Here is a 72089-nt window from a genome sequence, read left to right as displayed (position 1 = left end):
ACAGCGATACCATGTGCCGATGGACTCAAAGTATCGATTTTCGTATTCACGTGTCCGCCGCCTGCAGCAATTGTCCTGCATGTTCCTCCTTTCTACCTTCATTCCTACCGAACCCATCCACTCACTGTAATGAAGTTTGGTTTCGCTTCCTGTCTTCAATGTGTTGCAACCGTTTCACCCCATGTTCGGCCACACGGAAAGCTTATAAATGTCTGATTTTTGTTTTATTGCACCCGTTCCGTCCAGTGAACGAATCCCTTGAAATTCGTTCATTATTTAGCATCTGCGAATGGATAAGCGGGTGCTATGGGTGGAGAAAAAAGCATAAGTGGCTTCTTCAGCTGCTTTCAGTACAACTGTGCAGCGATGGGTGAAGGACCGCGCTTGATCGCCACGGGGCTGGAGGTGCGGTGCGGTACGGTCGGAAATTATGAAATTTGCAGACAGCCCAAACAAAGCCCTCGAACACTGGACGCGTTTCACGGTCGTGTGTTTGATTGGCGATTGAAATGGTCTTTGAATACGTACGTTCGATGCCGTGTGCCGGGTGGTGCTGTTGTTGCTGCGTTGTCGAGTTACGAAACAAAATTAGTCACATTGCTGCGACGGTGTAGTAAAATCGTGTCTAAATAAAGAAACATGCTGGTTTGTCTAGTGATGAGCCGATACTGATGCGCAAGGGTCAAGGCTAAGCTTTGTGCTCATGTTTTAATGACTGCGTTCGTTTACCTACGGTTTGGTAGCAAACAACTGCACACGGCTCGACGAATCGTCAGCTCGCTCTCATTGATTGCATAAATGCTTGGCAACCTTCGAATAGTGAGGTAAATTGCAAAATGCTAACCTTTGGAGTTAACCTTTCAACCAAGACTACGTTCACGCTATCTGCTGTTGGAAAAGAATTGCTACGTCTTACTAAACAATGCTTCGCGAGATCATCCAGTTTGCGCTCAATACAAATCTCACCGCTGTGGGATGTGTCATCCAATTCGCATCAATTTGTAAACCCAGTACAATTTGTCGATCACGATGCAGCACGGTGCGGTGTGGATGGGAAGCCAAACCAAAGCCTACCATTCGAACGGTTCGTTTCTCATGATATTTTCGGTGATCATCACATGCCATCTCATCACGGAAAAAACCTCCCCGAGAACTACAACTCGGCGAAACCGATGTCGGACAGCGGGAAACCGGTTTGGAACCAACACCAACAAACCGGCTGCTTTACTATGCGTGTGTGTGTGTGGGTCAAGCTGTCCACCGCACGTTGGCGCACTTGTTGATCAACGAGAACAAGGTCCACCACCACAAAAAGAAGTCAACCATTTGCAACCGTATCTTGGCGTTCGTATCTTGACCAACATGCAATCTTTTGTAAGATTTGGTAGGTTCGTGTCGTTTTTTTTTTTCGCACTTCAAATTCCTCTTCCAATGACGATGGAAGGTCATGTGGCCATGAGGGAAAAAATATTCACACACCACTCGAGCAAGGTATCATTTACAACCATTGGTCATTTGGTCATTTTGAGAGTCCTTTTTTTTTTAATGCGAGTATGTATGTTAACTCGCTTCATAATTTGTGGTGTGTTGCTGCATCGCTGTTTTGGCAGACAGAATGAACGTGTCGGAATTTGGTTACCGTACTGTTCGGGTGTACACAGACGGTGCCCACCCATTTTAGGCGGAATTATCGTCCCACACAACTTTCATAGTTAGCCTAATTTCGTTAGCACCAGTTACCTAAGTGACTTTGCAGCCGCTACCCGTACGATCACCTTCGCAGTACGGCGACACCACTTGCCTATTGAGCCATTCAACTACCCGCCACTCGTTTCATGGCCTGGGCCCATACACCCCTGAACGATGTTGATACTTACGATTTTTCACCGTGTACGCATCGCCGACGCCATTAATTGGTTGCCTGCTGACACCGACACTGTTGAGCGTGGTCGTGCTACCGGCACGTGACCGCCAGCCCTCCGCCGTACCATTCGATTTGCCACCGATCGTGCCGTACACACTGTTTGAGCTGCCACTTCCGGAGCCGCCCTCCAGCTGCCGGGCGTACGAATTATCAGCGTATGCATGGAAGCAACAGCGAACCAGCGCATTTGCGGCCGCTTCCCGCTTGCAGATGAACGTGTGACACTCGAGCACCTTGATGCCGGTGGTGCGCCGCAAGATGGCCGCGAAGATTGGCGGATGCTGGGCACGTGGGGTACGGGCAAACGGTGAGTCCAGGGGAAGAAATTTCGGCTCCGGATTGTTATTGCCACGCTCCGGAATCAACACCTGCCGTACAGCGGCACAGTAGTGTAGCGATTCGATCGGGAAGAATCGCGTCACTTGCTTCCGGTTTTCATCCACGTTCTCGAGCAGAATGCCATTCGACCAGACGCTCAGCCACGAGTCGATGCCCTTCGCTCCGATAGCACCCTCAGAGGGGTAAAGGCTTCGCAACGGTTCCTGTATCCCCTGCAAGCCGTCCTTGCTTTGCCGGGGCACGGCACTGCCCAGGTACAGCACTCGGCAACGGCAAATCGGTGTCGATTCTCCCATCGCGTTTGTATCCTTCATAAGACGCGCCGTGCTTGTCCTTTACGGACACGTACAAGTGTGTAAGTTTGCTTTCGAAACCAGAAAGATTACTTTCTGAGTCTTAAAGCTCCTGGGAGTTTCCTGCTTGAACTCTCGACTTGATCACCTGCGTTGTTCCGCACACTGTTGCAGTTCCGACGCTTTACACACTCTTCACTTTACCTCAATTGAATGTGAATCATACGTTCAGCAAATGGTTCTCTTCACCGATCAGGCACCATTTTTCTCCACATTAATATCTGTGCAACAAAATGTTTTATCTAAAAAAAAAATTTTTGTCAGAAAATTGCTAAAACTACACATAAAAATTTTGAAATCACTGATATTTTCACTTTAAACTAATTTACATGTTGTCATATTTGTAACGATCGACGTCAAACGACTTTAACTTTGCCAAATCTTAAGATCGTAAAACATTTCTCAGCCATATTTCGATCGAGTCGTGCCGTAAGGCAAGCGCTGAAATCTCTAGACCTTTTTAAGATCTTCCACCGTCACAACCACACTCAAGCAAGCTAGATCTTTTCTCACACTCACTCTCACAAAAACAACACACAAATAAACACACCCATGCTCATTTATTGCCAACACTGCATTCCAGTTACTTATAATTTCGCGTCCAGATATGTCTGGCCGCTTGCTTTCCTCGCTGCTGGAAGCATTGAAATCTTTTGATTTCGAGACAGTTCCATGCGCGTACTATGCGGAATCTACATATCGGCCCACCACTTTTACAAATAGCATACCACGTCAGCAGGATACAGCATTGAATAGAATAAAACGACAAATTTTAGCTGCCCTTCGATAAAAGGTCTTAAAATACACTTCACAGAAAACTGCACTTTGCTTTGAGTATGGTCGTGGATAATGCTGCTTTGTCAGCATGTCTAAAGTTAATTGTATACTTTTTTATTTTATTCCGGTAAACTAAACTCACTTCTAAAGAGCACGGAAAAAGATTACCTGTTTGGCTCTCTTTCACTCAAGTCGCCCTGGTTACACTCAGTAAAACTTAAAGAGAATGCCTTCCACTTCGCTCTAAGGGATTTCTCCCAAGAGCCACTGGTATTTTGATATTCACTCTGCAGCACACGCACCACGCGCGGACCGTGTGTTGCCACGGCAAAGGCTCACAGAAAAATGACGTGGCTGTGATCTTTTTACCTGTCGGATCGGTTGTTGGATCGCGATCGTCTCTCCCTCGGTTCCGTCTCAATAGTGGGTGAAACAAAAATTTACTTCATGCGGTGGTGGTATAATAAATGCAACAAATATTTGCAGCTTAAGCTACCCTCTATGCAACATTATTTCATACTATGTTCCTCTGTCAATAATTTTATTAAACTCGCAATTATTTACGTGTTGAAAATAAATCCAAAACACAGTAAAGATACTTATATTCATGTTATGGCTGGTATGCAAGGGTACAATTGATGTATAAATAATCAATATGCAAATGTTACTACGACATAACTACAATATTTAAGGAAACTTGGTTAAAATTTTGTTTGCCATACAAGTTACCGTATGTATGTAGTTACCGTTTAATTTCCTGAGCTGAAATCTTTTACCGCCCATAGTTCCAATGTTGAACAGAGTGAAAGAAGCATACACAAAGAAAAGGGTAGCGATAGTTTCCAAAGCAAACCGAAGTTTGCCGATGTTTGAATTCGCGTTCGAATGCGATGTTCAATGTTTTCGAAGATTTAACAAACGTTTTAAATTATGACATTCCTACACCTCACTGTACGCTTTGTTTAGTTTCTTACCCCTCCATCGAAGGGCAGTTGGATTTAAACTGAATTTGAAACAGTTTAATGCATTCTACTATTGAATATTCAGCAATATGTAGAAAAGTTGGTCATTTTTCTACTAGCCTTAATTACTATCATGAATCAGTTCGTGCGCTGCCTGTCTAACGAATCTTAGCTGTTTGAACGAAATTTGAAGTACCCTGAGTCTAATAATTTTGTTCTACGTTTGTAACGTTAAAGTACATCGAGCTTTACATTAAGTTTCTCCAAATAATTGCTACAAATTCCACTGAGAATCGTTATGCTATCGGTTAATTATATTCTGTATCCTTTTCCATTACAAATGTCTTAGGGTCATCTCTGATTGCAGCATTTGCCTTCAGGAAAATTGTGGCACAAGACAGGAAATCAGAACACCATCTCAAAATAGATGTAGTAAATGAATTAAGTCACTCTTCCAGTAATGTTGCAATAGTGACATTTAGATAGGAAACTATTGTGCTTTGCTAACTATGCTATTGTGAATCGTTATGCTATCGGTTAATTATATTCTGTATCCTTTTCCATTACAAATGTCTTAGGGTCATCTCTGATTGCAGCATTTGCCTTCAGGAAAATTGTGGCACAAGACAGGAAATCAGAACACCATCTTAAAATAGATGTAGTAAATGAATTAAGTCACTCTTCCAGTAATGTTGCAATAGTGACATTTAGATAGGAAACTATTGTGCTTCGATCTACTACTCTCTTATCCGTATCTTTATGGAAAGCCAAATACGACATCCAGAGTAACAAGCAACGAGCTCTTTTGGAATTCCTGTTTAGCCATTCGAAAACCTCTTCATGACTAGCTAAACAAAACTGTGTCACGCATCATTATGCACATAAGTGACATCTTAATAAGACCTATCAAGTCTCTCCCGGTTGGCTGTGAATTGAAACTCGACCACAATTATTGTTTGAACATGGCTTTACAGCAGGTGATCACCTCGACTAAACAGAGGGCAGTGTTAATAGTCAATCATATACATCAATTAGCTGGGAGAAGCTTGATCGATCACTTTATATAATAAACTTAGCGACATACATACGTCAAGCCACGCATAAAGCGCCGATTTCGTACGTAGTGGAGCGAAGGCGTTGCCAGAGGAAAAGCTGCAACACCGAATGCTCCAAACAGTTCTCCTTCGCTTTTCCTCAAATGGGGAAACTCAGCAGGTTCGTGGCGCGTTCGTCTTTATCGTGGAGCACGCACTAACAGTAAGGTTTTCCATCCCCACATCCCCACTACAGCTGCAACGATGTGCCGATTGCATCGAATACAGTAAGGACCGCTTGCACCGCATACCGGCACCATTAGGTCAGTGCAGGTTTTTTTTTGCGCCCTGCGACTACCAGCATTGTAGGGCCAGAGCAGTGGGTGCAAGGGTTGGGAAAATCGCTTCGGTATTGGCGAGCAGTCGAGTTACGTCGATATATTCTGGGGGCTCGCCCTGAATAGCCCTGGGTACCAGCGGGCACAGTTCGCAACTCTTTTCGCCGATCGCCCATCAGTTTTCCTTTCAATCCCGTCGAGTGAAGTAGTCGGTCAATTCGTTCGTGTGTGTGTGTGTGCGGGTGATAGCAAGATGATAACGCTTCTGTTGTTGGGTTTCGGCGTTCTTTCGCTCTACGTGTACTGCAAGATTAAGTTTAAGTTTGCGGAAAAAATCCCATGCGTTGAGCCACTGCATCCAATATTCGGCAACGGGCTCGAGTTTGCGCAGAAGAACTCGTACGAAATCTTCAAGAGCCTTACTCGAGCGTACAAGGATAACAAACGCATCTTCAAACTTTCCTTTGGCCCGATACCGGTCATCTGTATTACGCATCCGGATCTGATTCAGAAAATTATGACCGAACAGGTCAGCATGGACAAACCATTCGTGTACGATTTCATGCGCGTGGAGCACGGATTGCTTACGGCGAAGTGTAAGTTTTGAAAGATTTGTTTCACTCGCAGCAGTAAAGCTGCCGGAAAGTTTTCAAGCTGTTTCGTGCGGTTGGTGTTCGTTTTGAAAGCATAGGTGGTAATTAAATGGTTTAGTTATATTGAAAATTAACAGATTTTTCTTTACGGTTGACCAGATTTCAAAAGTTCCCAGTTGGTATATTTGAATTCAAACATAAAAGGTGTAGAACACAAAGAAGTAAAAGTTCGCGATAAAGTTATCAAAGTATGCAAAGTAAAATTCAAAAATGCTCCAGAAATGCAAGTGGAAATATAAAATGATGATAAGTTGTTGATAACAAATTAAGTATTGAAATCGGAGAATGAATTCTCTATTCTTCCTAACTATTCTAGTAATTTATAAATGTATGTTCTTTCAAGACAATTTAATTATCTATTTAATTTATGTTAACTACGGTCAAGATAAGATTGTTTCATGCTGATTTCGCATAATAAATAGAGTTTTATTTAATGAACTTAAAACCCTTCCAATATAGATCAACGAACGCTCCAATTGTGATACTTTTACTGATCACATCACATAAAACGGTCAAATGCATCGATCCACAATCTTTGTACCATCTACCATACTACCCATCCCTGAGTAAATAGGAAAAATCCAGTTCGTTACATGAGTTGTCGCCGGTATCTTGTAACCATTTACGCACCACTATTACGCACGCTGATAATGGTTACGAACTATTTACCTGAACCACTATCGCCACAGCAATAAAACAAGTTTCCACCTTTTTCACCTACATTGTAAGGTAGCGTTTCCTTTGAGGACCGAACTAGTTAGAACATAATCACGACCACTGAGTCCTAAAAGTACAGTCACCAGTTAGCAATAAAACGTAATTTGACGTTAAGAAAACTATTTTATTGGGCCCATCATGCCTATGAAGCAAATTGATTTGAGAAGTGAAAGGAAATGAAGGCTAGTGCATTAAATTTATTGCTTTACCACCAATAATCTTCATCACTCGTAAGTCGACATATTTCAATGAGATGTACAAGGAAAACAACTTCATGTATAGGCAACCTTCTTTCAGTCTGGTGCATGATTTTTTTTAAATTAAGATCACAAGCCTTGGAAATGAAACAGTCACTTTTGTCACCCTCGTTAGCAGCTTTTAATCTTAAAAATGTGACATTCTTACTAAAGTAATTCCATTATTTCCTTCAAGATGACGAGTGGCGTGTGCATCGGAAAGCACTTAATCCAACATTCAACACACGCATTCTGAACAGCTTCATACCAATCTTTACCGATTGTGTGGGGAAAATGATCAGTAACATGCAAAAGCATGTGAACGATGAAAAGCCGATCAACATGCTCGAATGCACCTCGCCTTGTACGTTGGAAATGATTTGTCGCACCTCACTCGGCGGGAAGGTACTGGAAAGGGAAGGCAAGCAGGAATTTATCGAAGGGCTGGAAATGTAAGTACAATAGATTTATTGCGGCTTTTTAAACACAATAAACAATAACTAAAGGACTAAGTGACGATCATTAGGAGACTACCGATCGACCGTAACGGTTAAATATAAGTGAAAGGAATTGGTTTGAAATACTGTGAAACCACCACGCTATTGTGTGGACTAATAAGGGGTTCAAGCTTTAGTATGCATTGATTCATGCTTGTCCAAAAAGCTTTGGTTTAACATTTAATTCTATGATGTGATAGTGGAATATTCAATTGAGTAATAGTTGGGAATGGTGAATGGAACATCAATGAAATGAATAAATGAATAAAAACAGATAACGTTTTTGAAAAATTCTAGAATGTTAAAAATACTTTTCACAAAATGTCTCAAATGAACCTGATCTTGTACACAAACATACTTTAATGTATCAAGCAGGGTCGTTTTCCCTATCCTTCAATAAAAGATATTTTTAATTTCATTTGTTTTTCTTTTTTGCCTCAGTATCCTTCACAACGTAGGCCTTCGAATGTTCAACGCAAATCTCTACCCTGATTTTGTGTACAAGAACACTCGTTTCTACCGTGCTGAAATGGCAGCTCGTAAAATATGTTACGCTTTCACGGACAAGGTAAAACAACACTTGTGTGCTTGTATTCCTCTTACAGCGATTAGTATACCTTTTGGAGTTCTGCAGGTAATTCATGAAAAGCGTGCAAAGTTCGAGGAACGGCTTCGTCATTCGGTCGACAACAACAATAACAATGCGATGAGCGATGAAAATGGCAACGTCGTCTTCGAAGATGAAGAAGACGATATGCTGAACTACAAGAAACCCCAAATCTTTGTCGATCAACTGCTGACCATACCGAACGATGGTAAACCGTTTACGCACGAGGAGATCACCGATCATATCTACACCATGATTGCAGCTGTAAGAATGCGTCGCAAGTCCTTCCTGTATCATGTAGGTACATAATTGATCGTGATGTTGCTTCTTCATCAGGGTAACGAGACATCCGCCACGCAGGCCGCTCACGCCTGCCTGCTGCTCGCCATGCATCCCGAGGTTCAGGATCGAGCAGCAGCGGAAATACGAGAGCTATTGGCCGATGATGTGGAGTACACGCACGAAATACTCAAGGAGATGGTATATTTGGAACGCATCATTAAGGAATCGCAGCGGCTGTGTCCAGTAGCGGCCGTATTCGGTCGCAAGACGATGGGACCGATGCAGTTGGATGAGTATGTCATTCCGAAAGGATTCATCCTGCTGCTGAACGCGTTTGCACTGCACCGAAATAAGGAATTCTGGGGCCCGAACGCCGACATGTTCGATCCGGACAACTTCTTGCCGGAGCGTGTCAAAGCCCGGCACCCGTATGCCTATATGCCGTTCAGTGCCGGTCCACGCGGATGCATCGGTAGCCGTTACGCTATGATGAGTTTAAAAATTATGCTGTCACAAATATTGAAAAACTTTAAACTCACCACCGAAATACCGTACGAAAAGTTGGATTTCAAGTTCAAAGTCTCCATGCATCTGTCCTTCGAGCATCTGATAAAGTTGGAGCCTCGCGTGTAGAAGCGCTCGTTTCACTTGCTAGCGTTGAAATCTTTTTAAAAGCGCTCGTTTTGGCGCTGATACAGTCGCTTGCTAACGCCGACAGATGGCATCAGAAGCATGGCATCATAGTTCATGAATTTATGGAATCATTTCGATTTTTTTTCACCTGTACGATTGCTTATCCAAACTGGATGCAACGATAAGCCACCAACCTACCATTGCAATGCAACAGTGCTTCCACTAAAACGCTGTTGTGTTTAGTGAGCGGCTTCGGCTACGAGGGCAATTGTATGAAAATTACACACCTAGACGCAAAGCGTAAATGTATTCCACTTTTTTGTTGTTGTTGTACTTGTCTGAAACACGCATTAATGGCGCTTTGATTCACGCAACAGACAATTCGATTAGATAATTCAGCAAACTTATCGTGCGTTTTCGGTGTCTACTACATAACGAGAACGGAAAACAAACTTATCGATTAGTAAATGATGTTGACTGCCGATTCAATGTTCTTAAACGCTCACTTCCTGCACCGTCTACACTTCCTAGGCAGTAAGCAGAACTATTTCCATGTGATATTTTCAAACTCGTTTCGCTTGTTTTTATCGAAATGTTTCATTCAATACGCTAAAATATGTGTTTTTTAATACTCGAAATAAACGTTATGAAACCATCCAAACACACCTTGATTCACATTACTTTTACTTTTACTGCGCAGTTCAATGATACGGTTTAAGCGCTTCTTTATTGGATTTAGCTAATTGTAGGTAAACTTGCACTACTATCGAATTAGACACGCTCATTTGCAAGTCAAATAGGTTAAAGCTTTTACCATTGGGCGATCCGTGCAAATTTCCGTGGACTGTGTGGCTAGACGCGTTGGCGCTGTCGTAATGAAGAAGTACATGCCTTGTTTACTCGATTAGCAACACCGTTATTGACAAGGTTTTACAGTTTGCCCAAGCGTAGCCCAACGATTCGAAAAGGAACAGCTGTATGTATGAAGGTATTTATTCAAGAACTCACTCGCTTACACATAACTAAGTCGTGTTTAACAAGATTTCTATGAAAAACTCCATAACTAGCCACTTATAATAGACATCTCAATGTTTGACAGCTTGCATGGACGGACTAAACACAATTCAACTATCTCAGCATTGCGTGAGTTTTCTCGTCAGTGACATCCAATAAAATAAATCACAGTAAAATTCATCGATCACAGCGTCAACTGCACTTCTCACCGTTACATTTCATTTCGTGCAAAAATGCATGTAATTTTACCAACGCGATTATCGTGCCGTATATTATCTATCACCATAATTACACGTTGTCAATGGAACATTAGCTTTCCGGAAATCACATTCGTGTTAAAACCTACAAGCTAGTGATGAATCTACCCATTATACGGTTGGTCGGCGTACGAGAGTAATGGATCATCGTAAAACATTCCCAATTCTACTGCTGCTGTGGGGGAGTGTAAGTAAAAGCCACGAAAATCGACAGCGAGGACCGTTTTTTTATGCCATTCTATTCACTTTTAGCTACAAGGAGAGGGGAAGCTATCCCCGCGGGTAATCTCACTTCAGCAGGTAATGTTCAGTGAACTACAGACAATAGAAAAAAGTGCCTTCATTACACATCCTTTGCATGCAACATCAAATGCAAATGCTTTGAGCCGATTGCGAAGTGTTTTCCACGAATTCGAGCGACAAAATCAGGAAAGTATCACAGCCATTCTAAGGGTGCTAGCATTGGTTGATCATACGCTAGAAAACACGATACAAGACTGCGAGAAAGTGTTTCATCTTCCGTCGCTGGACAGCGAGAATGTTCTGTTCCGCGACGTCTCTCGGCCGTTGCTACTGCGTGTGGAATTGCTTTGCCAGCACGTGGCCTCAGGAGACTTGAGCGAGGTAGAAGCGACGATGGTGGCAGTTGAGCAGGAAGCAAATAGCTATCGTCAACGGCTAGATGAAACAAAACGCTACATGCAGATTGTTTTGCACGAAGTGAGCAACATCGAGGAAACTTCCACTATATCGAGTAAAATTGATAAGATATTCGATGAAATAGAGCCGCTAAATTCAACATTTCGTGAATCGATTATGGCTGCTACCGGAAACCTGCTTCCTAGACAACAGGCAGTCTGTGACGAAATTCTCGAAGTCTTTCGAGACACAATCGATGAAGCCGATGTTTTTGAGGTTATTACCGATTTTGCGATGTTTCTGAGCAATGAAACGGAACTGTTGGTAGAGGATCTAACCGAGCAGCTTGACGAATGGGTCTTTCAAACATCGAACATGATCAACGCTTTTGAAGAAGGTTTGAAAAACATAACATTCGAACTGATTGATTCTCCAATCGAAAGCTTTCTACAAAATGAAAGTTCCCTCAAATGTTTAGCAGAGCTTGGTAACCACAAAGCTATGCACAAAATGACACAAACTGCGGAAAGCATGTTGCAATGCTTCAGTATTGCAAATGACCCCAAGCGTCCACTTGAAATGGTGTATCATCAGCTAGGCGAAATGGCCGATGAAGTTCAGCTTACGTTGCAAGATATTGTACACTGTCATCAAAGCACTTTGCGTGATGATTATGATGCAAAGATTTTTGAAGATATGGCGAGCTGCTTCGAAATGGTGAGTGTAAAATCTTTTCCATTACAAAAAATAAAGTTCTAATGAAAGATGATCTATTTCAGACACAATTGACTTTAGAAGCGATGGAAACATTTGTGGAGTCTAAAATGGATGGAATCTTATTGAACGTCGATACTACGATGTACTACAATGTGCTTAAAATGGCGACTTGCTTTTATTATAGAGCCCGTGAAACAATGTTTGCCTTTGCTTCTATCAATCATCAGTATCAAACGTGCAACGTGGCAAAAAATATAGAATTATAAAGCCCAAGCTTAGTACAAGCATTGTTTGGTTTCGTCGTAAAGTATTAATAAAACATTTCATAAAGATTATTTCACACATTTCAAATCCTTCGTTCAAGCTGTATAAAATATCCATGTTCCTGTTTGAGAGCAATATCGAACCGGAACTTCATTTGCTCCATTGTCATCTGTGTGTGCAATTTAAAAGCGCGAACAATCATCGTCAAAATCACCTTCATGCTCAGCATGGCGTATCGTGAACCGAGACAATTACGACTGCCGGTATTAAAAGGCATAAAAGCAAAGGAGGGTCTTCCTTCGCTTCGTTCCGGCAGGAATCGTTTCGGATCGAACTGGTTAGCGTCATCGCCCCAAAAGTCCTTTCGCCGATGCAATGCGAACAGACTGACCACTACCGTTGTGCCACGCGGAATGAACTGTCCGTCGATAAATAAATCTTCTTGAGCCTCGCGTGCTACCGTTGCACCCGGTGGAGCTAAGCGTAAGCTTTCCTTTAGCACACAATCCATGTAGCTTAGTTGCTTAAGCTTTTGCTCTGTGATAGCGTCATCAAGGTTGTCAAACACCTCACATAATTCCTGGTACAACTGGGTCTGCACGGCGGGATGCATTGCAAGGAATAGACAAGTGTGCCCAAGCGCGTGTGCCGTCGTGTCGTTGCCCTTGAAGAAAAACGTTTTATTGCTGTTATTAGATCGTGTGTTTGTACATTACGGCTCATACTCACAGCTCCTACAATAGAGTAAATGTTGTGGACAATCTCTGTATCTGTTAACGGACCGTCGTCTTTTGTTGTCAGAAGACGATCTAACATCGCCGGAGAATCTTCAGCTTCATAGGCTGAACATTCCAAAGTTTTCCTTCTAGATGCGAGAACCTGTGCATGTGTTTTGATATGGGATAAAATCATTATTACACTTGTTTTCTTATTCTAAACAGTTATCATTCATGCACTAACCTTATTCACTACACGATAGCATTCGGCTCTCGAGTTGGTCTCTATTCTGCAATTCTTAGTATACTTATAAATCCAATCGTAGTGATATAAAGCATTTATTGCACGAGTAGATATCATCTGAAACAAACTACCGAGTGATTGAAATTTAACAACTGTGACACAAGTGTAACTTGACAGTCTCACACGTACCTATCAAGATTCCTCAGAATATTATTCGCCTCGTGTTGCTCTACTACATTTGCACCCAGCGTGGTGGAAAAAATCATATTCAACATACACTCACTTAATAATGGAGCTAATGAAACTGTTCCGATCCTCTCCACCATCGATTGCAGTTTTAACATGAGCTCATCAGCACAGGAAATTAATGTTGGCAGAGCATTGTTCACCTTGCCCGTACTAAACGCCGGACTCAATAACTTGCGATAGCGTTTCCACTTGTTATCTAATCCGCTCGAAATAAACGAAAAATGTTAGCCTAATGTGCAGTAATAAATACACACCCGAAATTTCGTACATTTTCGCGTCAGAATGCCTTGCTCCAACTGCACAAAACTGTAGAAAAATGGCTTTTCAAGGCACTTTGAATGGCTCAGCACAGACTCCGCAAGCATTGGATGAGATGTGCACAGCAGCAGCTGAGGCCCGAGCCAAACTTTGAACCATCTATCAAACTGTGTGAACGGTAGTACTACGTTCTCGAACAACTTGACGGGTGATTGTTCCATAAACGCTAACCCATTTCCTATCAGCGGATAGCATGGCTTCGGACTGGGAATATCCTGCGCATATCGGACACGTATTACAAACGTATAGTAATAGAAGATACACAAGGTAATAGACAACAGAAAGATTGCAAACATTCTGACTGAGATGAAGGCACAAATGCGACTGAGCTGCAAATCGCGGTTTATCACTCTCGCTTGGTGCAACCAGTGGGTTAAGGATAACGAGACCGCTCACGGACGTTGAGGCCACATGCGTGATGTATATCACAATGTATATTTAGATAGAACGCACTGCGATTGCATAAAATGATCGATAAGCTATGGATTGCACACAACGTCTAACGCAACACATAATTTGTTTAGATGCTATCAGTAATTAACTGATGCCGATCGGTGAAGTCTTGAATTGAAGTTCAGCCTAACAAACGGTAGGTTGTTGGTTGCATCTCATCTAATCTAACTCGCCAACTTTTCACTATTTTTAGCCTTTTTAAACTGCATATTAACGGTTATTTAAGTAGAAATAAAAGGAAATAGTTATTATACAAATATGTTTATTTGATTAACTTATTTAAAGAAAACAAAAATGCACAATAGAATTATGAAACCAAACAAATCATTCAATGACAACGGTAGACTTGTCACGGGTTTGTTGTCTTTTTTCTACAACCACAAAATAGTCTGATTCGAGCTTGAGGGTTAAATCGAACCTAAATTTTAAATCACTCATTTTCAAGTTCGATCGCAAACGCAACCGTCTCAGTATGCTTGACAACATTACTTTCATACCAAGCATCGCATAACGCGCCCCAATACAGTTCCGCGATCCTGCACTGAAGGGAACAAATGAATGTACATTCCGTCCAACGCTACGCTCCGGTAGGAACCGATCCGGATCAAACACATCTGCATCAGGTCCCCACACATCTGTACGACGGTGCATTGAGAATATGCTCATCACTATGAGACTGTCCTTCGGAATGTGAAGATCCGCTATTTCTATGGCTTGCATTGTTTGCCGTGCAATATTTGGTCCGGATGGCGCTAGCCGGAGACTTTCCTTTATTACGCGCTCCATGTAGGTGAGCCGCTTCAGATCCTCCAGCGTAATATCCTGCTCCGGGTCGGTGAAGACGTCCAGCACCTCACGGTACACACGCTCCTGAATGTCCGGAAACATGGCCAGAAACAGACAGGTGTGCGTAACCTGTAGCGCTGTGGTGTCGTTTCCCTGCAACAAAAGTTGAAGTTGTAAGCCTGTTTGTATCCCGTGCGAATAATGATTCGAAGCCACCGACACGTACCGCTGCGATCATCGAGTAGATATTGTGCGTAATTTCTATGTCCGTAAAAGGATTACCATTGTGTTGCACGGACAAAAGTTGATCGGCAAATATTTGTGGTCGCTTGTAATCCACACATGCATCAGCAAAGTCACCATTGAACTGGACGCTGCGCGCTTTGGCTTTTTCTACGACCTAGTAGGCGTAAGCATTGCTGTATCGACGTATGCAAAAATACGATGCAAAAATGCACTTACCGACTCAAAGAAACGGTAACAGGAAGTACGGCGCTCAGATTCTTCGACACAGTCTTTGGTGAATCGATAAAGAACTTCGATATAGTGATGAATATTCAGCATGCGTTTCGCTACCAGTTCAAAACATCTACATAAGTGATTAAAAATGTTGCTTAACACGTTAAACACAGAAGCAGAACAGAACTATTCGCATTGCTGCACATAAATATTATTACCGGTCCACATTTTCTATGAACGTTTCCTTGCCCGGTTGCTCCAACACATCACACCCTATGGTCGTACCACAAACCATTTCCAGCGTGCACTTGCTTATGAAGGGAAAGATGGATAACGATTGTGCACCTTCACCGATGCTTTTCTCCATATTTTGAACCATCAGCTTGGAACATTCCACAAACACGGGTATAAAACTGTGCAGTATGCGCGTGTTGAATGCCGGGTTGAGCGCCTTGCGTTGAGTCTTCCAAGGGTGATCTGCAAAAGAGCAGTAATGTTTGTTCTGACACTGCTATATCCGAAACCACCTTGATGACACATACAATGTCCGGCAAATATTCCATGCTCCAGTTTCACGAAATCATAGAAAAACGGCTTTTCAAGACACTCGGGATGTGTAAGCACTGCGTTCATGATGTCCGGATGTGACGTGCACAGCACCAGCTTCGGACCGAGCCAAATTTTAAACCAACCGTTAAACTCTTGAAACGGTTTCATAAGTACGTTGAAGAGTTTCACACGCGACTTGCCCATAAATAGCTGCCCGTTTCCGATAATAGGATAGTACGGCTGCATGTTCGGTAGATGTTTCGCAAAACTATGCCGTTGAAGAATCCAGCAATGAAAAAGTCCGACTACTCCGAACACCAAAATCAACCATAGCCACCACATCTTATCGATCCTTACTCCTGCACTGTTTTGTTTCAACTGGAATGGACGCTGTGCGCTAGTGGGAATAAATATTCCCCGTTTCAATGCATCCGATGCAAGTTGCTCTCCCACGACAACCGGTGACAACTATTACACACCTACAAACAGAATATGTATCTGGTTTATTGAGGCACATTCAACGACAGCGGATCTATTCCATACAAGCCATCACTGCCTCGCGACTATCAACCCTGCGAGAGATGAGTGGATGCAAATTAAAAAGACCATCAACCCTTTGAACTTCCGGTAATGTTTCGTTGGTGCACTTTTGTCAAGCCATCACTGAAGTACGGTGCAGTCAAGGGATCAACAGTTGAAGGCAGTGTCTAACAGAAAATATAATCCGATTGTAGTGCAATGCATAGAGAAGGGTGAATGAATTGTTAAGTTCACCTGCAGCTTATGAAGGCTCATGCAGCATGTTCATATTGTTTCGGCTGCTAACGCGTTTTACGGTTTAATGCAGCATGCAATGCAAAAACAAACACTTGCACCCTGCTTAATCAACTTTAAACAGCTCATTGAAAAGCTAAAATCGTGAATATTTTATTAGTTCGAACTGGACACATGCTAGCCACAACAAGTCCCCGCTTGGTTGTGAAAAAAATGAATGAAAATGTAAACAAATCGGAATCTGATCTACAGTAGCTCTGAGCAACTGGATTAGCTGCGTGAAAGATGAATTATGGTTCTGAATACTGGAAGTATTGCACTCGCATATTTAAACAGGCGTTTGTTTTTGTGCATTGGAATATCGTATTGAGCTAAAACCAGTTGCTACACCTATGCAAACAATCTTCTCTTCGTTGCCGGCACAACAACCTTAAAAGGTCTAGCTATCAGCTATTTCTGGCTATCTATGACTTTAATTTCCCGCAACTGAACAGTCAGTCCTGTTACCAAATACACCATCAGGTCACCCTAAAACAACATGCAAATAATATGACAATATTATTATGTATGATGATTATTCTATTATGACGGTCCGTCGCCGTTTTGTCTATCATCAACGTACATGGTGAATTAATGAAAAATAGCGCAAGCCAATATTAACTTTATTTATTTACATTGTTTCTTCTACAATTTTAGATTAGGACGAATAATTTTAAGCCATGTTCACGATTCTATTCTTAATATCCGCTTGAATAGAATAGTATTGAATAGATCGACTCCCTTTCATTGCATTTTTGTAAATCTACACCACTATGATTAATACTTCGTGGCCAGTAGAGCGCTCCCTGGCGACAAAGTACTAGCATTGTCCCAAGCGCACTGGATGGGAATAATAACGTGATGCATGGGCACGAACAGAAAACAAGGTTTGAGCAAGAAAGTAAGCAACAGCTTCGGGATACGTTTGTCATGACACAAAGCTGTTTAAATTCGGAGACTTCCTGACATAAAGAGACAAGAGACCTTTTTAAACAATCCAGTAAATTAGAACCGTTCTGCCAATCGAAACAATGAACCATGAATCATTTTTTCATTCAAACGTCAATCGGCTCAATGCTGAACGTATATGCTTGGGACAGCTTCATAGTGATATCGTATTTGAACTCCAACTTATCATACTCTAAATCGGTGTGGAAACGAAAATTTTTCAACAAGTGAACGAGCAACTGTTTCATACCTATCATGGCATATCGTTTGCCGATGCAATCTCTGGAACCCATGCTAAATGGTGCGAATGCATGCGGATGGCGACCCTGGGATCGTTCGGGCAGAAAGCGATCCGGATCGAATCGTTCCGCATCCGGTCCCCAAAGCTCTTTTCTGCGATGCAACGATACTATGCTAAAGAGCAGGGATGTTCCGCGCGGTAAAATGTTGCCATCGACCTCTATATCGTCGGTGCAGACTCGGGCTACCAATGGTACCGAAGGACACAGCCTCAGCCCTTCGTTGATGCATTGTTCCAGATAGACCAATTCGTTCAACGCTTCTGGTGTCGTTTCGATGTTACTGTCGACAGGAAATATTTTCATAATTTCATCCCGAACCTTTTCTTGTACATCTCGATGAATTGCCAATAATGTCAACAGATTGCAGATGGCTACAGCCGACGTTTCATTGGCCTGTAAATAACACGGGGAACGAACAAATTATAAATACGATAGAAAATTTAATGTATTGTTGGCTATTTCTTCGCAAACATATGTACCCCAACAATGACTGTAACAGATTGTATCAAAACTTCGTGATCTGTAAATGGTTGCCCGGCACATTTTCCCTTCAGAAGTTGATCGATGAATATTTGTGGCTTTCTGTATTGAACATCATCTTCGCCAGTGACCGATTTTTCATCACTTTCCACCGATATAGAGCTTTTCTTTCTCGTGATTATCTGCAACCAACGATGTCGTTAAATTTTGTCAAATTCTTCATCCCAACGAACACCCTTACCGAATTGATGTATTGATAAAATACGCTGCGATATTCTATTTCAAGCTTATAGTCTCTTGTAAACTTGTACAGGAAATCAAAATTTTTTAATATATTTACCAAACGATCCGTAACTATTTCGAACAATCTGAAAAAGGAACAAATGCAGCTTCTTGAGTATGAAATGTTTTACACAGTGCAATAAATACGTACTTTTCGATCATGGGTAAAAATTTGTTTGCTTCCGGATCGTCCAAGATATCCGTGCCAATGGTTGATCCACAAACCATGTCCAACGTGCATCGACTACAGTGTTTCATGAAATCCACCTGGGAAAGATTGGACTCACGCTTCATGCCGTTGATCATTTTTACAGCACATTTATCGAACCATGGTATAAAACTCTCCAGGATTCGTTTGTTGAACGAAGTGTTCAACGTTTTTCGCTGATGTTTCCACTGGACATCTGAAATGCATAAACAAAAAGAATCTCCGGTGCTCGTATTCTCAATTGCTTCTCTCTTGAACTTAAACAAACTCACTTACAGGGACTCATGAATATTCCATCTTCTAGTTTGAAAAACTTATACTGCGGGGATTTGTTCATCGCCTTAGGATTGTCCATCACAGCTTGCATAATGTCAGGATGAGATGAAGATATGTATATCGTCGATCCCATTCTGATTTGAAATAAACGATCATGCCTAACAAACACATCTTTAATTATTTTAAACACTTGTTCGGACGATTTACCCAAAAACAGCAACGAGTGGCCAAATAAAGGTACGTGCGAATGCATCATTTCTATATTATCAGCAAATTTGAACACATTCTTATACTTCCGGTACAAGATGGTACCGAAAATAGCCACAAGCGACAACAGAAACAACTGCATGGTTGCTAACTCGTTCCACACTCGTTCAATTACTGAAACCGTAATGCGGCTGAAAGCCTTTTATCTATCTCTTCTGCTCTGTGATGGCTTAATAAAAAAGATGGTAGTAAGTGAAAATAATGCGTCAAAGTTGATTTCATGCTCCGTCCCATTTCTATCATGAAGTCAAAGTTCTCGCGACGTAAACAGCTTCTTGAAAGAACTTTGCTCTCAACGACATTGACATTGGACGTCCATTTGCATCAGTGTCACAAAATGGTTTAGTACGTTTCATACGTACGCTGTCTAAGACACAGAAAGCTTTTTTTTTCTTACCACTTTATCGACCGTGACGTGCACGAAAGAATTTTCACTCCATTCAAAAGGCAGTTTTCTAATTATTTTATAAAAACTTGGCGAACTAATGTCACAAATTTAACATTGGTGATTGAGTCAGTTATTGTAAATTAGTTGTTTTGATGGTTTGGTAAAGAAGAATAAAACGCAAAACAGATTTGAATCGGATTTGCTGAGGCGCAAGCAACGACGGTGAAACAACTTGCTTCAAGCAATCACTGCCGCGACGATCAACGCTGCGAGATACTTTACGATTAATTTGAATAACTCTATCGCAATTTAATACGGCCTAATACGCTTTAGACGCAAAAACTTGTCTCTCGAACGTAAAAATGAATGAAAATTTAAATAAAACTAACAGCGCTCTGGATCACTCGTCTCGTCTGGATCTCGCTCGCTCGTCTGGATTTGCTGCATTATTTGAGTAAATTGGTTCAGTACATAGACATAAATACCACCCATAACAGACGAGAAGAATTACTTGAACTTAGGTAGAACTGCTGCGACAATATCACTATTAATCTATTCAAAGCCTCAGTTACTTGAAGTAGGCTATTCCACATTCCTCATTAACCTAAAACAAACAAACAAAAACCACCCAAAAATAAGAGATGCCATGGAATTGTTCAGCAAAAACTCTTCTCCTTTTCTGCCGCGTCGTCTAGGAAGCCAATCCGAAGGACAAAAGATGAGAGAGGAAAGGGAACTGCGACACTTTTTTATATGTAGCCATAAGTAATTCGGATACTAATAAAGGTGAGAATGAATCACTCCAGAGAAAGCAAGTAACTTATTTCATTATGAATTCGCTTAGCCGCTTAGAACTAAACAATTGGTAAATGATCATGTTCGACCTTGAGCGATTAAGTAAATCAAAGGTTCTAAAGAAAATAATCCAACGTCACTGTCTAATTCTTATTATTCTTATTCTTTAATTATTTGTTCCGAATCTAGTCATAATGAATTTCAAATGATAAATTCATATCAAATAATATATTTATTTGTTTTCAAATCTATTTGACCTAAGACAAGTAACTGAACAGAAAGAACATAAATAATACTTTAAGTAAATATCTTGACCAAACATACTAGTAGACACCATCAATTGGCTCTATTCTGAACGTATATCCTTGGGACAGCTTCAGTGTGAGATCGAATTTGAACTCCAACTTATCATACTCTGAATCGGTGTGGAAACGAAAATTTCTCAACAAGTGAACGAGCAACTGTTTCATACCTATCATGGCATATCGTTTGCCGATGCAATCTCTGGAACCCATGCTAAATGGTGCGAATGCATGCGGATGGCGACCCTGGGATCGTTCGGGCAGAAAGCGATCCGGATCGAATCGCTCCGCATCCGGTCCCCAAAGCTCTTTTCTGCGATGCAACGATACTATGCTAAAGAGCAGGGATGTTCCGCGCGGTAAAATGTTGCCATCGACCTCTATATCGTCGGTGCAGACTCGGGCTACCAATGGTACCGAAGGACACAGCCTCAGCCCTTCGTTGATGCATTGTTCCAGATAGACCAATTCGTTCAACGCTTCTGGTGTCGTTTCGATGTTACTGTCCACAGGAAATATTTTCATAATTTCATCCCGAACCTTTTCCTGTACATCTCGATGAATTGCCAATAATGTCAACAGATTGCAGATGGCTAAAGCTGATGTGTCATTAGCCTGTAAATAGGTAACATAATATGAATAAAACAAGCAGAAAATAAAATATGCAGAGCAAATTCGGATCACATCTGTTCTTCTAATATTTACCGCTAAAATTATTGTAACACATTGCTCCAAAACTTCGCGATCTGTGAAAGGATGCCCGGCACGTTTTCCTTTAAGCAGGTGATCAATGACTATTTGAGGCTTTCTGTATTCAACATCATCCTCTCGATTGACGATTTGTTCAGCATTTTCGATTGCTAAAACACTTTTTTGTCGATCAATTATCTGAAACAAACGTAATCACTAGGTGAAAGTAACGTTCAAAATAAACTTCCATAAAATAATTTACCCTGGATCACCTACCGTATTGATGTATTGATAAAACACACTGCGATATTGCATTTCGAGCGTGTAATCACTAGTCAACTTGTACAGAACCTCATTGTGTCTACATACATTTAAAAAACGATTTGCCAATATTCCAGCCACTCTGCAAAAAAAAAAAACAAATGTAGTTTCTCCAACACGCTGTGATGCTACAACGCAATAAATAAGTACTTTTCGAGCATGGGTATAAATTTGTTTGCTTCCGGATCGTCCAAGATATCCGTGCCAATGGTTGATCCACAAACCATGTCCAACGTACAACGACCGCAGTGTTTCATCAAGTTCACCTGGGAAAGGTTGGGCTCACGCTTCATGCCGTTGATCATTTTTACAGCACATTTGTCGAACCATGGTATAAAACTCTCCAGGATTCGTTTGTTGAACGATGTGTTCAACGTTTTTCGCTGATGTTTCCATAGGACGACTGGAATGTGAAAACACACAAAACCACTAGTATTATCATTCTATGTTGTTTCACCGTTTAAAACAAACTAATTCACTTACAGGGACTTACTATTAGTCCTAGATCTAGTCTGAAAAACTTATACTGCGAGGCTTTGTCCATTGCCTTTGAACTATCTAACACAGTTTGCATAATGTCAGGATGAGATGAAGCGATGTACCCTGACGTTCCAAATCGCACTTGAAATAAACGATCGTGTCTCAGGAACGCTTCTTTAAACATATTAAACACTTGTTCGGGCGATTTACCCAACACCAAAAGCGAGTGACCAATTAACGGAATGTACGAATGCATCATTTCTATATTATCGGCAAATTTATACATGTTCTTGTACTTCCAACACAAGATGGTACCGCAAATAATCACAAGCAACAACAGAAACAACAGCATGGTTACTAATTCTATACACACTCGCTTAACTACTGAAACCGGAATGAGCTGGACAGCCTTTTATTTATCGCTTCTGTTCTGTATTTACTTCAAAATAACCGACGATGGTAGGGTTAATTTACATTTGAATGGATTGCTCATTTGTTACATTTGGATGTAATTAATTCATGTTCTGACCCATTTATGTGGTGTAATCACAACTGCACAACTGCACGCGTCGTAAACAGCTTTTTCAAAGAACTTTACACTGAATGACACTATCATTAGACATGTATTTCCACCAAAGAAACAAGATGCTTAAATTCTTGTTACAGTCGTTATTGCTAGCAACTGTAACCGTCAACCCTGGCATGAGCTAACAAATCATCTCGTCATTTCTAGGTCTATTTTGATTCATTCTTATTTTCATATATCGCACATAATAATTTCAATTATCAATAATATCACATTTTTTTAATCATAATAATGCATTTAAAAACCATTCCCAAAATGTTGCCAAAACAATGAATAGATTAGTTACGAGTCAACTGGCTTAAAATATCACACATTTTCTATTATGAAATAAAACACAAGTAAGGACAAACATATCTACAAGATGTAATAAAAACTAAATGTGTGACAAGAGAGCAGATTAGGACCAAACCACCGTCACCGGCACTATAACCTTCAAATCAATGAAAGCGAAAACATCTCTGTCTCGATACGCACTATTAAAAATTCCGATAGAAATAATACATTTTCTTGGTTAAGATGGAACTTGAACTTCATTTCGAAAGCTTTGACACACGCCAAATGTGAGCACATTAAAACAGAGGAGGTAACAAAAAGTTCGATGCACAGTTAGTTTGTGACTAGCGTTTGAACTGAACGGAGTGATCATGTTTTTCCTACCGGCCATCATCGTGGTGCTTGGATTAGTTATCTACTGGTGCAAGCTAACAAGAGATAGTGGGCTATTCGCGAAGGATCTTCCAGGACCAAGATCGTACCCTATTATCGGCTGTACCTACCTGTTTATGCGCTCTTATGAGGAAACGTTTACTGTAATTAATGAGTGGTTTCGCAAGTACGATCGGATGTTCAAAATATCCCTTGGTCCCACAACGGTCGTGTGTCTATCGCATCCGGATCTTATCCAGCAAGTTCTAACTAATAGAGCATGTCAGGATAAGGCATTTTTCTATCGGTTTATGGAGCTCGATTATGGACTAATATCCTCTCGTTGTAAGTATTAACTATTTTAAGAAACCGTAGCAAAAGTGTAGACACCCTATTCGTTTTCTATAGATGCAGATTGGAAGCTGTACCGCAAGATGTTGAACCCAGCGTTCAATCAACGCATCTTGATCAGCTTCATATCGATATTCAGTCGTTGCTCGGAAGATATGGTAGAACGTATGGCTAAAGAGGTGGACAGCACCAAACCATTCGATATGCTTCACTATACCGCCCAATGTACGCTGGAGATGGTGTGTGCCAGTTCGCTCAAAAGTGACATTACGGAAAATCCAATTGCAAAGGAAATTTGCGGCGGCATTGAAAAGATTATGATTATTATGTGTAGCCGCGTGTACAACGTCTTGCTTTATAGCGACATGCTATTTAACATGACGCCTCGGTACAGAGAAATGGACAGACTTCGCAGCAAACTGCAAGAAATGCTGGATCCGGTAAGCAAAACGATCCCTTATTGCAAGACTTCCTAGTTTGAATGCAATATTCCCGTTCCAGATCATAAGCGAACGACGTGAGGAAATGGCGAAAGAACGATTGGAAAATATCAATCAAGACGAAGAAGAAAAATATCGTAAGCCAATGATATTTTTGGACCAACTGCTGGATATGAAACGCGGTGATGAAGATCTCTCCAGCAAGGAGATCGAAAACCATCTCCATACCATCATTGCAGCTGTATGTAGCTTTACAACTAACATGTTGGGAAACATTATGCTTTGACATAGTTATTTTACACTTTTGTTTTACCTTTAGGGTAGCGAAACGTCTGCCAATCAAGTGGCCTACATCCTGCTACAACTGGCAATGCATCCCAATGTGCAGGATCGTGTGTACGAAGAAATCCGCTCTATTTACGGCGACAGTTCGTTGAATATATCCTACGAAACGATATCCGCCCAAAACTACTTGGAGCAAGTGATCAAAGAAACTTTGAGACTGTTTCCCGTGGCACCCTTCATCGGACGGAAAACGATCGAGACGGTTAAGCTGGGAGATGTTGTGATCCCGCCAGGAGTGACGCTGCTCATGAATATAATGCATGTGCATCGTAGCAAGGAGCTGTGGGGAGACCGAGCAGATGTGTTCGATCCTGATCGCTTCGACCCTGCGACGTATGATGCTCGGCAACAGCATCCCTTCAGCTACATTCCGTTTGGCGGTGGACCAAGAAACTGTATTGGCTATCGGTACGGCATGTTCACTATGAAAATTATGGTCAGTCAAGTGCTCCACAGATATGTGCTGTCCACTCCGATCTCACCTAACGATTCGTTAGGACTGTCGCTTGCAATCACACTGAAGACCGCCGTAGGACACCAACTACTCATAAAACGTAGAAAAAATGTTAGTGTTTGATGGGTTTAAGACCGAATCTCCATATTAAATTTACGCTTCTCAATATAAAATAGATAATTCTTTTGTTTTATGTCATGTTATCGATTTTGATTCGCAAAAGCACAGCCTGGTTGAACTAAATAAAGAAAATCTTTATTTAATTTGCTCGATCTCAATAATGTTAATATTATTTCATCCGAATTTAATCATAAAATAATATTATTATTAACATGAAGTACTGTAACTCCAAATCGGTTTAATTAACGCTTTGCTTTAAGTAGCGTTAGCAATATAATTCGAGCGCATGAATAGGCATTAGCTTGCCATTCTCTTAACATACAGACTGTATGATCAACAGTGCGTGGAAGTCGATCGTTGAGTTCACACGGAATGTCTTTGACTTTTCGGATTCAAGATTGCGCAGCAACGGAAGAAGATTATGATCACGCGTGGTGTAACAAGGAGGATATGTGTGTTAAGAAAGGTGTATACAGAAAAAAGGCATGAGAAAGCTTAAGACATTGGAAATTTGTCGTCAACAAGGTCAGAACCACACTTCTTCACTTTGGCATCTCCGAGGGCTTCATTATGAAGTTCGTCAGCATTCATCGGGGAAATTAATGTTTACACTCCCTTTCAAGGTTTGTTTGAAAAATAGAGTAAACTTTTCGAATTTATGTTTCAACCCAATCTTGCTTGCTATAAACGAGAATCATTACTACGCCTGTTTGTAGGCAAGCATCAACTCATTCTGCAAATATTGAATGCGTTTTGTCATTTGTACTAAAATATAATTTATTCAAACATGAAACCGTTTTACTTTTATTTTCTATTAAATTAAAAAATTTGGTACGGAATCACATTTCTTTTTATTTCATACATTTCAGCTTACTGTTTCCTATCAAAGCACATGCATACTCATCTCTTCGTTCATCATTACTAAAATTTCCAATGCTCTCCGTACTTGATGACGAGTTTATTGCTACCCACATGCGACCCACATCCGAAAAGCGCTTAAAAGTCTTTTATGTTTCAGAAACTTTTTACTAGAAAATAGCCACGAGAAGAGTGACAAACAATAGCCCCTAATACCCAAATCTTGTGACGTAAAGAGTTTCTTGAGAGAACTTTGCTCTTTGCAATGTACCTGTAGCAGTGTACTGTAAAATAGATGGGACACATTTTTTTAGGTATGCGAATGAATGTTTCTACCAAACCCATATAATATGTACGATCTTATCAAAACATTCATTGAAATTGCAACAATTGAGCACAGCTAAACATGTAACAGAAAAGAACAAAAAACGTAAACTTCAAAAATCAAATGAATAGGCTCGTTTCAATGAATTTATTTTAGAAACTAGAATTAAGGATACAGCCTAATGTGGTTCTTACTTCACGACAAATGACACTAGTAAAAACAATATTGAATAACTCTTCAGTTCACTGGCAGTGAGGCTGGAATGTAGCCTTCAATTCAATGAGCAGAAAAAAATCTCAGTCCCGAAGCGCACGAATAACACCAACAACTTATACGACCTTTTTTGCGATGGTACTTAATCTTGATCCCTGAAGCTGTGACATTAACCAAATGTGGGAACAATAAAAACAGTGAAGGTTTACTGTACAATTTCAAGTGCACTGACTTCGTTCCTTTTCGTTAGTTTGTGACTAACGCTTGGACTGAACGGAGTGATCATGTTTTTCCTTCCGGCCATCATCGTGGTGCTTGGATTAGTTATCTACTGGTGCAAGCTAACAAGAGATAGTGGGCTATTCGCGAAAGATCTTCCAGGACCAAGATCGTACCCTATTATCGGTTCTACACACTTATTTATGCGCTCCGATGAACAAACGTTTAGTGTGATAAATGAGTGGTTTTTTAAGTACGATCAGATGTTCAAAATATCGTTGGGACCGAAAACGGTCCTGTGTCTATCACATCCGGATCTTATCCAACAAGCGCTCACAAGTAAAGCATGCCAGGACAAGGCATTTTTCTACCGTTTTCTCGAGATGGATTATGGACTACTGTCGTCTCGTTGTAAGTTTTACTATCCGAGGTTGATGTCATAGGTGTAGAAAGGTAACTATTGTTTTTACAGATGCAGATTGGAAGCTGTACCGAAAATTGTTAAATCCTGCATTTAATCAACGCATCTTAATCAGCTTCATATCGATATTTAGTCGTTGCTCAGGAGAGATGGTAGCTCGCATGGCTAAAGAGGTGGACAGCACCAAACCATTCGATATGCTCCACTATACGTCGCAATGTACACTGGAGATGGTGTGTGCCAGTTCGCTCAAAAGTGACATTACGGAGGATCCGCACACAAAGGATGTTTGCGGTGGTATTGAAAAGATTTGTTCTATTATGTGTAGCCGCCTGTTTAATGTATTGCTCTACAGTGATTTGCTATTTGCCATGACACAACGGTTCAAAGAAATGCAGAAACTACGCATCCAACTACAACGTGTGATAGATCCTGTAAGGGATATAATTATCGAAAAAGAAATGATTTTATAAGGAATGAAGAATGATTTATGTACATTTTCTACGACAGATCTTACACGGACGACGCGAGGAAATTGTGAAAGAACGATTGGACAAGCTCCATTCAGAAAGTGAGGAACAATATCGCAAGCCAATGGTGTTTCTGGATCAACTGTTGAACACAAAACGTGGTGATGAAGATCTAGCAATGCAAGAAATCGAAAACCACATTTATACGATCATAGGAGCTGTACGTAACTTCGCTTCCAATAAGTATAATCATTTGTTTGATTGTTCTAACCCCCGGTATTACCGTTCCAGGGTAGTGAAACGTCTGCCAATCAAGTGGCGTACATCTTATTCCTACTGGCAATCCACCCCGATGCACAAAACCGTGTGTACGAAGAAATTCGAACCATTTACGGAGGATCTGCGCTTAACATAACCTACGAAACCATTTCCGCCCAAAACTACCTGGAGCAAGTGATCAAAGAAACAATGAGACTGTTTCCGGTAGCTCCGCTCATTGGACGAGAAACGATCGAGACAGTTAAGCTGGGAGATGTTGTCATCCCGCCAGGAGTAACGCTGCTCATGAATATTTTCACCGTACACCGCAACAAGGAACTATGGGGAGACCGAGCAGATGTGTTCGATCCTGATCGCTTCGATCGTGCGACTGACAAACAGCATCCCTTCAGCTACATTCCGTTTGGTGGAGGACCAAGAAATTGTATTGGCTATCGGTACGCCATGTTCTCCATGAAAATTATGGTCACTCAAGTGCTCCACAGATATGTGCTGTCTACTCCGCTATCTGTTGGCGATTCTTTAAAACTGTCCTTTGCAGTTACTCTCAAAACTGGTGCAGGACACCAAATAAGCATTAAACGTAGAACGAAAGAATGACCTGTAAAGAAGGTTGGCACTGATTGTAATTGAAACGATCTGTATTGTGGAATTCAACGGGTATCTGATCGCATTTACTATTCTTATATAAAGTAACTAATTCTTATTTCTATATTGAGCCACTCAGAAGAACTCTTTTAGCATGGCGTAGAAAGCTAATGTTGTGTGTCATACTATTACTCAATCTACCTTATTAGCTGTATAACTTTAACTAAAGGCTATATGAATTTGAAATTTTCTACCAATATTTAATTTTAACTCCTGCAGTCACAACCATTGCATTATTGCTCACCGCTTTAGGCCAGAATGTCAATAGAACAGTATTTAAATAAAAGAGTTTGTATTATTCGTTCAAATCCATTTTTTCATAATTTGCCTGCCATAAGAAAAACCATAACGCCTGTGGTTAGGCAATGCGCAATACTTTTCGTCAACTTTCTTTCTGTTACAGTGGTTTAAACAAAATCATGGTTTTATCACGCGGTTTACTGCAGAAGAAAGAAGAAAATCGCGATACTTAATAGGAAAATTTGTTAGACAACTAAAGTTCAGCTTTTTATTTTTATCTTTCGATTGTAAAATTTCTAAATTGTAAAAACAATGTGTCACTAGACCAACACAATACCAACTAAGTATTTGAAGCGTTTTTCATTGATTGTCAATAAACAATTTGGAAGGATTGGAATAGTTTAATTATTTTCCTGCTAATAAGTTCCTCAGCAAAATATTTTTATCTCTAAAAATTAATTTCACGAAAAAAAAGGCATACCAGTTAAAATGATTTATCTGGGCAATCTGGCATTTGCCTGCGATTTAAGCTTTACCTGAATATATGCTGTATAAACACTGAATCCGTACTAAAGTGGGCAGCTTGATGATGTTGTTCCGATAAAGAAGAAGAAGAAGAAACATTACATTAAAATTTCATCTTATTTATTTTCATAATTATTCTTCTTTTTCATTCCGATTTATTTCATTCGTAATAAACTTCATGAAAAATAGCTCTTGATTCTCGTTCTGAGTACGGAATACTAGAATGAAATAACAGGTAAAAGCAAAAAACTTATACTTTCAGTGGTTTAAGTAAACACTAACCCATTTTAACTTGCTTGTTTTACTTTATCAATGCCTAAATGGACCAAATTTGGGAACACCATGCAATGAGACATGTTAAGCTAATCGGATGATGATCTGATTTGTTGCACAAGTGCACGTTGCCAGCATGATCCAGTTTCTTTTTCTCTGAAACCATCGTTTATCAGATTACCACTACCACGCGTTCGCTCGGCTTTCAACTGTGACATACACCGCAGCCGTGCATACGCGCTGTAAGTCACAAAATAAGTCACATTCAACAATATACGCACTGCCTCCGGCACACTTGCATCGCAGCGATGAAAAGAAAGCACACATCAGATGAAAACTACCACTGACGCAGAAAACAATACAATTTACTGCGTCATGTCGCGAGGGAAGGTCATGAGAAAATCGGTGACAGGCGTGTTAGCATGTGGATGCAGCTGCAATTGCAAAGATAAGCTCGCACATACACCGGGCTGCAGCAAACCATGACTACCGATTTGACACACATTTTGGTTACATATTTTATCCGAGAACTTCGAGTTTCGTTGGAGTGTGCTACAAACGCATCCAATATGATAGATTTTATTATTTGCTCATAGAGGCAATTTTTAATTGCAAAAAATTACTTCTCACGACGAACAATTCCGAGCTGAACCAAAATGCACATAACCACTGCGCCAGAGTTTTCGAAAAAGCCAAAAAGAACCAACGCATACTGCATAAATGGAACTAACACGTCAATTTCGTATTCGCAGACTGTTTATTTGTTTACCAAGACCCCAAAATGCTCCTTTAGCCATCTTCAAACACGTTTCAAAGATCGTTTTGCCCGATTTTTTCCACTTTCTTGCTGTAAGCAATGCGCTCGGAATGGCAAAACCTCACCGACACCCTCGGCGCTAACATATGCATCAACAATGTGCAATTAACCGTTTCGATGACTAGCTGCCTGGCAACTGATGAAGTCGTACGGGGAACGAAAGGGGGGGGGGGAGAAAATAAATGAAGAAACGAAAGTGAAACAGCTGAACAACAAAACAAGAGATGCATCCATAGCGGTGTAGACGCAAAACGAATAAAAAAAAATCGAAAATCCCATATAAACTCTGGCCACAAAACGTAGAAATAAACGAACCGTTTTGTGAAGGAAAGCATAGGTTTTTGCCAGCTGACTTCTAGCCGTCAAAAGTTGTCCGAGTTGTCTGGTTGGTTTGAAACACAAAACAAACATCGAAAAATATGCAACGAAACATTAAGAAAAGTTCGGACATGCCCCGAATGCTCCCAGCTCTCAAAGCACGAGCTACCCAATAGATTAACGTTTGCTAATACAAGCCACCAATCACAACAGTGTTGCCAAACCGATGGGTAAACGATGATGTGAAGCAAAAAAATCTGCGTTAAACGATTAATCGAAATGCAGCCAAAGTGTGAACACTAAGGGCATTAGCAAAAGCACACACAAAAAAACGAAACTAAATGAGCAAATACTACATCAATCTCGGTAAAGGCTACTATGAAAAGAGCCGACGCACCTGTGTTCCTGTAGTTGCGTGGATGCGCTCCATGCTATAGCTAATGATGTTATTGCGCAACAGTGGACTGAGAAAGAGTCAAACTAATTAAGAGCATGTACGGGGTGGTGTTTAAAGGATATAGAAAGGGTGTGTCGGAGGAAAAGGTACGTTTGCTTTACCTTTTCATTAGCGTGTTTTCCAGAAAATAAATTTTTCGAGAAAGAAAAGATAAAAGAGCTCATATAATATCCTGCTATGTTCCCATGTCCAATCATTGTAATATTTCATTGGGCGTAGGACTGATCTATATCCAAACATCAAGAGCACTGACACTCTGTGAAAAAGTGAACCAGTATCATTTATAGATAGTTGGTGTAATGGTTATACTAAAAGGACGTTCGAGAATTAATAATACCGTATACGAGCCCGTCACTCCTCGTGAGCTCCTTACTCCAATGCTTGGATACTAAAAAAAAAAGCTTTCTTTCTGGAGTGCGCAAAAGCACACACTAGCAGCTAGCGGCACTTGGGATGTAGTACGTGTTCCAGAAGGAGGCCACCTCGTTCGGTGGAAAAGTGCAGTGTTATGTAAGTGCAGTGCAGGGTCGCGTTGAGAAATGCGTTCCCATTGGGATTGAGCGAGAAATGCGAAGGAGTTCAGCCGGGACGGTCACTGCCGGCTATGACCGGGCGGTTCTTGCGACCGCCACGCCGGTACCGGTGCCGGTTTTCCCGAGCTGACCTGAATTGCGTTTCGGCCAGGCCGGGCCCGTTCGGTTCAGCGGGCGTTCTCGCTACGGAACGCTGTAACGGGTGCCGGTGCAGACAGGGTACAAACAAATGAGATCTTGATTGAATTAGGTGCAGCATCGCATGCTAGTTGCATTTGCACCTTTCATCCTCTTCAGACTGCACTGGAGCTCCACTCGCATCGCTAGACGCTTGTCGGCCGTTCACACGATCACTGGATCCGGACCCTCCGATTCTTGAATGCATTGGAACAGCAGGACGAATGGAATGGATTGGAATGCCAGCAGAATGCAATCCGCATCCCGTGCGGTGTGATTCTCGGTCGCGAGTACCACCGCCTTTTCGGACGATTGACCTCGGCCCCGGCTAGTATTATTATGCTGCTGCACCACGACTACCACCCATTCCGACCACCACCCGGAGAAGGAAAGCACTAGGAAGTGGTGAATTATTAATGCTTCTACATTTATCATACAGGGTTGCCGACACGGAGCGGATGGGCCCGCTTGCACCAGGCAGGCATCGAATACATGCATGCATCCGAGGCGTGAAAAAAGTACTTCGAATCGTCCCGGCGGACGAAAGAATGAGATCGAACAGCGATCTCATGCGAAAAGCTTCCTCCTAAAACCAACGGTACTGCAATTGCGGCTGACCGTGCTGACAAACAGCCCAAACCTTACAATCGGCATCCAGCACTAACAGGCTGAAAAAACGCACCTTGTCAATTTTCACTTTTAATAGCATCTCCAAGGGCGAGCAATTGGCGATGGCGCATCATAAACTGCAACTCACACTTTGAAGTTGTGCACCGTTCCGGGCAATTTAGTACTCTGGTGGTGGCATAAAAAGGTAAAGATAAGCACTCGTGGTAGGGTTTTTCTTTGGTTCGCGCTTATCGGTGAACCATACCGGTACCGCAATCGGTACCGTTCTACTTATGCCGTTCCTTCTGAACCTCGGCAATCATTAGCTTAAGCGCTTCTGTCTGAACAAGTCCCTAGTGCGCCTTTCCTCTCACAGCAGAACTGTTCTTTTATGCTTGTTCTAAGAATAAAAAATGCGAGATATAATACCTCATTGACCGGCAACAGCCAAAAGTACATTAGTGTGGCATTAACATGACTGGAATTTATTTCATTATTCTCGACTTTAATTTTTGCTGTTGTTACTTTGAACTATAAATTTAGCTTTTCTTATATGAATTTGTTGAAGAAGTTTTATTTAAATAATTTTTTTTGCGTTTCTTATGCTTATGAACCGCTACTTACTTATAAATCGCCATAACCCCTTCATGGTATTGGCCCACTGCAGGAGTCCTCAAAAATGGCCATCTTAAAATTTCCTTGCTATGGGATTTACTTCAATATCGGATAAAGTGCATAGCTTAAAGACAAAAGATCTTTGAATAAAATACTTTTCTATAATCTCGACCTTGAGCGTCGTGAAATGCTACGAGTCGAGAGTTTCCTGATGCTGTGGAATGACCGAATGACTACCAGAACCCTAGCGCGCATCTCAACATCGATGTTGTTGTCAGCGATCACTTTCGGCTCAAAATTGGTGAAATTTTAAGCCAGCTCAATAGGGTGATCACTTATCTTTGTATCATTTCTATGCATCTCAAGATTCATTTAAATTATATTATTTATATTACTAAACATTTTGATTTATGACTCGTCAATCTCCAACAAGCCGTTTATCCACCTGTGATCCTTTCGAGTGGAAGTTGAAAAGTAGACAAATGGAGATGTGGACACATTTTTTATTAATATTTATACGTTTCACCGAATAAGTTTCATTACAGTACAAGTCCTAAATTGCAATACTTTCCACCGATTTGTACCCATGTATATAATCATTCATTCAATCCGTAAAGCAATCAACTGAGCGATTTCGAAGGCCAGCTTTAAAATGAAAGTGAAACGATAGGTCATACTCTCCTGATCACCGTAAGCAAAATACCACAGGCGTAAGTGTAAACAGTCTGTCGTTGTCGTCATTTTGTCATTTGACACCTCAAGGAGAAGGTGCATCCGTTATGATACGGCTGACGAAACAATCAAATGCAATGGTTTGCTGGAAGCCTGTGCCTAGAGCAAATGTTAGCATTGTGTCAACCCTATGGTTAGGGCGTGTTTCATTACAAACCACCACCAAACCTATCACTAATCACACGAATCGAATTTCAATCACACAAACGCATATCTGCCCTATAGAGTTCCAGCACAACCATTGATTCATAACCTGCCAGTTTCTTTCTTAGAGGAAAGGTTTGCGGCCGGGGTGGTAGCTGAAATGGCAAACATGAAAATTGATCTTAGGAATTTTGCGTCTCTTCCCAACCTTCTGTCCCGGGCACATCAGCAAAGATCCCTTCACGATCACGCCGATGATATGATTACTTTCGACATTTTCCCGTTTGCGGCGTTGACCTCGGCCAATTGGACATCCTCTGCTGGACAGATTCCGGCGTATGGTGATCCCGTTAGGGTCCGGGATTTTAGGAGAGAACAAAAAGACTCAACAACAACCGCAAAACCCATCAAATGGCCATACCGGCGATCAAATATAAAGCAAAACCGTGTTCTACAGGCCTACTAAACTCGCAACTTAGAACCCACCGGGGATCCGAGACGGTGGTGATCGCTTCATCGAGCCCCAACGCCACCAACGTCAACGACAACGACGACAAACGAAAGATGATGACGATCCACTGAACCCGTTGAACCCCTTAATTGGATCCCATTAGCTTCACTTAGCTTTTGGTTTATTGCTTTACCTAGGAGCGCACCTTCATCCTCCTACGAAGCCCCGAAAGATCTTCTTTTGTTCTTCTACGGCTACTTCCGCCATACAAAGCCAGCAGGCAAATTCTTCCACAAAACCACCCAAATGGTGTGATGGAAAATGTTTCTTCACCTGGTACGCGGGCCCACTTCATCCGGCCGAACGGTGGTATTTTCGACATACCGACACACAACCTGCGGACACAAAATTTCACTCACCACACCAGGAAGCTTGATTTGCTTGCCGGAGGTTCCTCAACCCACGAACGCTTAGAATCTCAAAGCTCCCAACGAGAATGGTGGAAAAGCGACCGAGATCACTATCACGGAAACTCATTGCAGCAACATATCGCTAATAATTTGTTACGACTAAATATGTCCTAAAACCGTTTAGAGGGTGGAACTAGGACCAAGGCAGACAAGAAACGTAGCGAGCTGCACTGGGCCAAAAGGGCTAATGGCTATCAGTGGCGGAGAGTTATGACCCATTTAGCATCTACGTAAGCGCCCCGTTAGTACCGGAGACGTAAAGAACAAGGGAGTGCTAAAACACATTATGTTATCGTGAGTTGTAACAAAACAAAATGCCTGCATAACTTTTGATGGGCAATCCAATGTTGCTGACGGTTGTACGAATAGTCTATATGTTTTTGTGCTAATTGTGTTGAAATATTTTCAAGATTCTTTTTATCACTGAAAGACCTGTATTCACCTTTAAAGCAAAAGAATAAATTTTATAACAGCCATCAATTATACAATCAATCTTGAATTGAATTACCATTGAGCAGTTTGCTATCTGATATACTTCTGAGTCTGATTCAATCTTCAAACTTCAGATATTTGATATTCCATGTACAAATAACTAAGAAAGAAAGTATTAATTAAACACTAAAGATTGTATAAACTGTAGTTGCTCGGCTCTTCCCGTGTAATTAATATCAATTAAAATTTATTCGCTTATCACTTATCAATCTTGTGCTATAAGTCACGATGCTCGATAATCATCTGTCTAGCAAATTCGTCCTCGTGTATCAAGTTATCACCATTCCTGGAACGGAACTGTAGAGGCACGGTCTAGGGTCTCCTTAGTTTATGATAATTCTTGCTTCAAGCACTAACCAGACCACTTTTTGTGCGTTCCAAACATTGCCCTCTTCGTTTGCCACAACCTCCACGCATTGGTGCAGGTTTGCATCCACGATCTGCAGGACGACTTTCGCAGATTGCTACACTGAGGACCCGGTTCCAGTACAAGTTCAACTTGCTCAACTTGCAAAAGGCTGAACCGGCGCCTTCAAGGACATTGTTGCACATTTGTCTGATATGCGCCCCGACTAGCAACGGACACAATCGAACCAGATAATGCACACTGCACTAAGAAAAGGGCAATATACGGAACGGCTACAAAAACCGGACAGTATCTGCTCGATTCTTTCCTTTTACGGACTTCCTGAACGCTGATGCGGAATATGCTATTTGCTTGATCGCCAAGCTGTTATCAATTGTGGCATAATAAGTACAGTGAAAATATTGTTGGATGGGAAATTTGCATCCTTCAAGAAAGACAGGTTGCACAGTAATTGTATCACTGCGGAAACAAGCATTTGGATTAAACAAGCAAGAAGCAAGAGCGAAGCGTTCACTCAGACTTTCCAACACACTTTTAACCATCCGATACGATCAACAACTTCCTATTCATAACCCACCAGTTAACCAATTTATTGACAGAACGCCGGTGAAACCGTTTGCCAAAGTGCTTACCCATGTTTGCTTAAATCATTCCCTGTGAGCTTTGCTACCTTCCTCGAAGCTATTGTTTGTCCGGAATCGGTTAGTGTTGCTGGAACGCTTCTAAACTATACTATCGCTCACCATTACCGCCGATCTTTCCAGCATGAAACATTCATAAGTGATCATTTCTGGCACCTTTGGGATACATACCTTCTGCTCAATTTACTTTTGGGAACCTTCTTCCACATTTTAGATGAAGTTGGTGTGTGTGCATGACACCTGCGTCTTAAATATTCGTAATGAAGTTTCTTCGCTGCTTTTGATTTTGGGTGAAAGTGCATCATTCCTTCGTTTGATCGCTGACCGAACGCAGATGGTACAGCAGTGAAGCGAAACAATGGTTCAAGATTTTAGAAGCGGAACAAACAAAATCTTGAACGCTGATTGCTGAGCGGGAAGTTAATAAACGGCAAAACTGTTTCGTCCATGGAACGTGCCCCTCGGAGATGTGTATGAAGCCGTATGGCACCCCACGATTGCTGCGCTCGCCATGGTTTCCTTCGTGATCTCTAGGATTCATCCTGGTCCGCACATACGAGCCCTGTAGCATCATTCGGTAAATGTCACTTCCTCGTTACCGCCACAGCGATACCACCACGTCGATCGTGCTCGGGAAGACCGGCTTGACATTTCATCGCAAAGCTTCCATTGCCCCAAAGCGGGAAGATCGTGCTAGCGGACGTGCAGAAAATTTGAAGACGATTCGTAAACGAGGGTCAGGATGGACTGACGAAAAACAACAAAACACAACATAAGCTGCCCCTCCAAAGAAAGTTTGCCAGTTGTCCATTTTGCGGAATAAAAGGTGCCGCTGAGGTAGACGCGCACAAGCATCAGCAGGGAAGAAACTCGGCCTGTATGCCATTAAAAACCGTTTCCCTCATTACTCATCACGGCAATCCGCGGCAGACGCTGATAGCGCATGCCGGGTTTTTTTTGCCTTTTGCCACCATCTTCCTGTCATTTCGGATGCCCGACTGCCGGGGAAAGCAATACAAACTCGCAACCTTGCACAATTTCGAAACCGTCGAACGGTACCCGTTACATCCCGTGCAGCTGAAAGGGAGAGTGATTCCTGTGGATTGCGTTTGATATGTCGCGAATTCCGCAAAGCCCGGCAGGTGTCTCTTATAACTATTCCACCGTTGTGCGATCATTGATCCTATCGATCAGTATTGCTGTCTAGAAAAACAAACCACCAAGGAAACACAATCATACACAACAACCTTTAAGTATGATCGGCAACAAACTTTAGTTTGTCTTGTTGTAGAATTCAATTACCTATTGTGGAATGTGTTGGCTTCCCGCGCAATGCATTTCCTTCCATTACGGCACCCAGTAATAGAAAAGTAAACTTGTATCAAACACAGCGAAGAAAGTCGAAGCTGCCGAAGCTATCATAATGTTTGCATGATTTATTAACGACAACTACAAGGGCCTGTAAACGGGGTGCCTAATTGATTGTCCCGACAGACCCGACGAAACCCCGGCACGGCGTCACGAGACGGAAAAATCTTCAACAGCTGTGTGTGGGAACATTGGATGGAAATCAAATAGTTTACCCTCCCGCAACGGTTCTCGTCCGATAGTACCCACAAATTTGTGGACAATATGAAATTTCTCCCCACTAACTTTCAATTAACTGCCATCATCGTTCTCCCAAGCAAAGGAAAAATTAAAGCAAAGATATACTAAACGCACGGAATGTTACTTCAAAAAGGAGAAAGAGAGAATAAGCAAGAAAATGTCGAATTTCACACTAAGGGAATTGAATGTTTTTAATTAGAATCAACAACAACAAAAAACACATCTCAGAAGAAAATACATTTCAAACAGCTCTCAGGGTCAGTTAAATCTAGCGGTGATTAGTGAGGAAAAGCGATAGATTTCCCTTTTCCCTCACAACTGAATGATTTTTACTGTTCTTATAGATTGTTTGGTGGTATATTTGGATCATTGTGACCTCTGATCGTAAAATAACCTGAACCCTACGCACAGGAGAAAGTGAAATAGCTAATAATACTGTTGAAAACCTCATAAATTCTGGAACGCATCTTCTTGGCGAGCACCCCACGTTCCCAGAGTGTTGAAGAACGCCTTATCATTACCCCAATCATCTTCCACTTTCAATTTCAATCACTTTTCCTTTCCAAACCATCGTACAAGCGCCAACGCCCATTTCCGATTTGGCCAAGTATGTTTTTTCACATTTCCCACGTGTCAGCACTTATCAAGCGGCACCACCGTCCATGCGACAGGAGTGTAAAAAAATCAATTTCCTCAATTTTTGATCAACCCGTATTGATGAACGTTTCGGTTGGGCCGATCAGCACAGTGTAATGGAAAGTCATCACACCATCATGCACGACAACACATCTATTGGAAATGGGTTTCGTTTTCTTTTCGGGGTCTGTTTCGTTCTATTTCCATGTTTCATTGGACCCGCCGGAACACATTTGCACAAAAGCACGATCAAACGCTTCCATGTATGTGTATGTGTGTGCGGCAGTTAGGAGGGTGTTTGAGTATTTTAATTTTATTTACTTCCTTACGGCAATCGTATCCCGTCGACACCGCTGTCACATACTCCCTCGTATTTCCCGATCTCTGCGGGTGATTCAATCCAAGGTCTCTACCAGTGGCCCGCTCACGGCTAAAATCATGCAGATGTACCCATCTAAAGTGTCACCCAATGTCAAACCGATGGTTCGTTGTCGTTGTTTTGATGCGACCCGTACCCAATGAATATTCAAATTTTGGGAACGGTGAGTGCTGCTTTTCCTTGATGCCATGCTCAACAAGCCCCCGGCATCGGTCTCGTTGGCGTTGCATTGTTAATGCGGATCCGGTTGCAAGCGCAAAAATCTTCATCACCAGCAACCTAAACCACCCTCTAGATTAGATGTTGCGAATTTTTTATTTGAAAGGTATGTTGCTTTGGAGTTTTATCAAGTTTATTCCAAATGGTTGGGCCATTTCATTAAAAACCTCATTAACCATTCACTGATTACAATAATTTTAAATTAGTATTATTCTTTCTAATTTGCTTTAAACCCAACTTATTCAGTTTATTATTTGATTTCTTTACTATTCAACTACAAAATTCTATACAATTATTTTTAGGAAACTATAGGATTAGAATATTGATACGTCAAATATTTCCTCTATTTTGAGTTACGAAATCAAAGAAAATGTCAAAATCAACCTGTATGTTAGTGCCTCAATTGTCATTTCCAGATATTTTACCAGGACTCAGGAATTTCGCTAGATCAACCTGGACCCGAGGTCCATTCATACGCTTCCAGCTTGAAGCGATCAAATCAATATGCCTTGCTGCCCGGATATACCCGGGCGAGTCCCATTCATGCTTATCTCCCGGTTTTTACACTTTAGTTTTCTGCTTTTCAACAAGCTTTCTATCTGGCCCTAACATCGCGATCGCGCCCTCTTCATTCCAGCTCCAGCTATTCCCCAACGATAAGCATTCTTTTTCCCCCATAATAAATGTATCGTCGCTTGAGCATAAACTCTCTCTCTCCCTCTCCCTCGCTTGCTCTCTTCTTTTCTCTATTTTCACCAACTCCCTTGGAGCCAACCCTTTCCCCGCATTCAAAACATTCCACCGATGCGTCGTTGGAACAAGTCTCTCTGCAATCGAGCCCCGCTCACGAGCCGGCTCACGTTCACGCTCTCTGGGATTCGAGCCGAGGATCGGTGCGTCAAGTGGATTTGCACGTTCGCCAGCACTAGTAGTTTTCTTCCAGCAGCCTCAAGGTGTGCATCGCGACGGCACCGTGCCTCACGACTTACAATATTTTTTTTCGGATTCGTTATTTCGCGGCGATCTCACATCGCAAAATCACGCACCCTACAGAACGAAACCACACATTCGCCCCGAAGGCTGAAACGCGTTTGGTACGTTTAGAGACGCTGTGTGAAAGTGATGGTTTAAGGAAAGTGACGGCGATCAAATGTGCAAATTGGGCCCCATGGTGCTCCCGTGCGTATCTCACACGAACGTGTAGTCGGTTCATACGCGCGAAAGTGAGTTGTTTTTTTTAAGTGAATGCTCAGCGAAGCTTTTGGCTGCTGGAGGTGCTTTGCTAACGATCGAAAACGCTACTTTGTGTATACGCGATAGGGCATAACAAGGGTTGGGGCCTATGAATTGATCACAAAACCCGTCCAAAAGGTTTGGCTTTTGAAACAGTGCTAATCATATTTATTGCTATTGGCACACTGATACAGTGATAGTGACAGTGAATCCCAAGTGTAGTTACCGATTTCTTCGTTCTGTTCCAAACGTATGTGAATCCATTTAGCGATGTTCAAGCAAAGTATGTACAGTGGTTCCGGAAATAAAGAGTGACCATTTGTTCGTCAAGTCAAATTCTCAAAGCGGTAGTGAATATTCGAGAGCCACTTAACCGGAGAGCGTATACGTTTGGGGCCGGGAGTTTTACCACAATGGACTCCAAGACCGAGGTACGTTCGAAACCGATCCTGAGTCCAACACGTTCTTTGGACGAGGGTTTCGAAAGTGATCCCGACCGTATCTCCACCGATTCGGAGCTAGCCACGGCCCAAACGACACCGGCATTCGACGTACTGCAGCGAACCGATCGCGATGGAGTGCAGCACACACAGATTGCCCGACGCACCTCGCCCGCTACCACGCAAGACTCCACCAACTCCACCGTATCGACAAAGGATAGTGGTCCAGAGAGCATCATCTGTCTGGAGGGTGAGATCGAGAAGGAACTGCGTACCAAACTTGAGAAAACTAACCTGGGACGACCGCCGACTGGACTTCCAAAAAATGTCCCTTCTGCCACTGGCCAACAGATACGATATCGGCGGATAAAAACACGAGCACCTCCACCTCCGATCGGTTCCTACTACTACCAGAAGCGATCCGCCTCGGTGGACAGTGTGAACCGTGCCGGGGGTGGATCACACGGTCCGAGCAGTCTCTACAATCTTAATCTCGACCCAGGCAGCACGGTGAACCTGCATCTTGATCTGGCAGCATCGGGACCGGTCAGTGTCGGGACGCCGGCCAGTCAGTCGGGACATGATGTCCTTGCTGGACGGTTCGTGCGCGTTACCGTTGATCCACGGCATCACCAGGTCGCACAACCACCCGCCTCACTGAACCAGTTCCGATTGGCGTCCCTGTCGACGAACAACATCTACAAATATTGTCACGCACCGGCGCCAATGACCGGCCACTACCATCATCTGCACAGCCAGCAGCAACAGCAACAGCAGCTTCCACACCATCCGCTGCATCCGCTGTCGCACCATCACCATCATCATCCCTTGCATCATCACCATCACCAAACGCAGCAGCAGCACTCGATGCACCACGGGCACCACCTTAGCTACATACCGACCCCGGTTGCGACTGGCGGCGGCACGGTCGGACCGGGCAGTGGCTGCAATCGCAACAATTTATACTCATTACCACCACAGTACGGATTAAGTGCGGCAGCCATGGCTTCCGGTGCATCGTCCATCGGTGTGCATCAGGCCGCCGTGTCTGCTGCTGCCACCGCTCATCCTGCATCAGCCTCTCATTCGCAGCAAGGCACGACCGGATCCGTCGCAATGTCGGGCGGTTCTACGGTCGGCCCGACGGCTAGGAATTATCAACATTTCAATCATGTTCCAGTTTGCTGGACTCAATCGATACCCAGACAAACGCGAAGGTAAGCATGCCGAATCCCTCCAATTCCCATAGTTCTTTTGCGCATCGGAGCTATGCGCACCGTTTTGCTATCGTCTCTAATTCCACGCACTTGACATTGCCGGTTTCCATTCCATTTCATTTCATCGCGATTGCACTGGCAACTGGTGCGGAATGCATACAAACGATTTGCTGAGCTAGGAGCGATCTGGATTTCGGTGCACGTTTTGTTCCGGTGGTCCAGTGGGCCTACGAATCGTGCCGTTTTTCTCAGTACTCTGTTCGTTGCTCCGCTAACCTCACAAGTAACTTAAGAAATTTGTGTTTGTGTTCGGTCGGGTACTTTTAGCACGGGACCCACGCCGGTTATTCCGTACGCGTACACGAACCCATAACCCAAATTTCGTGCGCAGAGCCCTCGAATTGACGCAGATAAATACGAATGATAAAGCAATGGCATACAGTATCTAACAAGTGAAACAGGAGTTGCTTCCCTGCGTCTAATGGAAGCGAGATTCGGTGTGTTCCATTCCGGGCTGAATCGTGAGTGCATGATTAACACGCTGCAAGGGCAAGTTGCTACCGTTCCCATGCCTTTCTTTCACTTGTTCGTTGATCGAATTATATTCCTCTAAATTGTGAACTGCACTCAAATGTAAACAACTTGCCACTTCAAAATGTGACCCATAAAAGCTGGCGTGTTTGCTTTGATGATGGTCGTCGACGACGGGCTGGATCATTCAAATAACATATTTTTTTTTATTTTGCGCATCGAATAGATCTTTCTCAGAAATTCCACTCCGTAAATATCTTGCTTACGTTCACAGTAAACAGCTAACTATTGAACATTCACTTAGCAACTCGCCATCTTTAATCTGACGGTTGGGTCCAATGGATCCGTTGTCGACAACACCATGTACAGCTGGTTAACACTTTGGCGACTTTGCAATTGTCAACAGCGAACACATTTAGCCCTTGACTAGCAACCAAATAACTTTATAGTAAAACGATTCGCGATTGGACATTTCAAATCAATTTCTCGACTGCCATAAATAGAACCATTATCCGTTCATTAGCCAAATCGAACGCGCATTCCGTAGAGAAGGCCGATAATTTGGTGATACTCATCTTCGAACCGCTATCGCTCGGAACATCGCTCCATTCCATTCTACACTGTGATGTCTCGGGCTCCTATTTTGCGAAACGCTTATGGTGCGTGTCGGTCAATAAAACCGTAAATTATGTTCACAGGCTCCACCGGGCTCGATCGTTTTGCTCGGTAGAGACTCCCCTTCCTAACCATTTCGTCTGCAAAAGCTGTCCGAAAACGTGACCACTTGTGCGTCTGCTGTCACCCTGCTTGGGTCGGTGGCTGTAATGCGTCAAAGACGAAATTATACGCAAATCATTCGAACGAAAGATTCCAACAGTGACATCAGGCGACGAACCCATCAAACGGTAGAAAACGCTGCGATAGGCACTTCACGCAAAGGCATGATTGCGTGTGCGTGTGCTGATGACATTTGAGCAAGCCGTATGTTGTTGATAGGCATCTTACGTCTAGTTGTATATGTTTAGGCTTTTTCGTATTTGCTAATGCAAATGCCAATCCCGAAGCCTTTTAAGACGCCGATTTCAAGAGGTAGCAAATATGATGTTCTTATATTCATGCAAAGGTTAAATCATGCTTCATCGGAGCGAATCAAAGGCAAACTTTACGTGTGTTTGTGTTTGTTACATACGTTATCAATGTTTTCTTTACAGCATTGAGTGCTCTTTTGCTATTCAGAATTCTCGTTAATATCAAGACAAGCGACACATATTTTGATAGCCCCGTATAACAATTTTAATATGTTTTTGAGATAAATGGTTGCTAATCTTGTTCTCCAGACATCAAAACAATTTACCATTCTTTTTTTTGTTTTAATCATCAATCATGGATCGTTCGTTAGTATTCTTGAAATCCCACGCATTTAGCCCTTGTTTGCCCTAAGCACACCGTTTAGTATGGATTCCCACGATTTTGGTGGTCACTTCCGATTGAGCGATTTGTGTGAAAATCTGAGCCCTAAACGATATGCTTATTTGACCACCCAGGCACCCATAATCGCTGTGTTCCTGCGTTGCCTTCGCAACAAAACGTTCTGTCAAGGGCACCTTCTACGATCGTTTCGAGCGATAATTGCCTTCGTTCATCCCTTGCGGGCTCAACTCAATAATGCTCAGCAATGGAAAACAACAACAAAATAACCCATCCCATCGTCGGAAAACAATTCGCCTCCGAGGAATGGCCCAGGAATCTCTCAAGCGATGAACCTCACGGGACGAAAGCACAGAGCTCAGCTACCATCATCGGGAAATCGGTTCGGCAGACGAAGAAGGCAGACGAATGGTCCCAAAAGCAAACAACTTTTACTTTCACGGCCCAAAGCATCCAATCCGATCGATCGCGTATGCCGCGGAAGCTCGTCCGGCAGCCTTCTCCTTCCCTTTGCTGGACTCCGAGTGCAAGCGTTTTGGCGCATATATGTATGCGCGGCAGAAAAGTAACAGATGGAGTGAAAACGGCTACAACACCATTCCAACATCACATCAGTCATACGGTTCTGCAATGCCTCACTGACCAGCTACAACATGCTAATGGCTCTTGTTTTTCCATCCTCCGCGGCAGGTGAAATGTTTGCCCACCCAAGTCATGCATGAATCAAAACCGCCGGCTCGATCGTAAGTTCGCGTAGATGATTTTTATAATGTACCTAGGTGAGGGTTAGCAGTTTTTTTTGCGCCCATCAGAAATAGTTTCTGCCCAATTGTTTAATTTTACAACCATAACCTGGATTTCACTTGATCATCGTGTAGTATCGGAAAGAGAGAGAAGTGGAGGGGGGGCGAAAACGAGCGGCCAACACCCATCACTCAGTCAACCAAATCTTCGGCAAATGGGAAAAGAAACTCACTTATTGCAAACGCACTTCACCATAATAGCAACACAAACACTAGCCGCTATAAAAAAAACCCAACACAACTCGATCAAGTGTACGAATTATTCGATTTTGCCTACGCACGCTACGCTCCACAGCTCTCTGGGTTAGCATGGCGCGATTTTCTTTTCGCCGATTTTTCACCACCATTGCCGGCCGAACGACCGAAAAGAACGTCAAAATCGAGCGATAATTAGATCCGGATGGTGGCTGGTAGATGACGAACGAAGATGTTCGAACATTTACACACAATCGGCTCCCATCGTGGTACAGGCCCACTGCACGCGACGGTGGAGTCGTCCAGCACGATGCCGAAACCATTACTGACAGTTTTTCAACAGTTCACGCTATCGGGATGCGCGAAAAAAATGGGTGGAAATTTTGTATAAATTAATGAGGAAAAAAGTGAAATTAGTTGTGGCTCCCATCCCAGACGGAAGTTGATTATTGCTTGCTTTCGATTTCGTTTAAGGGCATCAACAAAAATGAAACTTCTCTTTATGCCGAATGCAGCCGAATTGGATGGTTTGAAAATCCAAAAGCTTTACCCATTTTGTATCTCCAACTACTTTCTTGCGCTTCGGATAGAGTAAAAGTTGGCAGTAAGTTAAAATAAACCACCCACCAATAACTTTATTTTTCATTGAGACTTGAGATATTCATTTTATTTGTATTTTAAAGAACTACATTTCCACCGTTTATGGTCTTCTTATTGAAAAATGAAAATATTTCATTAAAAAGCGATTTCGGGAAAGCTTCCAAAAACTGTACACAACAAAATTCTGTCCCAAAACAAACCAGTAAACTTCCATTTGGAAGACACTGAGGTCGTCTTGGTAAAGTAAAAGTAAACCAACCTGATTCTTCGACGTTTGATCCTTTCCGCCGATACGACCGCCATTTACTTTGGTGGTCGCTGACAGACACAATTACTTCCCTCTCGTTCAATGGTTTCCGGTCTTCGATGTGCATACCGCATGGCAGTTTCCTCATTCCGCGCTTATTAACCGGTTGGATAAGACATTATACCGCCATTCAAGTGGCGATGTAAGTCACGAGCGCCACATATATGCATACACACTCGAACTCGCTAAGCTTTATCGCGCACCGGGGCGTCTTTTTCGCCAATCTCGCCGTTAATCTTTTCCTGGTCGCAGACAACCACCACCAGCCACTCACTGTGCCCATGCACCACACACTGGACCGTCACTCAATTTATGTTTCGAATTTGAAGCGCATTTAACACACCAAATGCTCACCTGCACATGCATAATCGTGGCTTCGAGAGATACAAATGCATCCACTGGTCGTGATGCTTTCCGGCGCACCGAATGGCAACTGCTTCTTCCAACGAGCTGGTTCGTAAAATAATTGCAATGTTTAGCCATTAGTTAGTTGTTAGTTAGTTGCTTCCCGTGTTTTGTTCCCGACGGGCCGGTGTCTTCCGAGTTCCCCGACGTTGCTAGGAGCTAGAGTGTATGGAGTAACAGGTTGAAGTTTTATTTCTTCTTGTCCATCGAAAAGGACGTACTCCAAGCGGCTTAAAATATATGTGTAAAACACAAGAAAACAAACAAAACCAACAACGAAAAAAACCTGCCTGAAAGTAAAAGTTTTTCATTTGCCACTTGCCAAACGGTCGCAACGGTTGCGTTGTTGATGCTGCTCGCCTGAAGATGTTGCGATCCTCAAACGTGGGTCGCTGTGATGGCTGGCTGGCCGTCGATGTGTGCTTTTTTGCCGAACAGGGGAAAGAAAAGTGCTGCAATCAAGGTGAAATTATCGGTTCAATATGTTTACTTCCCGAGCCGGGATCAACTTCACGTGAGTCATCTTGCCTCTTGCTCTCTCCAATTCCACAATATGTTTTCATCGATAGAACAGCTTTCCCATTGCATAATCTGTCCGTACGACATTATTTCATACCAAAAAACACACGCTCCCGGTGTCGAAGGAAGACATCGATCGGATTTCTAGGTGGATACGATTCCGGTTTCGTTGCTGCAGGCTACAACTTTTGGGGAAGTTGATGTGTTATGTTGATCTTTTTTTTTATTTTTTGTTGCTCCCACTTCCCAGCATTAATGCCACAGTCAGGAATGTTTCAACCGGCAGGCAGGTTTTTATGCAGCGAAAGTGTGGTATCGAGCCGTTTGGTAGTGAATTGAACGAACAGAAAAAAGCGCTTAATCGGAAGCGGCTCCATAACCGGTTCTTTTTGGTCCTATAGTAACGGTTGTTCGATTATGGAACGCAGCAAGTTTGCGATTTTTGAAGATCAAATTTTAATACATCCAAATACGCGAAATTGCACGCATAATTCATGTACGCACTTCAACGAAATGTAAATCAATAGACGAAATTGTGGTCCCAACTTTCGGCAAGAACACCACTTAGCTCTACACTTATTACCATGTCCATTCATTCTAATCTACTTACACTTCTCCAGCAAACAATAGTGCCGTCTTTAATCCCATTAAAGACATTATCATTTGGACTTGGTTCTAATCTAACCATCTACAGCCCGTGATGGCTATCACAAGGCTAATTGTTTTGGCCCCATGGCGGGAACCCGACGACTGATTCGGCCAATGCAAATGATTCGTGTTACGTGCGCGCTGCACCAGCACCTACGATCGTTCGTTCGTTCGTACGACAATAAAAAGAAATAACCGTTGCATCGTCATTTCACGTAATTAAACAGGGGACTTCATTCGTTCTCACACGGCTGCGTTGCTTGCCGTCGCAGCACCACACGAACAAAAATCCCCCCTCTCCTTCCGTTAATTATAATCTTTTCCGTGTGTCTGATTTTTCACCCGGGCTTTACATAAACTCGCAAAACCTATACGAAAATTACGCATCATTACGTCCTAACTGCAGATAAAGTGATATCGTACCAGCTAATTAATTGTGCGCTTGTGCTTGGGCCTCCGCTCCGGGCTGGTGGGGTGTGATTGGATTCTTTCACCCGTCGGCCCAAACCACTTCCAACGTGAGACTCCAGGTTTTGTTTCTGCGGGATACTCCCCATCCAAATGTGCCGAACAGCTTCTGCGTGCTCAGATATAATTGCATCGGGACGGCGAAAAACTCAACTAACACACACAAACGCACACCAGATGAGATGGTTAGAAAGCGCGCGGAACTGATCATCCTTCTTCGGGGTGCATTTTCAACCATCGCCCATTCTAGACACGCGAACTTAGCTATTTTAATTAGCATTCCATTCACCTCAGCAGGGCAGGGCAGTCCAACGCCAATGGCGGCTACGGAATCGTTGGAGCGTTGCATTCAATGAAACAATTTATTGGCTGCCCTCGCTGCCCTTGCACTTTAGGTGGGCAAATCATTCGGAGTTTAAGTGCGGTTTAGCTGTGGAGTTAATCTGCCCAACATCATCTGTAGTTGGGGTTTAAAGAATTAAACAAGTAGGCCAGTCGAGATATTCGTCTTTGTAGTAGTTAGTTTGGTTAGTTTAAGCAATTTACGTCACACTTACTTTAAATTATCTAAAGATGCGTTGAACCATTAATGACTGCTCTTAAGAAGATAATTTGTTTTACCGCACAATGTATGCAATACACGACAATGTCCAAAGAGTTCGGTAACGTAGCTTAATTTTTCCAGACTCCGCTGGACAGATCCGGTGCAACACATTAAACGCATAACAAGCGCAACGTTACGACGCTTCTTATCCTACTTACTATTGATGATGTAAACACTCCCGGTGAGTTGCGATTCCAATGCGGTACCAGTCGGCACCTTCCGTAGCTTACAAGCTGCCAGGTATAAAATCTTGATTCAATCTACCTACTAATGGTTCACCTTTTCCGCATTGTTTATCGAAACTAAACCATCGCTATCGCAGGCAAGCGATCCCCACTCTGCCAGCGTGCATTTTACATTCGCAATTGCGCTTCCCTTCGCGCAGTCCCGAAGCGCAGTCAGCTCACTTCCCCTTTTTTGTGTTGTCTGTTGCATTTTTTGTTTTGGTTGCTGTTGGCTTTATTGCCTTCCGGGAGTGTGTTTTTTTCCCTCCGGCCCGGTCTTACTTTTCCCTCGCAAAATGTTAATTAGTATCGCGATCATCTTCCAGCGCCATGGACGTCACTGGGTGAATATTGTTATCTAGACGTTTCTTGGGTTGCAAATTCGGTCTCCGTGCTTACGGAGGCGTCCTGGGGGAAGAAAGCCCCGGAAAAAGATGAAACACGACGTAGTGTCTTACAACAAGAACCAGACACAACATGCAATTTTGGGCTGACTTTTTCCTGCCATCCGGTGCGCTTCATCGTTCCGAATCTAACCATCGGTGTCGGACGAAGTTGCTGCGTGTCTTGTTTGATCGTTTCGGGAACGGGGCATTGGACATCTTTATCTCCCGCTTGTTGAAGATGAGACAACCGAGATGTAGCCGCGGCAACATGGGAAAAACGAAACCGCTATCAAAAAACCATCTCTACCTGCACAACATAGTTCGCTAAATGAACGTTCGTTCACCAAACCTCCACCAAGCAGATTACAGAACAGGAAAAGGTGACGAAGATGATTATTTTGCACTCTTCCCAAACCCATCGCGAACCCAGTGTTCGTGATGTAACGAAGAGAAAGGCGTTCGTATTTGCTGGTTTTACGAGCAAAAAAACTGTTTTAGCTAAATGTCGTGGCTTTTGCTTATTTTCCTTTATTACCGCATGCAATTATAATTGTGTAAAAATGCTTCCTATGTTGTGTTAGTCACACTGGTTCCCTGCAACAGACTGCCTCACTATGTTTCGTACCAATTAATGCTGGCCGGGTTTTTTGCATTCGATTAGCAAATCCAGCTACTTAGCGCTCCTTTGGCTACACATCTGCATGCTAAATATCCGATAGCTTTGACGAAAGAGATGGTTTACATATGTACGATTTTGACACGATCTTACCGTGACGACGCACCGCCGGTAACCGATCGTACGCTTTGAAGCGTAACCAAGCTGCAGACGATATTCACACCTCGCGCCTTGCTACATCTTTCCTATTGGTGAACGCTGAAGCCATTGCTGGAAACAATACGCTTGTCGAGGGTACAATCAAGCATCATAACAAATGTTAGCACGCCGAATTGGACGCCACCCGAACTGACGTACATGAAAAGCTGATCGTACTTTTTTCATAATCAGCATTAGCAAATATGTACAACTTAACCTTGATGTAGATCTGTTTCAGATAAATTCTTACTGTTATTAAAAAAGCATTCTCATTTTTCAGACGCATTAGAGGAAGTTTGCAAAATTGATGACCGTTTGCTCTTTTCCCATCGTCTGTAATATCCCGTTATGCTGGCAGAAAAATTTTGCTTCACAAAGTTTATTGCTGCAATACTGTTAGAAATTCTCAATTATTTAGTGCGGAAGATTCTCAGCACCCTCTCATCAAACTGTCCCAAATGTCCACCAAACCGCTGATCAGTAAGATAATCGAGCGTTTAATCAGCGGAAGAGCAATTGTCCAAAACTGTACCGTCAACCGAATGGCTACTCACGTGTGCCATCTCTCCCTCAAATAGATGTCCATACCGTGTTCAGTTTCAGAATCGAAACAACGTACGCTACCAATTACCTTAAGCTGCTTCCCGAATCATTCGAACTCCATCTCTCATGTGTGAGGCTCGTTAAAACACCGCTAGAATTCAAACCCTTTACATGTAGTGGAGTGCAGGATGAGCTCCACAGCGTACGTCAGCCGTTCCGCGGTACGTGGCGTGGCGTGAGAATTCGAGATCCTGAACAGCACCGTGCACCAGCACGACAAAGACGACGAAAAAGGGCATTACGGCCGCCAAAGCTATCGAGTTGTCCGATGAGATGACGTTCGCCAGCACCATCGCCGTATGCAAGTTGTGGGTACCGAAACTACGGACAACAAAGTTGCGACGCTTAAGTGAGATGTCCAAATGAGCAATTATCTAGCAAACGGTTTTCAATTGACCCAGTCATCGAGGATCACGGGAAGGTAGAATAAGCACGAACTGCGGGTCGTTTTAAGCGCAAGAGTCCAAGAATGATCTTCGATCTTGTTGAGCTTTCGATGGTGTCGTTGTTCGGTGCTTCTCGTACGACGGAGGTTTACTCATGGTACTTTTCCCTTAACCGCCAGCAGCCGCAATTGGGCCACCGCTGACGAAGTGGAAGACATGCACCATACGTAGCCAACTCAGAGTGGCATCGAAACCCCGTTCTCGCACCGCTAACGGAACAAGAATGCACTCGAGAGGATCGATTCCGGGAGCTTACCAGCTGGTGTTGGAGCCCAACCCTTTCCGTTAGGCTGTTGTAACTAACGATCTGGCGAATCTGGAACCGCATCGAATCGAGCCGAATCGAACCGGGAATCTCGGGTGTTCTCGCAGACGATGACACTGAGCAAAAACGGGAGCAGTTATCAGAATGGTGAAAGGTGCAGCAAACGATGTCATCTAGGCAGCAACGTCGGCTTTAAGAAGCGAAACCTCACGCCGATACGTTGGTAGCGTGCATTGTGCTGGAGTCTCTTGAATATCCACTTCAACCCGCTACTCGGTGCATGCCGACTTGCAGAGGAACACCAGGGATCATAATAATCATAATACAAAACTATGCGATATGGCCGTGGCCCATGCACAGACACGGTTAACCATCCCGCTGTTCATTATATTCGTCAACGATCGGCAGCAGTCAACGAAGCGGGGCTGAGGATAAAATTTAATTACCAGCGGTTACAGAATCATGACAATTTATTTCCTGCCCTGTGCCGAGCTGCAACATTAGCAAGCAATGTGCATGCGACGAAGGTGCAGAAAGGGGCTGCCGGGACGGGCAACAAAGAAAGCATCAGGCCGATTCCCCCAAGGTGGTAGTATATGGGCAATAAATTTATTCTAGATACCGTTAAGTTGGTTGTGCGCCATCATGCTACCGAGATCCTCACATCCCGGTCAGGGGCTGTGTGCTATGGCACTAATTTGCGTTGGCCCGTTAAGTGCTACCAGGTGCTTGATCCTGGATATCTGTACGATGAGCATAGAGGATTTTTCCGTACGGCAAACAAATTGAATGATCTTTAAAAAAACATTTGGAGCATTGATTAAGGTTGGTTGTATAGCAGTACGACGGAACTGTTCTTCGTGAATTAGAAGAAACATAAATCTTACTCCGTTGGGACCAACCAACCAAATTTCTATAGAAATATTTTATGTTCTACAACATGAAGAGTAAGACAATCATTAATGGCCATTGGAAAGATGTGCATCAAGCAAAGCTCCTTGGGTTAGATAAGATTTTTTCCCAATCTTCAAATGTGCCATAAAGGATTATGCTAATGCTCTAAACGGATCTTATCAACGTTCCTGGTTAGTCTAGACTCCAAACACATTCGGGTTGATTTATTTTCATTGATTGTGAAAAAACGGTCAGTTTATTCTCATTTCACTCGATCAGAAACAAACATAAGCTTTAATTTTAAAGCTGGCGTCCACCAACCTACGAACGCCACGGTAAACGAAGGTTAGAATTCATCCTCCATTAATGGGGCTTTAACGTTCTACGCCGGAATGGATACCTTCTCATCAAAAAGTTCTTCCTCACCAGCAACTCCTACTCGCTTTGTTGTGTACATACGAATGCGCTGACTGTTCAGCTAAATAAATCACCGTTCATTAAAATAATTCAATAATTTTATCAGCCATTCGGTCGACATCAACCGATGCCGGATTAGAAAACTACCAGTACCGTTCCATTTCGCTAACGACCCTAACTGGTCATACAATGTTAGACCAGTCCAAGATGGGCCGTAAGATAATTATCTGACAGTGGCTTCTATTCGTTGCAAAGAACCGAACGGCTCCAATAGAACCTTCGGCGGTGCTGGTGTCGCCAGTCGTGTGTAGGAGCAGACTAAAAATCAATACACAATTTCCGCAAATAAAATGTGGAACTCCGATTGGGCTTGACATCCGCGATCATTTGTTCTAACTTTGTGGTTGGTTCTGTTCGCTTTTTCATTCTCTCGATCATATGCTATCCTTGATTTTGCGTTCCTAATGCCTTGGATTCGTGAATGAATCGCCATAATTTTGCATCATCTTGCTTTCTTGGAAAGTGGTTTCCAGCTGGTGTGAGCGTTTCTTTTTTATGAATTCCTCTTTTAGTTCTATATTGATTTAACAACATGCGCGTCTTACTAATGGATTAGCAATCCAGTCGATAAATATGAATAAATAACAGCAGTCAAGGCGATTGCTTCCAAATATTTGCATGGAATTAATAATAATAAATTCCTTATTTCAGCGATTGATTTACAAACTATTCTCTGGAAAGAGAGCGATAATTCAAAGCATCATACTAAGAAGTTCCTAACAATTTACTGGATGCAAGAAATCATTGAGCTGAAGTTCATTTGGGACACACGCTACATAACACAACCGGCTTGGTCTAGATTAATGCAATAACATTTAGGACGAGTGTTTTATTCCTTTTCTAAAGGCATTTAATGAATTTACAACTAACGAAAAGAGACGCCCTTTTTGATGAAGAAAAGCATATTACGTCGCAGTATCAAACCCATTAGAATCTCATCCAGCCCGCGACCGAACAACGTAGAATACCGATGTATCCCTACTGTTGGACGATTTGTCGCTTGGTGCGAATACGGCCTAGAGAGCAAGAGAGGATAAAATAATCCACTGTGAAATTAATCTGATTTTTAACCATTTTCGCTAAGACGCACGACCCTGCCCTCTCAAGGGCATTGGCGTCGTCAGCATTCGTCAGTGGGTTCAACATATCTCGTGCTGATTTCCATCCAGGGCGGCTTTTCCCAGTAGTGGATGAGAATTATTTTTTTCTTTCTTTCTGTGTATAACATGAGACAAACATCGCAGAGGGGTCTCTCCTCCACGGAAGACACTTGCCCTCGCCCGTTGGTGTTTGGTGATTTTGCCTTTGTCTGCTGCACGCTCCCTAGTGTTGACCAATGGTCATCAAATCGACAGATTTGCCGGATCATTGAACTCGGCTTGACGTGTCGATCTGTTCCATCCAAAAGATCCACAGCATAAGGGGTGCGATTTGCTGGCTGAAACACGATCCCATCGCGACGATCCCATTCCTGACGCCCTAAAGTAGCTCGCGAATGATCTGGCGCGTCTACTCGAAAATCAATCCACCATGGCGAACACCCAACAAGTGGCCACCATCATTTGCGCAACGGCCAATCAACATGGTCCAAAGTTCCTCCCAAGGGTTTTGCGACTGGTCCGAGTAATCGGAGTCCGAACGATCGTGCGATTTCGAACGCTGTTCCGGTCGGTTAGGTAGGTACCACTGTGAGTCCCACGATGTGCCATGGCCCATCGCACCAGCCCACTTGCTGGGCGAACAAAACAAACCAAACCGCAAACAATACACAGCAAACAAAAACACTTTCAATTTGCAACGCCATCGAAATTGCTGACTTCCTCATTCTTGGCGCCAGCACCAGTTCAATATCCGGATCAACGATGTTTTCCGAACGTCCACATTCACCTGAACCTTGCGCCGGTACCCAAAACCTTGTTCGTACCCAAAACAAGTGTGCAACAGCAAATGATTCGTAAGTTTTCCGGTCAAATAGAGAAATCAATCGCTGTCTACAGAAAAGCAACAGTTTCGAACATTCGAACGATTCCATCCGCATTTCTTGTACCGCACATGACCTTCTAGTGCAAGGTGGGGCAACACATTTTACGCGCCATCTACAGCAATTGGATCGTGCAGGTTGTAGCAACTACATCCTTCATCTGCAGAACGGTACAGCACGGTTGCATCGTTAACTGCCGTCAATAATCTTCATTCACAATTAGTTCTATTGCCAAAATTGCAACGCTGACACAAATCTTCGATTACTCAACACCCTACGTCCAATGACGGAAAGCTCATTTGCCGCCAGGTTTAAATGGCGACTGGCAACAACAACAAGCATGGTATCCGACCCAAAACCCAGGATGCTGTTACTTTTATAAATGTAATTAAATGTATTTTGGTATTCCCATGCGCGTAGCGGACATGTGTGATGCAACGCACCGTTCGGAACGTATCCACCGTCGACCGTCCTTGTGCATCTTCTCGAGTCGGATATTTACACCCCGAAACTATTCGCCCCGCAGTGTTCGACCCTGCGTGCGACAACATCCTTTTACAAGCTACATCGTCGATCGATCCGATCACGTTCGTCCGGCTGCGTCATCTCGCGGGGGCAACATTTTTACGATCCGCCTCGGACCACATACTTTCCCACGTGTGGCAAACTTCAAACGTGTGATGCTTTGGCGCACTCGGCACCGAATGTGTTGTAAAAGGCCGACATGTACGACATTATACTCAATGCTACTTGCGGCTTCCATCGGTTGCACATGTTTGCATCAGTTGAACAGATCATCAACATTTTCCTAATTCATTTCATTTGCCAAATTATCCCAAAATGAAACGAAGCGAACGACATGAAATCGATACAGGGTACAGGGCTCTTCTGAACTGCAGTACTCTGGTGTCATGGTTAACGATTTGATACGCATAAGTGATGAACTTAACTGCCAAAGTGAGCCAAACCAGTTTACCATTAATTATCCAACCGTTTTTTGTTGCTCTTCAGCTCTGTCGGTTTTAATCATCTAATGCCTATTTTTTATTCTTTTACTTGCATGCATCTCGGTAACTCGTCTAACAGGTAAGTCGTCGTAATCGTTAATTTCAATGTCAATTGTGGAATAAAGGTTAAGGTCTCTTACTAATCCATCGATCGATAGCTGTGCATTATGGGGTAGATTATAAGAGATAAGGACTTTTTTTACTGCTTATTCTTGCATTATTTAAATCTGTATGAAGTATGATCGTCAAGGATACCGAGCTCACCTTTCCACCCTTGCCGGTCGGATGCGGTCTTGCACACATTGTAATTTTTTTCATAAAGATCATGTTTAATGTTGTTTATAAGTTCATTTCGATAATTTTATTGTGGATCCACATGAACAAAAACACATAAAAAACTCAATTAACAATCAACAATCGAGACATTTGACTTTCATCTACCAATAACCATAATAACGCGGATATTTACAGCCCACGGTCATCATTTAGCCAATGCTAATTGATTATGATCACCTTCGCCGTTGTGCAAAAGTTCATCCCAACCGAAAACATGGGAAACAATCCGCACGACGAGTTCGTCGTAAAACCTCGGCTCCTCCCCGGGACGTGTCAGCGCGATCGTATAATTTTCAATTCGTACAATTCTTGCAAAACCAAACCAAAAGCTTTCGGGTGCGTGATCGCAATTCTCGACCGGCACCGGTGAGTGAAGCGGGATAGTCCCGTCGTTACGAGCGCACCACGGTTCACGGTGCGACCCCGTCTACACCGGTGAAACTGTCAGACTGTCAGTGAAAGTTTGAACATTTTCCCACATCTCAGGTACGCTACAAAATGAAAAATAAAAGGTGATACATATACATAAAACTCGGCGCACTTTCTTTCCGCGCCCATGGTTCGCATCAAATGCTCAGCAAATGCTCGAAAGTTATAGCACCAAATTAGTAGCAATGGCAATCGTCGGCCCATCATCAGCCCGCGGTGTCGTCGACACGGCTGGAAAGCGTACTTTGTTGGGCTTGGCAAATTCATGCTGCACGCTGCAACAGCCTCCACCACGCATTTGTAGCCACATTCTAACAATTGGTGCACCGTCAAACATTGGGACTTCATAAAATTCTCATTATTGTCCCTACGCTGTACGGGTGGCCTCGCCGTCGTTCGGGGGCGACAATGAAGACGATGAAAAACGCATACGATTCGTACGCCGGTCGTCGGGCCAATTGACAAGCTGCTACACACACCTCAGCGCTGACAGAAAGTCGACTTGGAGTAGCTTGTTCGCCATTTCATGGGGTGAAGATTTATGCGAGCTTAGCCATAAATTCCGACCTGTTAGAAAAGTTGCTACTGCCGTGATGGTTGTCTGCCGGGTGATCACCCACTCGTGCCGTCCCTGCGAGTTGCGGCGTAGGAAATGATAATAGTAAAAAAGGAAAATGCTCCCCGGGTGCCCTAATGATGAATTGTATGTTGGCGCATTAATGCATCGCTGGATTCCCACGATTTTGATACAGTTTCACCGCCAGCGATGCAGCGATCTATTCGGATGTTTCTTTTCAGCGCCGCCTCACATGAGGCCGGTCCAATCTAGATGCGGCGTCACGCACAACTTTTGGTGCATTCGTTTTGGTACGAGGAAAACGTCATACAGGAAATTGTGGAAAATCATCTTACATTCGAATGACTGCTGCTGTGGCTGCTTTGGATGCTTTAATTTCTTCCAATTGTACCAAGTTCAACTACCCTTGTTAGCTCGTTATCATTTGCAATTAACATCTCAACCCTGGGGTAGGTTCAATGACGATTACACAAATTGAAGTACTTTGAGTACTTAGCATTAATATAGAAACAGCTTTATGTACATTAATTTGCTTATTGCAGGTGCTTAGAATGCTCAATTTAATGTACTGTAGAAAATGCTTATCATACCAACACGTAGAAACAGGAATGATTTTCCTTCTAAAAAGCCATAAATATATCATTTGAGGTACAAATAGCTTTCGATAACATATAGGACTAACATACTGCGATCAACAAATGTTGTAGAATCTAACGCTAATTAGAAACACTCTAAAATCAACAGCAATCCATACTGCATTCAATGGTTTATGACATCCGGTTAGTGAAAGTTACATTCCACCTGTTTGACCCTTCTATTGACCATGAATCATTGTGCGGACTTTTTCGGTCATCCTAAACGAAGGTCAAAGCCTTGATAGGACTTCGCTTAAGAAGCCGAAAAACCTCATCAACCACATAATGCATTAGTTGCGCAACGCCCTCAAGCGATACTGCAGTGTTATGTTTCATTCGAAATCTCTTAAATACAATGCATCACACCACTAGCAAATACATAAATGCGCATATAAATTGACATTGATGTGGCTCTACATCAACAACTTAAGTAGCTTTACACCAATCTGTTAAACAACTCTCAATTTTTTTTTTAATTTATTACTTCCGATCAACAAGCCATGTGGTGCATTTAACTGGTATAAAAAATCAGGCAACAAAACAAATATGCCCTTAAGCTCACGCTGTAACAAGCTGCGTGTCGCTTCCTAACATTCGCGTGCCGGATATAGCAATGCGTCTAGCTAAAACTTACGACAAACTTTCACTGAAAGATGCTTTATATTCAGCATCTTGACACCCTGCCAGATGATCGTTTCGCTGTCCTGGATAATACAGGTGGTTGAAGAATTTCATCACCTGCGCCTGCCTCTAATTTACATCAAATAAATATACACAAAACCAACACGCCATTAGCTCGGACTCGGGCGTGCCTTTAACTTATTACAACTCTCGATTTCAATTCAAATCCACACGCAAACAAATGCTACTAAATGTGACTTTTAGTTTGATTACTTATATATATATATTTCTGAAGAGGAATTGGTTCGATACAATTAAGCGAATTGAGAATTAAAACCTTATAGCATCTTTCGGCAATATATGCTTAAATATGGCAGACAACATCCTACTGCACTTGAGGAAGACGCACGGAACTCTCAACACACACTGCAGTTACGATCACGTTCACGATTCACGGATCGTCATCCAACGAAAGGGTACATTAGTTGTCCAGCGTGACCGCGAATTACTTAGCGCACTTAGCACAGTAATAGGGAAGTCGTAAAGCCATCCCTCGCCGTTTGAAGGACCCGTTGTCCGCGGGTTCGTTTTGGAAGGCCCTGAAAAGAAAACCAATCAGGATACAGCGTGTCACACGCTGATAGTTTACGATGCGAGGAATTTGCCCAAACGGATTGTCCCCTTGCTAGAACGTTTCGTTACGCCACCGTGATGCTCGTAGCGTAGCGGTTAAATCGGCCGTTGAGCTGTCGATAGAGACGATTTATAGCCATCATTAAAACTTCCATTTCCACTTGCTCATCCCCGCATAACCCTCAAAAGCCCGCCCGTTTCCAAACAGCTTCGAGTGTGTGTGTGCTGCTTAAACACTGGTGCTCTAAATTCTGCTCCTCCTTCAAGTGGTCCAACGGCAATTTCACGTGATTCAACGTCACAAACAGCAGAAAACACCAGCGCTCGGTATGTGCCTTGTGCGGCAGGTGTCAGAAGAGGCAGGATACTATCTAAACCATTGCATCTTGGCATGATTTATTCCGAAGCAATCGTTATGTCAGTCGGACGTCGGGCTCGGTTAGCTTCTGTGCCAGCCCCACCGTCCCCTTAAAGGGCACCCACAGAGCGGGCTACGTCACCGCATCGCCGTACAATTCGGTAACGGTCTCTGTCAATCCCCGAAAGGTATCGGTTTGGTCGGTAGGTGGTGCAGAATGTAGACATCCCGGCAGTCTCACGCGGGCCTGAAATATCTCCACGGGTTTCACCGCGTGCATTCAAAGACACTCCCACTCCGTCCCCTGCCGATGGACGACCGCCACCTGCAGGAACCACGGGAAATCGATGAGTATCTGCTTTTCCTTGGGGTTTTGAATATTTATGCCAATTTTCAATCCGATTCCGCCTGCATCGTCACCCTCTTGTGCGACTTTTTATCTCGATTGCTCCTGAAGCAGGGCCAGCAATTCAGGCTTCACAAAAATGCCATTAACACTGACCGGTGCCGACGGGTCCGGTTCTAGCTCAAACGGGCATCGAATGAGCAGGCAGACGGTTACATAACCCACTTCCATTCGGGCGAACGGCCCAACGAAGACATGCTATACCCTCCGGCCCATCAAAGTGAGGTCGGCGGGATTCTGCGCTAGAAGAAAACGAGTTATATCTTGCCGATGTGTGGAATCGCCTGCCGGGGGCTTGTGGTGAGAATCCTTTCCACAACGAAAACTGTGTCAGGTGTAACTCAGCTGACCATTTCGTAACGGTGTGCGAACATTACAGTGGGACCCAGCACCCGGCATATGCACATCCGTTTTCCCAAACGATTTTCCCCGATCCCGGGTGTGGATTAAAACAGGCCCGATAGACTGACGATACGCTCAGCACGATTCACTGCCGATGGCAACGGCAGAACTGTCCTACTTCTTCAGTACAACCGGCACAAAACCGACGGTCGTGTGCGATGAGTGCAATCCAAACCCGGTTGTGCATGTTAAAGCTAATGGTCATGAGGAGCGCATGATTTGTGGACGCTGATATCGCTCACAGCATTGAAATAACTGTGTCCATGGGCTGGTGGTCGAAGAGCTGAGCTTAATTACGAAAATAATGTGAAAGTCAACTTACTAGTATGGTTCTGAGAGGTACCATAGAATGTCCGGTGTCGATTTTGGATTGGAATTCAGAATTTCGTTGAGATGAAACTTATAATTCGATCATGAGTTTATTAAGAGTCGTATAGCTCAGAATCTGACAGTCTCTAAAGATGCTATAAACATAAAAATCCTCTCGATCCTACCACCAAAGGCACAACTCAATATATTTAATATATATAATATATTTTAAACCTGATAGAATGCGCCACAATCGACCAAATGTTGAATAATTTCTGTTATCTCGATCATCTAACTTCAATGAACCTCAACGATTCCCAGTCAAGCTTCTACAATCAAGCTCAGACGTACCGACAACTGACCGCGACAGTGGATCAAAAAACAGCGCCAGCTTAAATAGCGACACAATGTCCCCAATTGATGGGTGAAAAATGACTCCGCACGCGCCGTTTGACTGACTTTGCATGACTAATGGTTTCATTTGCTGCCGATAAATTACACCGCATTTGTCTGAACCATACCTTTCTTTGTGCCACTGTGTTTTTTGTTCATTGATGTTGTTTTTTTATCCTCCGGTCGCTACCGTCGCTGCACAAGATACATGAGCAACAACAAAAAAAGCGACATAAGTCCACTAGACGCCAGCCCGTGAGAAAGTGAACGGGTACGGTGGTGATTATTATTTTGGGGGTCTATGTTTTTGCTTCCCGGGGCTGGTCCAGTAAATTTTGTCTTTATTCCGGGATATAAAAGGCAGCTAAGGCACACAACAATAAAAAAGCACACCGAAACTGCTGTACTGCCGAAGAAAGTCTGAACGAATCCTGCGCGACAGCCGCCAACTGTAAGCCGAGAAGCTCATTGCTCGTAGGACATAACACGGGGACGTTCCCAGGTGTCGATAAAAATGATTGAAATGCGTGTGACGCAAAGGGAAAAGTGTGCTTACGCAACACCTCTTCGTACGGATCGATAAACCCCCACCCCAGATACCCTCCCAGCTGAGAGGGCAAAAAGTTAGAAGTGTGGTAGGCCAGCAAGCAGAGCATAATTCAACCTGAAACAGATAAAAAGGAAAGAAAGCAGAAAAAAACTGTCACTTTCATAATCGCCACCCGTACAAAGTGAGAGATTACGGGTTTCCGAGCTGCAGTGCGCCATTGGTTTTACGGAAGACGACGGCATACGCGCCAATTGCGCGTAGCCGCCGTACACCGCTGGCGTTTCCTGAACCCAACAGCATTGGCCACGGGCAGTCACAGGCGCGTAAGACGCGTAGACTCGCGTGCAATTGTACGGACGCTATAATTAGGTGCAAGCGATCGTCATCAGACCACCGACCATCGGTCGAGATGGACCCCACTGGCGGGCCCAGGGTGTTACGTATCGCGTTAGATCGAAAGATCGGCAATCCAGTTCGGGCCCGTGGCTGCTGTGTTCGATGCGAATCTTCAATTAACTTGCAACCGATCCGGCAGTATCTAATGATCGATTGCCACCGGTCGGATAGTACGGCCCTGGCACCGCCGATAACCCGTTGAGCAGGATTGATTTATCGTTTACCAATTGCATCTGCTAGCTTTCCCGCCCATCGAATTTCAATCCGATAGCAATAATCCTCCATATCTTCTTATTTTGCTTTCAAAAAGTTGGCAGAGTTTTATACATGTAGATCTCCAACTGTACTTTTTGCCAACGCCCTTTGCTTTACTGAGCTTAGCAAATGAGTGTAGCTTAGTATATAAATTACAACGAAAAGAAAAGCAACCCTCCAGAGGTGCAGGAAGAGCTACCATTTAACATTCCGAGCATAGGGTGTTGATAATAGGCACCGAAGTGCAACTGCAACCGTGCTGGTTCGCTGGAGCCGTCCGACGGTAGCCGGCAAAGAATTGCAAAGCAAGAACAGTACCGACCACCAGACAAAAGACGCCGAAACAAAAGCTACACCGGTGCAACATGGAACGAGCGGCTGCTCAGCTCCAAACCATGCTCCAAAACCACAATGGAACAACACGCGAAAGTGAAAGCCTGTATTCTGTCTGTAAATTGTCTTGAGCTTTTTTTCCACTCCCTATCCCTCTCGTTGTGTTCACTTTCGAACACAACATAAACGGATAAAGGTGTAGTCAAGGTGTTTATCGACAAGGTGCACTGCTTTTCCCTTTTCGGGTGCATTCTTCCGTTCGCAGAACTTGTGCGAATTGCCCCAGCTTGGGTATGATTTTTACAGATTGCTTTGTAATTGTTGCGTTGCTGACCTTAATTGTGGAGTTGTTTTTGTGAGCGTTTTTTTTTTTTACAAACATACAATAAAAATAATACAACAACTGTCATAAACCGCGCGATACCATATGTGAAGCTTAGCTTTTGCTCGATAACTGTTGGATATTGAAGTCGATTGGTGAGAAAGGATTTCCTTCCAAATTGCCGCATGAACAAGCCTTATTGCCGGACGATGCTTACGGTGTACGCGTATATTGGTAAAATTTACCATTCATGTCCCGACTGGCCCGAACAATTGTGCCTTATGAAAGAAGCATTGTTAATGCTCCGAGCGGTAGCGGCTGAACACGAGACCATGTATTTTCATTTCCATCATTTTTACTGCCCGCCTATTCAACCGTCACCGCCGTGAAAGGCCCTTGCCCGGGTGCAATTTCCAACGTTGCAGGATGAAAGACGCTTGCTCACATTCTTGCACCAGCGGCGGGAGCGATAAAGAAATAAAAACATGTGGTATGTGGTTGGATCGATTGCACGCCACAATCGAGCACGGTAAAGATGGTGGTGTCGGTAGCCCATGTCGATCGGCATCTGAGTTAGCGCCTGACGCGGCACCGATCGATCGATCGAAAGTGAAGCATTCGGTGATGCAGTGAAGCAGCTACTAATCCAACCGATATGATATATCAGCAATGTGCCGATTGTTTCATGGCTCGCCAGCTGACTCCCTCTCTCGAACAGCAAGGAAACTCTAATCCACGGTTTCGTCTGGTGCGACGATTCGGTGCTATGTGCTCAGTGTGCGGTAGGTCGACGATCTACATTTGCTGGTACGATCGACGCACCGGTACAGTACGCCACACACGTGTTGGGTGTTGTTTCGGTTGCGACCTGCTTTCGACGATGCAAGTGCTTTTTCCATCATTACACGCGCATGCTATGAGTCGAGCATACTCGGCAGATGAATGCAACATGAGTGAGATCTAGCACCATTACATTTGAGAAAAGGTTTTAAACACATTAAATCTAATTGCCACCGTTGGTTGGTGTAGTCGAAGCGTTTTGGCCGGAAAGGTGTTTTTCTTAACATTTTATCAAAATTGATTAATCTTTTTTCTGCCTTCAATCATACTTAGGCACTTAATTTAATCTCTCTACTTATCCCAAAAGAATCCAATCAACAACAAAAATCACTAAGGAAGTATCATTATCTGGAGTTTGAAAATATATTTTTCAAGTTTCTGAACAACTTCCAGGTCGATTTACAAATTTTCAAGACTAAGATCATGATGAATTTTGAATAACAAAACATGTCTGGAAACAGATTTTAACAACAACATCACAGACTCACTTCATCCCTAGTGATAGCTACATTGCGACAGATGCACCAACTACAGGCAATCGCATGGCTTGGCCTCGATAGATCCGGCCGAAAAGTAGGTAACGCGAGCGTGCACTTACCGTAAGCAAATTACGGTTGTTCCTGTTTTATTTCGTCTTCGCCTAGATTCTGCACCAGAGCAAGGCAGAGAGCAACGGATAGGACCTCTACCGACACCTGTTCCAGCTCAACCTTTGCCGAAGTTGCCTAGGCTTGGTACCGAGTCACAACCAGAACTCCGAGTCAACCTTGTCTGGAGGCTGGTTGTTAACACGCGAAATTGATTAAGCGAGAATTTACAATTATTGCGCTCTCACTATTTTGCTCGAAGGGCTCATATTACCCACAAACCGTTGCGGACGGGAAAACGGTTGGGACTGTAATCGACATCATGTTGTTCTGCATCACAACCGATCTGCTACACTATTTAGTTACAATTCTTGAGGGATATTGGAGGACACTCCGAATGTAGAAACCCGTTTTCACTGCCATCCATTCCGATGGTTCAATAAAACAAAGTGTTTGAACAACAGCGTAAACAATCATGTCGTGTGACATACCATCGAACTAATCAATGTTGTGTTCCATTCCACTCGTTTACCCGGTGCGGGATACGTATCCAACAGCATACAAAGCATGCCAACTATTCAATAAACGATTTAAAATCAATTTGCATAATCTATTCAGCATAGCATCATTCGACCTCCTGTCGATACAATGCGTTCCAGAATCGGTATCTGCGAATATCGGCATCACCCAGAATTATCGCACATTCCAACGACTGATTTATACCCATCCGAAGCCATTGTAAACCCGTTTGATATCAGTTTGTCAATACAGTTATGCCTATAACCTGATACGAATGGGCACTTAATGAACCAATTTGACAATCTACAGTTAGAAGCTAGCGACAGCAGAATGTGTAAAAGATTTGGGCTGTAAACTAATCGATACTGTATCTGCTCTGGAATCTGGCCTGCGAAGTATAAAACGGTGATCATAAATGTCATGATACCATCAATGTTAACATTTTTGTTTAAGAGAAGCTAACAAAACATAGCTTTCGAACGTTTTTATGATGATTTGATTGGTAGATTTTGTGTCACGAAATGCGAAATATGTCAAGTCAATGTAGCACTTTGTGAAAACTACAACTGTTGGGAAATGATACACTCTTGTTTGCCACTCTAAACACGGGAGTCCGTTAGCTCCAATGTGTACAACCTCGTTTTGGTGGCACTCCGCAAGGTGATATAATTCCAGAGACGATGGGAATGCTAGCTTTGCCCGAGTGTCATCCAATGCCTGAATACTAAACTGCACGACGGTAAAACAAACACAATTTTAGCACCTACCGGTCAAACACTAATTCATCATCATTTATTTCCAACGTGACTCATCATGCGACCATCGTCCCTGGACGTACCTGTGTACGTACCTGTACTTTTTGGCACCGTGGCGTGTTCCCGGACGGCGGTCCATTGTTTGAGCACCACTCGTATCGCATCATCCCGGCTTATGATTTCATCGTGCCCGGGCATGGTCAACAGTGTCCATTATGCTCTCGGCATGACACCTCCGATATACGAAGTGTCTGATAGTACACACTCACACTCACCGTGCAACGACGCAACCTTCTCCCGAGTGTCCTCCGTCGACGATGCTGGAAACGACTTTTACTTTCTGCGATACTTCGCTTCCCAGTGTTTAATGGTCTAGGTGTCGAGCTGCAAGACTGGTCCGACTGGTGGAAGTCACCGCTGAACAGTGCTGGGTGTACCGGAGGGCCGTGCATTACCTCACAAGTCAATGAGCCGTTGACCGACCCAACAAGCACTCCATCATTGGGCTGCTTTGCGAACCGATGCGTTACGCTACTCGTCTCCGGGTGACGGGCATCTTCACCAAACTCAAAACACACATACGCGTTGGTTGCGGACGCTCCAGAGCCGCTCATTAGTACCGCTAGGCAATAAATCATGGATCCACTAGCGCAGACCCCAACAACGGTTGCCTTTTTACGGTGCAATTATTGGAAGAAGGAAGACGCTCCCGGAGTGATTATTAGTGCCGATGTTCGATGGAATGATCGGCCGCTTACCATCGGTACGATTTGGTAAGCGGGATTTTGCAAAACCAGCTGGCTGGAAGCTTCGCCTCAGCTCAAGCGCTCGTCTCGTCTTCGTCTCTTACCGATGATTGTTCAAATCTTTCAATCGATTGATCGTTGCATTGATCACTCGATAAACGGGCAGTGTGTTGTCTAAGTATAGGTTTCGATGAAGTGGGAAATTGATAGGCGGTATCGCCGGAACCACCCAGCAAGGAACTTATCAATTGTTGACCGTTTATGTGCGAGATAAAGCTCACTGAGCTACATGGCGCAACTAGTGCGTCATTCCATCCAGCGAACTAATTATCATCTTGACATGTGCTCGGGGTGTTGAATGTCTCTTGAGAAAGTGATTGCTTCCTGTCTGTCCTTTCACCATGGTTATGCAACGAGATGCTGCAGATGCAACGATGTAAGCTTTGGACGTGTTACAGCAAACAGTGCTCTTAAAGCGCATTACACTTAACGTCACTGTAACAAATCCTTAGCGCAACATTAATTAATGGAAGTAGCTCTCTTTATGTTCCCCCGTACAGTGCTGAATGTAAACGAAGCAAAGCACCACATTAAGCTCTTCCTTTCTATAGTATTTCAACTTGCCGCCAATTTGTTTCAACACGTGTTGTACCCATCCACGTTCCCGAACTCTTGAATGTGATTTAATATATCGCTAACAGTCACCAACGACGCGACGACTAATAGTATTCGAATTCAATTACGTCCCACTTCGCAACACTTTTCACTTTTCATCCACCATGCACGATGTCACGCGTTTCGTTATGCGAAGTGCCCACGGAGGAGACCCGTTTCGCCACGGCCACAAGTTCAATGCTCTTAATTTGCATTCGATGCGAACCGACATCTTCGACTACTGTGCCGAGCCTTCGTACCGACAGCCGTTGCGGGATCACAGTGGTTTCGCGTATGAAGTTCAGCATGATCCTCATCCGTCCGGGCTGATGCGGCGGAAGTGCCTTCCCCGTTTGATGGAAGCGAAAATGTCACGCAGTTTGTCACCTGCCACGCTTGCGTTACGCCCGAATGCTGCGGAAGGCGAAAAGACGCACAGCCAGCCGGCGAGCATCCCGAGCCCAAGCGAATTAAGCCGATTTGGCCAGGGCGAGAAAGTGTGAAACGGACCGGTAGGGCTAATCGTCCAGCTGCCGGTGGAGCATAGAAATTGGGACAGAACAGTGCGGGCACTAGGTCAATCTCGGCGCACCACCGTTTGGTGCCATTTGCACGAATCGGTTTCATTTTCGGTACGGTTAATGAGCTTTATTTTTCATCCCCTTTTTCGGCATTTCAAGTTGGAGTGAGAGTAAAGATGTTTGATTTGAGGCTTTGATTTCTTCGAGGGTTTTTTGAGCTCCTTAAAATTCCCTCCACGTTCCGACTTTTGAGAAGTAACTAAAGATACTTCCGACACAACTCTTTGGAGTTCGAAGAAAACTGGAGCTCATGGCACACACAAAAAAGTGGTATAGGAAACGGTCGGTAAACTGCACTGATTATGCAAACCGTCAATCATGCAGCTGCTGCAACATGTCAAATCGCACGATCAGCAGCTACCGGCGGCACAGCCTCCCTGAATTTCCATACGAAGCAAAGCACTCACATGTCTCGCGTTACCTTGAGTGTCGGGGGCCAAAACGCAACCGATGTTGTAAAAAGCTGTCGATGGATTAGTCAGCCTGGTTCGTGCGGCAGACCACTCTCGCACCCCCACTCCCCTCCCTGTGTCTCTCCCGGAGGTGTGTGTGGTCGGTAATTTGCATACTTGGCGTGAATTTGAGCATGCAATAACCACGAACAGCTTCTTCGTTTGCTGCACCGAGTCACGCCGGAATACCGAGCTGGTCTACGTCAAGTCGTCTACGGCCGATTAAACGAACGATGGACCGGCGCGCCACGGTGAGCAGTTTTGCTCACGCGATTAGACGGTTACGCGACACCTAAAGTCGCCACCTCACTCATTAACCTGACGGTACAAAAACGCGCCTGCGCTGGCAACTTTCCTTCCACTTCAGGTTCATGCACCTGAACAAAGTTGTCGAGTCTCACCATCGGGGACGCCTACGAGCAAACGATCGACCGGTATGATTTGAAGGATTTTGAAGACGCTTAACCGATGGATAAATGCAATTACCTGCAGGGCCGTTCTAAAAATCCACCCTTTTGCTAAACAACGGTGGAAGCTACTGCACCGGTTTCCATAGTGGTAGTTGAATGCGACAACCAATTACACTTTATCGTGTTTTAAGGAACCCTTAAGTAGTATTGGACGAGAATCATTTCAAGAAAAGTGAACGATTTTTCACCAAAGGTTCGACGGCATAAGGCAAAAAGCACATGAACCAGTCAATCACACGCCACATCGCGATCGACGTTGATCGGGAAGGTTACCCTGAGAAGTTTCCACCGGTTGCCCCTAGGCTATAGGACGAGGTACTCAAGCCTAACTTGTCTACCGGCTCGGTAAAAAGCTCTTGGCAGTTGATGTCATTCACTTTCGCTCATTCGCAACGGAAATTAATAATTACTTACTGCAGAGCACACAGCTCATACAGCTAAGTTTACAACCTATCGAATAAAACATATCAATGAAGAATGACAAAACTATATCAATATACCACAAAGTTATAATATTTCAGTTATGTTATTTAGTCATAAAACACTGCCGTTTTAAACCATATTACTGTCAAAGAGAGTTTTAGAATAAATGTCCTTTACTTGCCATATCCATTTATAATCCGTTACAGCCGTGTCATTGTGATGTGCTATTATTTTTACATCTTGAGAAAACAAGTTTGTTGGTAAGCTCGGTAGCGCAAGTACGAATTGCTTTGTTACCAAACAAGCACTGTACCAATGTCCTCAGGACAACTCTTTGTCTGTTTTCTTTGGGAATAAATAAATGATTCAATCTTCCAAGTCGTACGTAAATAATTCAATCTGCTAATGAAAGGAGCAAAATCTCTTTTTAAACTCCCAAACCGTGGTGTGCTTGCAACAAATGTATGCACACAAAAGTTCAACCCAATGACATCTTTTGTGTCAGGTTTCAACTTTTACCAACTTTGGGACACCTTTTTCCAACAAACACTCGCACACAATCCACGGTTTGGGAGATCTTGCGCAAACCGGTGCAAGAATCATATTTCGGGGCCCATGAATCATGCGCTGGTTTGCCTGGGGCCTTCCATTATTACATTGTAGAAGGAGAAACAACAACACTTTGCAAATGTACTAAAAATGTTCGGCCACGGGAATGGGTAAGCATTTTTTTTTTTTGTCATCTGCCATCTCTGTTGCTGTTCGTTCACGGTCAGTTACGAATCGAATAAATTGCAACCGCAAACTTTTCAAACCAAAACGCATCCTTCACTGGCTTCCCTAGCAGACATCTAGCAGAGCCGGGGGTTTTGCGGTGTACGCAATTTGTCAATTCAATACAACCAATCAACCTTTTGCGTGCTAACGTGTTTTGCTTACCCGACACAAACATCATCATTGACATTCGCCCAAGGTCCAGGAACCTGTGTTTTCATCTCGGTGTGCACAATCGCACTGCCGATAGGTTTGAAACCCTTCATTGAAGCGTACGAACGACGGAAACCGCACTGCCTAACCAATCGAAATCTGTCCTGTGATGGGTAATTTCTTAATTAAAACAACAATGGAATGCTCACGGTAAACATACCGCTCCCTGCGCAGGACGATCGATGCGATCGAGCGCCGATACCTTCGACGGATATCCAGCAAGGTACAATAAGGCCGACCGGAGGAGTCGAAATAGATCTGAGAATCGAGACGCGACTAAATTGCTTTCGTAAATTGTGTCTACAAGCAAAACCGACATCTGATCACACGACCACTCACGTTGACGCACTGGCGTAAGCAAGATTACGTTCGACGTGATCATCCTCATTGGGGATAGCAACAACAACAACAATGAAGTAATGAAGACGAGAGAGTTAGCATTTACACGCTAGCTACGCCACCGTCTAATGATCAAATATTTAGACGCTCATCGACGCACAGCCTCTCTGCCTTTTCTGCTCTACTCGGGCAGATCTAGCGTGACCGTTCGATTAACATCGACGGCGATTGCCACCACAGTGGGAAACCACATTAGGTGGGATGAATAAAGTTCACTCAGTCGGGGGTCAACCCTCGAAAACGACGATTTCCTCCCATCTTCCATCGGTCGATGCATTCCGGAAAAAATCAACTGTGAACGAGGCCCTTGGCATGTACAATGCGTTCGCAGATGATCAAGATTGTCAAAAGGTCGACTTGATCAACATTCTACTCTGCTAGTAAAAAAGCTTTTATAAAAAGATATCAATCCAGACGCGAATGATCTTTTTTATCCTAATTTGTACACTCGGAAACTTGTTCAGATAATGATCGTTGGTCGTTATCCTTGCTCTAATGGTCGTTATCCTTGCAAAAGACGTATTAAAAGTATTACGATTTGATAAAACTACTTTCATCCTGGCTCCCTGTATCTGTTGTGTCAACTATCCGCAAGGTAGCCTACGCGTACACTGAAACCATTTGTTTAAACTTAATAAAACGTCCACCGTCAATGAACATCGGATTTCTAATTCGTTTATTTTTGTTCACCTCTTGCCTCGCTTACTTGCAGATACATCACCCCGACGACGCTACCGCAGGTGATTGCACCATCGAACAAATCCACCAGCACCGGCATATCGCAGAAGCTGCGCGACCTGGCGACCTCGGCCGGTTTGCTGACAGCCAAACCGCGGCCTCCACTGAAACCGGTCATCAAGACGCGTGGCTCCAACAGTACCGAGTTCCCGAAAAAAGTCACATTCAGTGCTTTTGCAACCGTCCAGGTTGTTTGAGGATACCCTACGGACAAGCCGCGACAGAGAGAGAGAGAGCGAGAGAGACATCAACGGAGAGTAAGAGTCAACCGGATCCAAACCCAATTCGTCAGGCACGTCGGATGCGGGGCCATACTGTATGACGCATGTACGACAGCATCGCCAACGAGCAATAAAGATATCATCATCATCAACACCATTAAGACATCTCTCATCCAGGACTCAACCGAACGGAATATCAACTATTTCTGCCAGCAGAGCAATAGGAAATAGTTCGTTATTCGACCCAAGCGACACATTCCAAAATAACCAAAAGATATAGCCAAAACCACGGATAGTGGAGTTTGATTCGATGGACCCTTCACTGGAACGCCAGAAGGAATTTTCACACCAGCTGTCCTGTAACACACTGGTTCGCTGCTAGACATCCGTATCCTCTTGTGCCACACCGCTAGCGTACTGGAGTAACGCGTTAGTAATTGTAACATAATGAGAGCGAAACAACAAAAAAACGACTCTTTGTAAATCAATCAACCAAACCAGCGCGGTTATTCTAATCTCGGTACAAATTGAACAGTAGTGGATGCGTGCTGCCTCTCCTTGGGGAACACGAACGCGTTATATCATAGCAGGTTAGCGCAGGCAAGCGCACACTACACCCAA

The 72089-nt window shown here is 43.4% G+C and overlaps 6 protein-coding genes across 6 annotated transcripts in view; 3 read left to right on the top strand and 3 right to left on the bottom strand.

Annotated features, from left to right (window-relative positions):
• LOC128718858 (AT-rich interactive domain-containing protein 1B) overlaps window positions 1–2577 on the bottom strand; it is a 6378-nt gene extending 3801 nt beyond the window's left edge. Inside the window, exon 1 of the mRNA XM_053812474.1 lies at window positions 1878–2577. Within this exon, the coding sequence (XP_053668449.1) occupies window positions 1878–2577 (700 nt within the window). The remainder of the gene's footprint in view (window positions 1–1877) is intronic.
• A 3403-nt stretch (window positions 2578–5980) lies between these two features.
• Window positions 5981–29416, top strand: LOC128709444 (uncharacterized). Its single transcript, XM_053804440.1, has 14 exons — window positions 5981–6323; window positions 7530–7785; window positions 8272–8398; window positions 8465–8701; window positions 8774–9333; window positions 11022–11979; window positions 22285–22420; window positions 23777–24145; window positions 24209–24591; window positions 24653–24832; window positions 24911–25501; window positions 28057–28236; window positions 28308–28732; window positions 29347–29416. Exons 1-14 carry the CDS (start codon window positions 5981–5983, stop codon window positions 29414–29416), a joined length of 4815 nt encoding a protein of 1604 aa, XP_053660415.1.
• On the top strand, window positions 10763–12245 carry LOC128718863 (uncharacterized). Its single transcript, XM_053812479.1, has 3 exons — window positions 10763–10810; window positions 10876–11979; window positions 12042–12245. Exons 1-3 carry the CDS (start codon window positions 10763–10765, stop codon window positions 12243–12245), a joined length of 1356 nt encoding a protein of 451 aa, XP_053668454.1.
• On the bottom strand, window positions 12326–14066 carry LOC128718862 (cytochrome P450 4V2-like). Its single transcript, XM_053812477.1, has 5 exons — window positions 13721–14066; window positions 13393–13648; window positions 13204–13330; window positions 12973–13122; window positions 12326–12907 (listed from the first exon to the last, which is right to left on the bottom strand). Exons 1-5 carry the CDS (start codon window positions 14064–14066, stop codon window positions 12326–12328), a joined length of 1461 nt encoding a protein of 486 aa, XP_053668452.1.
• On the bottom strand, window positions 17886–19675 carry LOC128718861 (cytochrome P450 4c21-like). The gene is made up of 5 exons (XM_053812476.1): window positions 19327–19675; window positions 18994–19246; window positions 18802–18928; window positions 18560–18742; window positions 17886–18473 (listed from the first exon to the last, which is right to left on the bottom strand). Exons 1-5 carry the CDS (start codon window positions 19673–19675, stop codon window positions 17886–17888), a joined length of 1500 nt encoding a protein of 499 aa, XP_053668451.1.
• An 11876-nt stretch (window positions 29417–41292) lies between the features above and the next one.
• Window positions 41293–71444, top strand: LOC128708304 (homeobox protein slou). Its single transcript, XM_053803279.1, has 2 exons — window positions 41293–42536; window positions 71222–71444. Exons 1-2 carry the CDS (start codon window positions 41293–41295, stop codon window positions 71442–71444), a joined length of 1467 nt encoding a protein of 488 aa, XP_053659254.1.
• The last annotated feature ends 645 nt before the right edge of the window (window positions 71445–72089 follow it).

This window comes from Anopheles marshallii, chromosome 2 (assembly GCF_943734725.1).
Source record: "Anopheles marshallii chromosome 2, idAnoMarsDA_429_01, whole genome shotgun sequence".
NCBI classification, from domain to species: Eukaryota; Metazoa; Arthropoda; class Insecta; order Diptera; family Culicidae; genus Anopheles; species Anopheles marshallii.
The sequence above is the reverse complement of the archived record's forward strand: the minus strand, read 5'-3'. Positions and strand labels throughout refer to the sequence as shown.

Bases quoted from the DNA above. Each gene is read 5' to 3' on its own strand.
- LOC128718863 (XM_053812479.1), top strand. From the start codon at position 10,763: ATGGATCATCGTAAAACATTCCCAATTCTACTGCTGCTGTGGGGGAGT. The intron at 10,811-10,875 runs GTAAGTAAAAGC...ATTCACTTTTAG, and splicing joins TACTGCTGCTGTGGGGGAGT to CTACAAGGAGAGGGGAAGCT. The intron at 11,980-12,041 runs GTGAGTGTAAAA...GATCTATTTCAG, and splicing joins TGGCGAGCTGCTTCGAAATG to ACACAATTGACTTTAGAAGC.
- LOC128718861 (XM_053812476.1), bottom strand. From the start codon at position 19,675: ATGCAGTTGTTTCTGTTGTCGCTTGTGGCTATTTTCGGTACCATCTTG. The intron at 19,247-19,326 runs GTAAGTGAGTTT...TATGCATTTCAG, and splicing joins TGGAATATTCATGAGTCCCT to ATGTCCAGTGGAAACATCAG. The intron at 18,474-18,559 runs GTACATATGTTT...TGTTATTTACAG, and splicing joins CTGTTACAGTCATTGTTGGG to GCCAATGAAACGTCGGCTGT.
- LOC128709444 (XM_053804440.1), top strand. From the start codon at position 5,981: ATGATAACGCTTCTGTTGTTGGGTTTCGGCGTTCTTTCGCTCTACGTG. The intron at 9,334-11,021 runs GTTGGAGCCTCG...CCGATTGCGAAG, and splicing joins TCCTTCGAGCATCTGATAAA to TGTTTTCCACGAATTCGAGC. The intron at 11,980-22,284 runs GTGAGTGTAAAA...GGATCGTCCAAG, and splicing joins TGGCGAGCTGCTTCGAAATG to ATATCCGTGCCAATGGTTGA.
- LOC128718862 (XM_053812477.1), bottom strand. From the start codon at position 14,066: ATGTTTGCAATCTTTCTGTTGTCTATTACCTTGTGTATCTTCTATTAC. The intron at 13,649-13,720 runs GTACGAAATTTC...CGAGCGGATTAG, and splicing joins AGGCATTCTGACGCGAAAAT to ATAACAAGTGGAAACGCTAT. The intron at 12,908-12,972 runs GTGAGTATGAGC...TTTTTCTTCAAG, and splicing joins TTTACTCTATTGTAGGAGCT to GGCAACGACACGACGGCACA.
- LOC128708304 (XM_053803279.1), top strand. From the start codon at position 41,293: ATGGACTCCAAGACCGAGGTACGTTCGAAACCGATCCTGAGTCCAACA. The intron at 42,537-71,221 runs GTAAGCATGCCG...GCTTACTTGCAG, and splicing joins ATACCCAGACAAACGCGAAG to ATACATCACCCCGACGACGC.